At 40.6% G+C, this 72,089-nt stretch overlaps 1 pseudogene across 1 annotated transcript; it reads right to left on the minus strand.

Moving 5' to 3' along the window:
- Nucleotides 1-14,499: 14,499 nt before the first annotated feature.
- LOC147619337 (EIN3-binding F-box protein 2 pseudogene) lies at nucleotides 14,500-18,404 on the minus strand (annotated as a pseudogene). The gene is made up of 2 exons (XR_015261837.1): nucleotides 18,195-18,404; nucleotides 14,500-17,412 (listed from the first exon to the last, which is right to left on the minus strand). The product of XR_015261837.1 is annotated as an EIN3-binding F-box protein 2 pseudogene (transcript).
- Between the last annotated feature and the right edge of the window lie 53,685 nt (nucleotides 18,405-72,089).

The following is a 72,089-nucleotide window of genomic DNA, read 5'->3' on the forward strand; positions in this document are numbered from 1 at the left end:
GGCAAAGATCACATGTTGAGATGGTCTGTCAAGGAGGATGAATTCTTGCCCCCATCCTTGAGGAGGCTCATAGTGAAATCACCATAGGACATTTTGGGGGCAAAGTAATGGTTGGCAAGGAAAATCTTGCAATTTGGGTTATGGTGGTCAACAATATTTGTTGATGTCGTGGAATTCATCAAACACTGTTGTTGGCAGTCAAACTAGCCCATCTCGCCACCCCTAGGTTGCCGCCCAAGTTGTCTCGTTTTTTGTAACAAACTATTGTGGGTCAAGCTTCTTGTAGAAACAACTTTTGTAACCGTTTCTTGCAAATGGGTAGTACCAAGATTGATGTAAGAAGTGAAGGGGAGTAGATGAATAGAGAGACAAAGGAGGGAATAGTTGAGCTCAGGAGTTCATGAGCTGAGTCGATGTTGTTGTGTTGTACGCTTGTGGGATTAAGCTAATGTTCAAGAATGTCTTATGTGTTAGTCTCTGTCTTCTCTCTATTCTGCACTACATAGCTCTGTCCATTCCATGTCAATTGCATGCCTGTTTGGATGTAAATCCTATCTAGAATCAGAAGGATCTATGCGGATGTTAACTCCTATCAAGAATCAGAAAGGATCTAGGTACTAACCTATGCACTATCATTCATGAGATGACTAACTCCCCAAGCTTAGGCAGACCAAGAGCTCAATGCGCTAGCATTGGCTTGTCGCATTGGGCAAAATTGTATTAGCCGTTGCCCTTCAGGAGGCAATTAGGTGGTGTGATGAGCATCGTCACTTTTGACGATCCTGCTAGGGAATGGTATGTTAGGAAGGGGAGTAGAAAGGTAGAGATCATTAGAGGTAGTGAGCATGTCATGGTGTGAGGCTCAAAGGAGTACAATGGATAGTGCATGGAGAATGAAGAATGTTCAAGAAGGGCAATGCGGTACCACCACATGAAGTCGGAGGCCTCAAGAAGTGAAGGGCGATTGCATCATCCAAGAAGATTTTTGGAAGGGACTCTGTGCTAGACAACCCTAAATTTGTGCATTATTTGGTACATTTTATTGGAAGGGCTCAAGAAGTGAAGGGCAATCGCATCATCCAAGAAGATTTTTTGGAAGGGACTCTGTGCTAGACAACCCTATATTTGTGCATTATTTGGTACATTTTATTGGTCTACATTGACAAATTTTTAGCATGTTGGCTATTAAATCAAGTTATTTTATGTGCTTTGCAATGTTAAATCCATTGTAGCTTCACATGGCAAATATAGCGGGTCCGCACAAAATTTAAAAGCCATTGTCAAATACATTGTGTGTGAGTTTTCAACTTTTGGAAGGTTTGAGGATACTTTTTAGTTTCTTTAGTTGCAAAAATGAAAGATCTTTGGACCTTAGGCCTGGACCTTAGGCCAAAAGATGTACTCAATTTTTAATAATATCAAGAAAAGAAAAGAGGGAAGTTGGTTGAGGAGGTTATACATGACTCCTTTATGTGCATGTTTCTTCTTCTTTTCTTTCTCTCTTGGTTGGCACAACTCTTGCTCTCTTTTCTTTGTGTTTCTTGTTCTTGAATGAATGGAAGAAGAAGGAGCTCGAGTGAGGATGGTGAGGATGATCACATTTCTTGTGTGCCTTTGTTCTTATGAGTAAGTGGGCTATTTTTCTTGGTTATGTGAGAGAAATTTGCAGGTTTCATGGTAAGTGGCTAAGCCCTAAGCATATATTTGGCTGCCTTGGTACCTTGGTTTTGTGTCATTTGTTGCGAGAGACCGGGTGAGAGTTCTTCATTTTGGTTCCGGTTGCCCTGGGACCACGCTAGCCATGGAATTTGCAAAGGAAAAAGTGAAGAGGAAGGAGGGAAGATGGTTGATCTCAAGTGTGCAAGGAAAACAAATGTTGTGTAAGAAATTTTCTCTAGAGGTTTGCTGATGTTGCAAACCTGAAATGGACAAAAATTTATGATGCACACACAACACTGTCTGTGCTTTTCGGGGAGTGAAACAAAATCAAGAGTTTCTTGTGAGCACTTCATTTTGGTGCACTTTGATCAAGCAAAGTAGCAAAAAGAGCCAAGTGCATGTAGAACAAAGTCGCTAGTACACAAGGCACTTTTGTTCATTCTCTATATAGTAAAAAAAACCATTCACTAGAAAATTTCCTAGATATAAATGAGCATATCTAGGAAAAGTGCAAACTAAAGAAAATGAAACACTTTCCTAGATAGCTAACTAGGAAATATAATGCATGGGTTTTTCTATATAGGAAAATTTATCTATATAGTAAAAATTTCCTATATAAAAAATTTCCCTACAAAGGAAAAAATCTCCTATATAGGAAGATTTTCTCTACATAGAAAAATTTGCTTACATAGGAAAAAATTTTCTACATATGTAAATTTATTTATGTAGAGAAATCCATGCATTGTATTTTCTAGGTAGCCTATCTAGGAAACTGTTTCATTTTCCCTAGTTTGCACTTTTCCTAGATATCCTTATTTGTATCTAAGAAATTATATAGTGAATCCACTGTATCTATATATAGAGAATGCTTAGTAGCTTATCCTCTATATAGAGAATGCTTAGTAGCTTATCCTCTATATAGGTTATGCGAGTGAATGAAAGAAGGGGTGCCCAATTAAGTGAGGTTTTCTTAATGAAGGTGGAAGCAACCATGCTAACATGATTAAAATGTTCATTCATAGCTACTGCATGTTAAACTTTGTAAGAGATCAATGGTAATGAGCTTTCATGACTGTGGTCATGTTGTGCCGAATGTGAAGAAAGTTATCAACACTCTTGTCATGCTGGAGGCTAAGGGCATTTAGCATCCATCATGCCACATAGCTTGATTAAGTTATCCACACAATGGCTTACAGTCTATAGGTAGACAAAAATGTATCCAAAACAATGTAGGGGACAGACTCCATCTTTCAATGTGTCAAAAAACAAGGCAGAAATGATGGCACTTGCTGTAAGCTTAGAAAAAGACAAGGTAGAAAAGATGGCAGCTGTAAGCTTACAAAAAGGAAGTAACATACCTTTCCCCATCCTGCTAAGAATTTTGTCTGCATGTCCAAAGCACGAAAAACACCACATGAAATTTAGAGGTCAAAAAAATTCATCAACTAGAGAGGAATTAATAAAAGCATAACCGAGATTACAACTCAACTTCAATGTCAAGCCAACATGAAAAACCCTTTACTGAATGAGCGAAATGCATGGCAAATCAAACCACATACGAGCTTATGTAGAAGTGAATCAAGTTGCCAAGTTGTAAGCCAAGATGTTGTGTAGGATTAGCAAGTGTCATTATAGTGGGAAGTAATATTTTCTCCAAGCTCAAACATATAGTGCCCATCTTTGTCATCTTCACGACAAGGAGGGGATTGAGCCGCCCTAGGCACCTCCATTCACATAAGCATTCAGAGGAGCAGGACTGGGCCTTGCTCGAACAAAACTACCCCCTTCGTCATGCCTTTCATGCTCAGTATAATGATGCCCACTGTTGGCAATAGGCTTGGCCTACACACAGCCATCCAGCATCCATGTTCCACCATCATAAACATACTCTTTTATAATGAGACCCTTAACCATGAACAAATAAATACCAGCATATTTAATGTTGATTAAAACAAGGGACATGCCTACTATTGATCTACAACAACAAACCAAATCCCACCTTCTTCATCAACATGGGGCATTCAAAGATCTTCCTTAGGACCAAAATGGTGCCCAAAAGTACTCATGTGATCAGTATAGCGCTGTCAAAATCCCTTGTCTGTAATTTGCCTCTTCGTTGGGCTTGGTCAACGCGGCTTGTGTTTGTTGGAATGTCAGATGCATTAACATGACCTGATGCTAGAGGTTCCCACTTACAATATAGCCAATCTAATCAAGAAAATGAATCGTTGAGAATCTCACAAAAAACATTGAAGACTAAAAATCACAAGGTTCAAATACGCACAAAAAGAAGTCACAGTTGTTGGATGAACATCGATAAAAGCATCTCCCACAGTTGCTTTCTTTCAATGCTGTAAGCAAGGAGCATACTTGCTGACAGTGGCACATAACTGAGCCTTGACATACTAATGATTGCATCACAGGGTTACACATACTATTAAAAAATTTCAAAGAGAAAAACATTTACTAGAAGCTATTTAAAGGTTGGGATGGCTTGAAAAATCTTCCTTGATTTTACCTGTTGGATTAGGTGTTGACCTTCGATCTTGATGAGAGGTCCCTCTGTCATGTGCAAGAATTGCCATGGACATTCCCTAGAGCTAGTCCAGAAGAAAGGGGCAACCAGAAAAGGAGCATTAGAACCAGGACTTTGAGCATAGCCTACTGATATGGCATTAGTGGACTAGGAGAAACACATGAAGAGGATAAGGATGGCCTGTCAGCTGTACCAAAGGGGCTATCGCGACTGCAGGACGGGTGCTGTTGGCTGCACACAAGGGAGTCGGCTCTGCAGGATGGGTGCTGTCGGGCGGCTGTACTAGAGGTGTGTCGGCTGAACCAGGTTGGAGGCGGCTCTGCAGGCGCATCATCATATAGGGCATTTATGACCAGTCGACTGGCCGATTAGCAGTCGGCCAGCACTCCTATGGTCTAAAGGGCCTATAAATAGGGACAAGTGCTCCTTGTTGTAACCATTCACTCCCACTTTGGGTGTGGGTCTAGACTAGGAGATTTTGGGTGTTTAGGGCTAAAAGAAGACTCCTAGAGCTTCCGCATGTGACATTGGTATCAGAGTGCCAGTACTCAGCAAGATTTCCAGTACTCCAAGAGCAGTCCCAAGAGAAGGTGCACAGTCCGAGGGCAAGGAACACAGCTAAGGGTAGATCTCCAAGGAGGATGGTCGGTGTTTAGCAAAGCCATAGGGAAAGGGTAGTCCGTGGTGGTGGGTGGATGCCAAAGGGCATACCGGTGAGCCCATAGGAATACTGGTTCCAAGGGATGGTAGTCATCCAAGGGTGGAGCGAAGATGCCAGTGATCAGACACCAAGACCCCGTGTTCAAGGGAAAGGGCATGAAGGCAGGGAGACTCGGTGGATCAGGATGCAAGTTCTTCACGCGGAGCAATCGCGGAGGATAGAAATGTTTCCAGGTGAAGTCAAGTTGCCAGACATCCACCAAGGATGATAGTGAGGAGACACTGCATGGAATGAGGGATGATGACAGTCATCCAAAGAGGCAGGTTGGATCCCCGTCATCAAGTTTAGTAGGGGGGATGTCACGTGCATGCCACATGGACATGCTTCTTCTAATCTGGACAGGCAGTAGGACAGAGTCAGACACCTCTTTAGGGCTGAGTAGGACCAAGAGGGCTGTAGCTAGTGACCAACAACAGTGGATGAGAAGGCATGGACCAGGCGGCGGGGCAGCCTCACAAGGCTATGAAGGCCAGCGTGGAGCTTTCATTAGTGTAGCCAGCAGTCGGTAGTAGGCAGCCAGTTAGCAGCCCGACAGGAGGAAAATGCCAGGATTGTGCTGGTCGGCAGCATTAAATGCTGGTTGGCCAGATTTGGTCCAGGCGACCAGGGTTGGTCTAGTCGGCTAGGTTATAAGGGCCTATATAAAGAGGGCTAGGTTATAAGGGCCTATATAAAGAGGGCTAGGTTATAAGGGCCTATATAAAGAGGGCCAGGTCTCTTAATCAGTCATTCAAGTTCCCACTTGGGACTTGGGTCATAGGTAGGAGGAGTACAAGTGACCTTTTTCAAGGGAAGCTAAGCTTCCAACATGGCATTGTAATAGACAAGTATATGAATAAGATTTCTCTCTTGCATTTTTATCCACTTGTTTGTGCATCAAGCATCCAGTGGGAGTGCTGCGTTTTTCTTATGAGTGATGATCTCGCCACAGAGGCTTCCGCATGTGACATTGGTATCAGAGCATTGGGCTCAGCAAAGCTAAACATTGATTCAGTCCCATATGATGGTGTACAGGTCCACCAAGGTACAGGAAAGTACACGAATACGAAGTCCAAGGCAAGGAACACAGGAACGGGAAGAGCTCCCAAGAGGTTTGTTGGTGGTGTTCCACAAAGCCAAAGGGGATGGCAGTCCTATGAGCCAGATAGGTTCTCAGGCAACGATCCCAAGGGAGGTTCATCCTCCAAGGGCGATGTGAGAGTGCCAGACTCATTTCTCAGGAATGAAGACCAAGACAGTGTTCAGAGTCAGGGCAGGAATGGATTGTGGACTAGATGGAACAGATGCATAGATCTTTGTCTGCTGAGACATAGTGGTTTGGAGAACAGGCTGGGCTTTCAGAGAAAAGGGTTGCCAGGGATGGATACATGACAGAGGGACTTCCGAAACAGAATGGGATGATGATAGTCATCCAAGGAAAAGGTTGGAATCCCGTCATCAAGTTTAGCAGAGGGGGATGTTGTGCAAGAATTGCTATGGACATTCCTTGGTGCTAGTCTAGAAGGGGCAGCCAAAAAAGGAGCATTAGAACCAGGACTTTGAGCATAGCGTGCTGATATGGCATTAGTGGACTAGGAGAAAGCACATGAAGAGGATAAGGATGGCTTGTCGACTATACCAAAGGGGCTATCGGCCTGTAGCTACTACTGAAGGACGGGTGCTGTTGGCTGCACACAAGGGAGTCGGTTGTACCAGGGTGGCAGAACCAAGTTGGAGGCTGCTGCAGAGACAGGCGCATCATCATATAGGGAATTTATGACCAGTCGACTGGCCGACTTAGCAGTTGGCCACCAGCACTCCTATGGTCCAGAGGGCCTATAAATAGGCACAAGTGCTCCTTGTTGTTTGTAACCATTCACTCCCACTTTGGGTGTGGGTCTAGACTAGGAGATTTTGGGTGTGTTCCACCTTTTATGTAAGGCAGCCTATGGCTGTAGATTAGGGTACCTTTTTGTACCATATGAATATACTAAATTTCCAGCACATCTCTCTCTCTCTCTCTGCTATCTCTCTATATCTGCGTTTTGCATCAGCATGTTTCCAAGAGTGTTTAGGGCTGAAAGAAGACTCCCATGCGGAAGCCTCTTTGGCCAAATCATCACTCATAAGACAAACACAACACTCCCACTGTGGATGCTTGATGCACAAACAACTGGATAAAAACGCAAGAGAGAAAGCAGTGACCTAACCTACTCAAAATCTTATTCAAAACTTGTCTATTACAATGACATGTTGGAAGCTTAGCTTCCCTTGAAAAAGGTCACTTGTACTCCTACCTATGACCCAAGTCCCAAGTGGGAACTTGAATGACTAACTAAGAGACCTGGCCCTCTTTATATAGGCCCTTATAACCTAGCCGGCTGGACCAAATCTGGCCGACCAGCATTTAATTCTACCGACCAGCACAATCCTGGCATTTTCCTCCTATGTCGGCTGCTGCTGGCTGCACTAATGAAAGCTCCACGTTGCCCTTCACAGCCTTGTGAGGCTGTCGCCTGGTCCATGCCTTCTCATCCACTATTGCTGGTCACTGGCTACAGCCCTCTTGGTCCCACTCAGCCCTAAAGAGGTGTCTAACTCTATCCTACTGCCTGTCCAGATCTGAAGAAGCATGTCCACGTGGCATGCACGTGACACCCTCGTTGGTCAAGCCTAGACTTGTTTTGCCCAATGTTAGCACCTCTATTTCCAACATGCCCTCCCCCTGTAGGACCATGCAAGCCTCATGTCATGCTCCAACAAAGATTGTCAAAAAAGCATACATATGTTGATGAGGTCATTTGTGAATGTGATGACTTGACTAACCCCGTATCCCAGTTTCACATAGTTCAATCAGCTCCTTTAGGATGGAGTCACCACCTCTGACACACCTACATGCAAAACATGAGTTAACAAACACAAGTCACACATCTAAAATGTTACCGGAGTTGAATAACACATACAAGGTTATTTTCCCAAAAACCTCTCTTCTAGGTGCAAATGATTCCTTATTGGTTCTGGTCTTATTATACAGCTAAACCTTTAGTGCAGTACTTTTTAGTGGGTTGCTGGCCATCGTTTTTTTTTTAAGAATGTAACTTCATCAGCACATCTGTAAAGTTCTTTGTGTGATCCATTTTCCACCAATGATATGGGCCCAGATGTTGAATGGGTTTCATGGCATGTAGCATAATCATCTAGACATGTGGATATTGTCCTTATCACAGATTAATAAAGCCTCTAAACATGGAAGGCAGATCTGGGCACATGGCAACTCCTTTGAGGCTTGGCAAGTAGAAGGGAATGGGCTTCTTGGCTTCCTCATTCCCCAAACCAAATTGGTTGGCTACAATTGTTGCAGCCCAACCAGCTAGGTCGGTTGGCCAGCCCCCTCTGCTACTCATTCTCACTCTTATTCAACATAGCCCCCTTACTCGTCGCAATGGGTCTTGCTCTCATAGACCACCTATGAAAGCCCTTAGATCTCTCTCAACCTGGGAGTTGAAGGCATGCTGACTTTGGTCAAGCCAGACTGCTCCTCGTTGTGTTACAGAGACAAGACATGACGTCATTGAAAAGTTTGATGTATTAATATGCACATGGAACATGAGTTCCCAATTTGGTAGTCTCATCATGGGTGCACTAGCTAATGCCCTCTTTAATTCATCATACACCCTACTACTATTGACACTCTTTGGTCCATTCCAAGACAATCAAAAGCTTATACAATGGCCTGGAAATATTAGCATAGAACATGATAAACATCTGGTAATAGTAGCTGACATGTCTGATAAACCGTTGTACTTCCTGGTAGTTAGTGGGTGTTGTTGTTAGTGGGTGGTGGCAACTGTAGGATGAGTTTTACCTTATTATCATCTCCGGAGATCCCCTTTTTGGACATAATATGCCCCAATAATACTCCATGCTTTACCCAAAATTGACATTTCAAAGGGTTTAAGGATATGCACCTCTCAAACACCTTTTTTAGGCAAGCTAGATGTTCCAACCATTACAAATGTACATAGTGATCATCAATAAATACCTCCAGTCATTTCTATGGTTAATCCTTAAAGGTTGTTCTCATTAATCCCTAGAAGGTTTTAAGAGTGCTAGTGGTCAAGTTAAATGGCATGACCTTATATGCAACAGTATCCCATATGGTCATGAAAGAAATTTCATGTTGGTCATCAAGTGGTTAGCGGTATTCATTGATGATCTATGTGCACACTCACGCTGGACTGAACATTTGGCTATGCTTGAGGAAGGTGTTTGAGCGATGTCGATTATATCGGATATCCTTAAACCCTTTAAAATGTCAATTTTGGGTCAAACACGATGTAATCTTAGGGCATATTGTGTCTAAACACGGTATTTCCACGAATGAGAGCAAGGTAAAATTAATATTGAAATTTACCCCACCAACCAACTACAAGGGTGTACAGAGGTTTATGGGCCACGTTGGGTGTTATCGTCATTTCATCTTATTCTATGCTGAAATCGCCAGACCATTTTACAGGTTTCTTATTGTCTTTGAATGGCATAATGACTGCCAAGAAGTGTATGATAAGTTGAAGAAATCACTAGCAAGCGCACCTATTCTAAGGCCAACCAACTAGGATCTTATATTCCAGGTACACATCGATGCATCAAATTTTGTGATAGAATGCGTATTGGCGCAACCTGGGTAATTCAAATTAGATTAACCAGCTTGCTTTTTGCAAGTCATCAACTAAATGATGTAGAGATGAATTATAGCACTATGAAGCACGAAGGATTGGCCATGGTTTATGCTGTAAAGAAATATCGACATTACTTACTAGCCAACAAGTTTGTATTCTTTGTGGATTGTTAGGCCCTATTATATTTGGTAAACAAACCTTGTACCACGGGAAGAATCACACACTGGTTACTTCTACTCTTCGAATTCAACTTTATGATTACAATAAGAAAGGGATTACAACATGTGTTGGTTGATGACCATATGTCTAGAATTCCAAACGGAGAATCTGTAATTAGCAATTATGATGACCTCCCTGATGCTTGTTTGTTCAAACTTGACATGGTGCCTAAGTGGAGCGAGAAAATTTTAGACTATCTAGCTAATGGTTTTCCGCAAGATCGACCTTTGAAACAAGGATAAAATGTGTTGGCTCATTAAGTTGGCCACATCTTATCAATTGATTTGCTGGAGACTTATATAAGCTAGGCAAAGATGATATCTTGAGAAGATGTGTGTGAGAAGACGAATTTGTCATAATATTAGAAGAAGCACACTCAAGAATATCCAGAGAACATTTTGCAGGAGAATCTACAGCTCGCAAAGTGCTTCAAGGCAGGACTCTGGTGGCCTACATTATTCAGGGATGCCATAGAGTTTGTGAAAAGGTGCAAGGAGTGTCAAAGATTTTCTATTCCACAACAAAAAGACAGGATTCCACTCACCCATGTAATTGTAAGACAACCCTTTGAGAAATGGGGGATTGATTTTGTTGGACCCATTAGTCCAGCAGCGCATCCGTCAAGCCCGATAGGTGATCGTGGCCACATTATTTTACAAAGTGGACAGAGGGAAGGGCCTCTAAATGAGCCGATGCTCAAACCACAGCCAAGTTCTTATACGAACAGATCATTTCTACATTTGGTTGCCCACTTGAATTAGTAAGTGACCGGGGTTCACATTTCATTAATGAGGTGATTGAACACTTACAAGATTCCTTGTACTACATCGCAAATCATCACCTGATTACCCACAAGAAAATGATCAAGTAGAGAGCACCAACAAGATTCTATGTGCTATTTTGACAAAAACCTTAGAAGCCAATTGCACGGATTGGGAACACAAGCTGATTACAACTCTATGGGCTTATCGTACATTGTATAAGGTAGCGATAAGGTATACTCCCTTCCACCTAGCTTATGGCGTTGATGCAGTGATGCTAATGGAGTTTTTAGTTCCAAGCCTGCGAATTGCAATACATGAAAGGCTTACTGAAAATGCACTAGCCGAGATATTAGTTGATTTGGAAAAACTTGATGAAACCAGGCTAATTACATCACATGGGCTTATGGTTGAGAAATTACGAAGAAAACATTGGTTTGACCATAACCTAAAACACAAGGAACTAAAAATGGGAGACCTCGTCCTCCTATATGGAGTTGAAGGCACAAAGAAACAGAAACTCAAATACCTTTCAGAGTGTCTGATGTCACCCCTCAAGGGTCGGTCCAAATTGAAACCATCGAGGGAGTAGAAATGGAAGGTTACATCAATGGGAGCAAACTCAAAAAGTATTACAGATCCCTGATTCAGGAAATGCTCGCACGAGAGAATCTTCTGAAACAAAATTAAGAGCTAGCCAAAGGAAAACTCAAACAAGCTCTAGAAGAATCCAAGGCAAGGAAAGCCAAGGAAAAGCAGAGACTCGAGGGAAAAATGCTACATGTGAGCGTGGCTTCACTCACCTTGCTTGACGAGGAAGACCTAGACATTGAGCCTGCACGTCTCAGTGTAAGAATTTCTACAAAAAAGAGTCATACTAAAAGCATAACATTAATTAATATATGGGATCAAGTCATAACTTGATCTCCTATGAAACATGGGCAAACCTCACCAAGGAAAAATGGGCAAACCTCTCCTATGAAACATGGGCAAACCTCACCAAGGAAAAATGCTACATGTGAACATGGCTTCACTCACCTTTCTTGAGACGAGGAAGACCTGGACATTGAGCCTGCACGTCTCAGTGTAAGAGTTTCTACGAAAAAGAGTTATACCAAAAGCATTACATTAATTGATACGGGATCAAGTCATAACTTGATCTCTTATGAAATATGGGTAGCTCTAATGTTGATATTTCTATCAAAAATAATCCCTTAGTTGGAAAGGTATTTGTCATACCTACTGCTTGCAAGATCCATGGAGGAAGAGACGATTCTTGGAAGATCCTGGATTTGCGCCAGTAATAGTCATATCCACCAATGGGACGAACGGGCAACGAACTCAATGATGGCAAGGATACCATCATTGTGCCAGTATGGAGTCCATTAAATAAAGGAAAACAAGCAATGACATACGAAATGGAGTCACCAGTACCAAAAAAAGTAGAGGCCATAACAGAGAAAGTTTCCACATCACAACCTCATCTCCATATAAGAAAATCACAAGAAAAGCAACAAAAGTATCCAGTACGTCAACAATGGATTCCCAAAAACCAACTTCGCACCCAAGGGTACTATGATACAAACAAGTCCACATGGGAATCCAGCTAAAAAATCCATGCTACAAGAAAGGAACCAGGAAGATACAACAAGGACAGAAAGCAATATTCCAAGCAAGCCCGCACTCAACTTAACATTCAAAATTGGTGGGTCCATAAGGACTTACTTACAACACAGGACTACTATCAAGGGAGTGCAACATTATGGCTACCAAAGACTCACCCAAAACCCTATGCTCTGAGCACCTTCAGGACAACATAAGAGACCAAGAAAAAAAAAACTAATCCACTGCTAAATCAATTGATAAAGAAGAACCAACATTGGTCGCAAAAGAAAGTTGTTCAATTAGGTAAACAGGGGAGTGTAACACCACCGATGTCATCCACCAAGGAGAAAGAGTTGACCAAAATTATGGAAGCAAGCTATTCAAGCATTAGAGAGAGTCTTGTCTAACATTGGTCTTCATGGAGGAGATGTTCATATAACAAAGGATCTAAAGAAATCAATAAACGGCAAAGAAATTCATATCAAGCCATTTATCGGTGGAGTCAAAGCCATAAGGTTTTTATCAAAACCTCAACACAAAAGAAGACTTAAAAGATAGTCACGATGTGTTTCTAAATTAAAGTATGAATTGTGGAAGTTGGTACACAATGCAGTAAAAGACCATGAAGCGGATGGTCTTGCAAGAAATGTGGTCACAAGTGTGGAAGGCTCTCAAGACATTTTTTATACTTTGCGACAAGCACACTTGGAGAAAGGATGACCATGAGTCATTTGAAGAAGAGCTGAAGAATTTTGAAAAATCCATGAAACAAGCTTGGACAGACTGTAACATTACACATTACATGGTAATGAATTTTAAAAACTTTCCTTAGTCACATAGTGTAAACAATTCATACTACAAAGTAGCACGTTTTCTAATGTATTATATATATATATAAGAAATTCATTCAATGAGCAAATGACTTGATAGTGACAATTAATTGTGAGCCCCAATGCATCTACGCGTGTGGGAAAGAAACCCCCAAAGAGTGTCCTTTCTTCTCCTTTCTCCTTTTAAAAATTCTTCCTCTCCTTTCTCCACGTAAAAGCGTAGGCACACTTGCTTTATCTTGTATCGATATCAAATAAGAGATGCACATTAAATTACAGAGAAGATAAACATGCAGAATAGAGAAACACACCACCACCTAAATTACTATACTGCAGATCACCCTCAGATCAGTCCCAGTATACTGAATATTCAGCCCATCCTAATATACACCCCATCTGACCCAATCACCCAGCCCTATACTGAATATTCAGCCCATGGTTATATACACCCCATCTGACCCAATCAGCCAGCCCTGTATGCTGTCAACCTATTGAAGGGGTTGATTAAACCTAGGTGGGCTTTGACCACCTGCAGGCGTGTCACATCTCGCTATAGTGAAGCTCGCGATACAAGAGTAACATAGGCACAGGTAATCCTCTAAACATCCAAGGTGGTAAGTGGGAACCCAAGTCAATGCAATCTCACTAGGGGTGAAGGGACAATGGGTCAACGTACAACACATCAGTGCTGAGCTATGACCCAAAGATTAGAGTGCAGGGAGGCTTTGTACAAGAAATCTTTAATGCAATCAACAATAACACTTGTATGAAACTTGGGATCAGGATATAATAGGCATTCTATCATAACGCTAACGGTTGAAAACCCAAGGCCATCAACATCCCACTAACAAATTTACACCATATGGAGTATCCAGAACAAAACCTTGTTACAAGATCCTAAACGTGATTGGTCAATTGGCCCTTAATTTGCTGGTACAAATTTCAAAGCAGGCTTAAATATTTAGCACCAGCAATGCCCATGTTGAGGTATCGGCCACCACCATAAACTTGAGCCATCAAAATAATACAACAGAAAAGTCATAACATGGAGAAATAAACAACATAATTAGATTGACCTCACCTAGCTGATGCAGGAGAAGGTTGTGTGCCATATTGCAAGCGTTCGACTCTATGATAATCCAGCATGGTCTTCTGCTGAACGTGTCAGGAAGTCCAAGCAGGCTCTTTTCGGCTCTTCAGGCAGAGAAGAGCTTGTGTGGAAAGCCAGCTCATACAATGGCAATCTGGTTTGAGCCGGTAGTATATTGTGTGTGCTACTTGCACAACTTGTGTGTAGGCCAAAATCAACGTTTTCATCCATGGGAACTCCATGCACTATCATAATCTTGCATGAACCTAACCTTGAAGGTGTTGCATAGGGTTTAAAATATAGCAGGTGGCTTCATGGGCAATCACCAACAACTCCCTTGTCACAATAGCACAGACAGGAAGGGCACAAGAGGAGATGTAAGAAGGCAAAGGCCCACAACTTTAAATACACAGAAGTATACATGATATTTCTTTTATTACACATGAAGATTCCATCTGATTGGATAAAAGCGTTCTTTCCAGCCAACTATTAATACACTACATAATCATGCTTGACAAACACCATGACCGGGCTTTGAAAAATGACTCACAGCTCATATGCTCAAAGCCCAAACATTTCCAACTTGCACTGCTGATTGCTGTAGTAGACTAGGGGAGCTAAAAAAGAGTCAACATCACCCTACAACCAGAACCCCTGAAAAAAATCTAGGTGCACTATAAAGTCCTACTAGGCCACATAAACTTGCTGTGTCTCGTAACTGCACTAAAGAGCAAATTTCCGAGATGTAACAGGAACATCCGTGTGGAGTCCTGCAAAAACAGCAGATCATGGGCAGCAACATGTAAATAAAGCAGAAGGCCCACCCCGGTGGACCAAAAAAGCAAATGAGACTAACTACGCTGACTGTTCAATCCAGTATGACTATCTGATTCCCTTGTTTTTTCCCCTAAAGATCTGTGTATATTTCTGTAGCCTATGCCACCCTTGATGTCTGGCACACAGCAACATTCAAAACATGCTTAGTGCGGCAAGCTGTCCCCAAACCTTCCGGCCACAAAGAGAATACTTCTTCAAGCACACAACATATCACACCTCCACAATCTAGCTGCAAACTTATCAACCATCCTCTGAGTCAGACCCTGGCAATGCTTCAAATTTAGACCCACAAGACTCTGACACCTCTCTCCAATAAAAGGTAAGACTCTATCTGTAATACCTCCACAGCCTGATAGATTCAAAGAGTTCAATGTCAGGCCCACCTCAGCAACTACGAACCTGATACCATCATCACTGATACTGCACTGAGAAACATCCAAGTCTTCCAGACCAACACAGTGCTTCCCAATGGCCATAAGTCCCGTATCTGTCACCATTTTGCAGCCGTCCAGAACAATATTTCTCAATGTTCCACCACATCGTTGGGCAACGGCACACACAGCCCAATCCGTGAGCTTTATACATCCAGTGACACACACATTGGCAAGCTTGCAATCCCCACAGTTGAGAAGCGCCAACAGGCCTTCATCACTTACACCTGCAAGCCCAGTAAGATCTAGATCTGTTAGCTGATGACATAGAAGGCCCACTAGCAACAGACACCTGTCACCCACGCCACCACAATTGGCAAGACAGATAGACTTCACCACTGAATTGCTGGGTACGAACACCGGAGAAGGCAGCCCCACATTATGATCCTGGATCCCATCACATTTCCTAAAGTGAACCTCTTTCAATTTCCCCCCTGTACTAGAGAGAGCGGCCGTGAGACCAATCCCGGTGATGAGATTGCACCTCTCTACATGTAGAACCTCAAGAGAAGACACAATCTGCACAAAAACCGAAAGGCCCTGGTCACTAATACCATCGCATTTCACTAGAGAAATGTACTTCACACCACCATAGCTGATTCCCAAAGCCACCAGAGAACCATCAGAAAAACTGTTACAGCTGCTTATAGAAAATCGTCTTAAAGCCTGCATGCCTGACGACTTGCAGAAGGACATGAAGCCACCTTCTGTTACCAGATCAAGGTCATGAAGACAAAGACATGTCAAGGCCTTACAGTGCAGGCCGAGCGACATCAGGCCTTTGTTACCTATTCTGATTCCATGCAGCTTCATTTTCTTGAGCTTCTTGCAATTCTGCACAACTGCTTCCAGTCCATCATCCCCGACAAGTGGACAGTTCCTGACATGCAAAGACAGCAATTCTGGACAGCCCTCACCAACAGCATTCAAAGCAAGGTCTCCAATCAAGCCACACTCATCCAGGCTCAAAGATGTCAGTAGGCGGCAGTTCTTTGCAATGTACTGCAACCCAAAGTTTCCCACCAAAGGACACTTCAGCAGGTCCACCTTCTGCAAAAGGCGGCACCCTTTGCCAATGGCAGATAATCCTTCATCAGAGATGTTTGGACAATCCCACAAGGTAAGCGTCCGGAGTGCTGCACAGCAGAACCCAATAGCGGAGATGCCTACATCAGTCACCCCCTTATCAAGCCCAACTTCTGACCCCCTCCCCCTAATGGAAAGCTTCCCAAGACCCCCTCGGGCTCCAGTTCCAACTGCTATAGCAGCTAATCTTATATCTGTTGCTTTCCTTCCTTCCAAGCTCCGGGAAAGATCCCCAATTGCCCATTGTGGTTGTCTTTCTACTCTTGTGTCATCATCAAAGGCTTCCATACCACACTCTGAAACCACTTCCTGGCTGTAAACTTCGCCCATATCCTCTTCAGCATCTTCAGAGACGGCTGCATTATTGAGCAGTTTGGTGACATCACCCTTTGGTTTGGCTGGCTGGCTTTGCTTAATGTGAAACTCTTTTCTTTGCATGTGGCTTTCAAGCATGAGCCACCGCATAGACACGGAAGCACAAGCAGCTCTATCACGGGCTCTCGGTATGCAGCGGAACACTTCAAGAAGTAGCTCATCTGGAAGCTTGTTGATAAGATCTTGCTTGCGCTTTTCACATTCACCCGAAACAATAGCAGCACAAGCAAACCTTTTGCAAGGAATGTTGGTGCTTCCCACAGAATCTCCCAACAAATGCTGATGAACAGCATGACTGAAAGTATCCCCATTGTCTTGGTTTCTGAGAAAGTAGTCGTCATCATCAATGCACTCCGCTCTCTGTGGAGAATCCTGAATCGTGCTCAAAAAAAACCCCTGTCCCAAGTTGCCAGTTAAGATCCAATCTTGCTCCAAAAGACCTCTTTGACAGACTGCCAACCCTCCGTCGAGTCTGGCAACTTCTAACTGATTGTGAACTTGAGGTTCTAAAGCTGCTCCATGGCTTGATTTCAGAACAGACTGCCCACTGAAGTCACGTTTCTTCACATTCTTTCTATACATTTTAGACCCTGCTCCCACAAATCTGTTTCAAAGAAACATGAGGCAGATTTTTAGGAAGACTGACCCCGTGGGCAAAGATAAACTTAAATAGAGCACAGATGGAATGCCATACCAAAAAAAAACTACAAATTTGATCCAAGTAGGGAAACTCTACTAGGGAGGTTTACGGGCCCTACTCTTGCCATTGCAGGAGTGAGCAGGGTTTGGAGGGGGGAGATCCCCTGCTAAAGATGGCATGGCTTAATCGTGAGCCTTAATTAAAACCTTTGAGAGGACCTTCTCTAACGGTACCCCTGTCATGCCCTTTGATTTAAGAAGCTTGTATCCCCCCTTGGAGCTGTACCCTCAAAGCCTTTTGCAATGTAACACAGAGAGATACAGAACAACACACACATAGAGAGAGATGCAGAAGCCATACATTCTACCTCTCAGAAACACAGAGATGCAGAAGCCAAGCATATCACCCCTCCACACACACACACACACACACAGACAGGTGGAAAAAAACAGACAATTTCAGAAACCCCAGAAAACACAGATACCTTAAACATACAGAGGTGCTGAATCGTACAGAAACCCTAAAAACACAGAGGGGTGCAGAAACCCGACGAGAAACAGTCGAGTGCAGAAAACCTAAAAATGGAAACCCTAAATGCACAAAAGGATGCAAAAACTCTTCAAAAAAGGCACACACACAGAGGAGTGCAGAAACCCTAGAAGAGACAGAGATATGCAGAACCCCTAAGAATACAGAGGACCGCACAAACCAACACAAACACAGAGAGAAGGGATGAGGGAGCATACCAGCAGAGAGAACGAGAAGATGATCTGCTAGAAAATGGCGATAGAGAGGACCTTTTGTTGTTGCCTTTCGGGCCTCGGAAGCTCCATGGCCACGCTGGGTTCGTCCCCCCTATGCCTTGCTGAATCGAATCAGCCCAGATACGGTGTCCCCTAAAGAGGAAGTGTGTATTTCATATATAAATCACTAGTTGTGTACCTTTGCATTGTTACTGGTCGGTTCACGTTCACACTTTTTGGGATACACTCAACCACAAAACTCATCAACCATATTGGCTTCTACCCCCTCCACTTGCTCTTGATTTGCCTTGCTTTGATTAGATGAATCCAACACCTAGGATGTTGTTCACATGCACACTCGGCCCCCTCGAAAAGCACGGTGGACAGGCTTCAAAATACATATCAAATGATGGCGTTAACTAATATTTTCACCTCTCATATAGCCTTGGTTGTGTCCGAACATAGGCTTCAAATGTGACTTCCTCGTTCAGTCCCACAATTCCATGGAGTGGCAAGGTGAAGTTCTCCTTTTTACCGCCCTTCTCTATATAGGCCTCCTTACAATCTTGTTAGACAACGACACATTCGACCACTACACATGAAAAGGGGGCCTTGAAGTAACCACATTGCGCACATGACATTCAAGTCATGCATCTTTAAAAGCATCTATGGGCTCTACACTAAGTTACTAGTGGGCATATGAACACCCTATTAACTATTGAAAATCATATTTATGCCATTTACAAGTCATTGACTCAAAGTTCATTACATATGGCACTCGTTTGTGAAAGAAGCCCTTCGACGCTACACTTCACTTTTTATTCCCCCCTCTAGCTCATCGCACATTTGCCAATGGGGAAGTATATCCACACTCACAATGGACCCAACACAACAAGCAAGCAAAGCATGGTGTCTAGCAAGCCTTTGTGACAAGGAGATGGATCACCTACCACCATTTATGAAAAATTGGGGATATTAACAAGAGTCATCATCTTAAGAATTGGTATGCACATAGTAATCTTCTCTAAGGAGTGTTATTTTACTTCTTTTACTAGTGGGCATATGAACACCCTATTAACTATTGAAAATCATATTTCTGCCATTTACAAGTCATTGACTCAAAGTTCATTACATATGGCACTCGTTTGTGAAAGAAGCCCTTCGACGCTACACTTCACTTTTTATTCCCCCCTCTAGCTCATCGCACATTTGCCAATGGGGAAGTATATCCACACTCACAAATAGACCCAACACAACAAGCAAGCAAAGCATGGTGTCTAGCAAGCCTTTGTGACAAGGAGATGGATCACCTACCACCATTTATGAAAAAGTGGGGATATTAACAAGGGTCATCATCTTAAGAATTGGTATGCACATAGTAATCTTCTCTAAGGAGTGTTATTTTACTTCTTACTAGTGGGCATATGAACACCCTATTAACTATTGAAAATCATATTTCTGCCATTTACAAGTCATTGACTCAAAGTTCATTACATATGGCACTCGTTTGTGAAAGAAGCCCTTCGACGCTACACTTCACTTCTTTTACTAGTGGGCATATGAACACCCTATTAACTATTGAAAATCATATTTCTGCCATTTACAAGTCATTGACTCAAAGTTCATTACATATGGCACTCGTTTGTGAAAGAAGCCCTTCGACGCTACACTTCACTTTTTATTCCCCCCTCTAGCTCATCGCACATTTGCCAATGGGGAAGTATATCCACACTCACAAATAGACCCAACACAACAAGCAAGCAAAGCATGGTGTCTAGCAAGCCTTTGTGACAAGGAGATGGATCACCTACCACCATTTATGAAAAAGTGGGGATATTAACAAGGGTCATCATCTTAAGAATTGGTATGCACATAGTAATCTTCTCTAAGGAGTGTTATTTTACTTCTTACTAGTGGGCATATGAACACCCTATTAACTATTGAAAATCATATTTCTGCCATTTACAAGTCATTGACTCAAAGTTCATTACATATGGCACTCGTTTGTGAAAGAAGCCCTTCGACGCTACACTTCACTTTTTAATCCCCCATCTAGCTCATCGCACATTTGCCAATGGGGAAGTATATCCACACTCACAATGGATATATCTTACTTTGGTTCTCCTATTCTAGTACACCAAGTGGTGGGATGATTTATGTTACCTTTAGGCAAACTATGCATTGCACTTAGGTTGCCCAATCCACCTTACTAGATTTAAACTCCAAGACCAAAAATGGTTTTTAAAACCAACGAAGCCAAGTAAGTTGAAACAAAAGTTTTCCCCATCACATGTGGTAACTTGGGCTTTAAATATGGTTGAAGTGTGCTGGTCATTAAGGAAGCTAAGAGCCCATTGTTACTTTCTTTATGGAGAATTGTTATAGAATACATTCACAACTCATCCAGCCATGTTTCAAGATCTCAAATTCTCTATCTCTATAGGTATCTTCATGTATCTCAGAGCACGATCGAGCACATATGTAACATTGAATGTGTTTCATTTGGATGTGTAATTACCTTGTAACCACCTTTGTAACATTGAATGTGTATCATTTGGATGGGTAATCACTTTGTAACCACCTTTCTAATATTCAATCAAGATTCACCATGTATTAGAGGGATAAGTCACATGATATGTTAAACCCTATGTAGTCAAGTTCCTTCCAATGTCCTTAGCACCTTTATCATTTGTTATTCATTCCTTTTCTTTCCATTAGCATCTTTATCGTACATTTTTAGAGAAATGTGATATTTTTTTAGAGAACATAATGTATTTGTTTCATGCAACTCCAAATGCTAATCTTCTCAAGAGCTGAATTTATAAAAAAATCTACCCACAAAAATTAAAAGTAAGCATGCATCATATTATTCAAATAACCCTTGTTTGGAGCCACTTATCATATAAAGTTCCAAGGAGGCAATCAAAGAGTGGGCCAAGGTGATGTTGTGAACATACCTTTATGGGATGGAAACTTTTTGGTAAGCCTCCATATCTACTTCGAAACAAAACTAGCCTAGCTATTTAAACACTTTAAGGATAATCCCACAAAGAGTCTTACTATTTAAACATTTTAAGAATAATACTTTTATAAGATGGAAACTTCTTGGTAACCCTCCATATCTACTTGGAAATAAAACTAGTCTAGCTATTTAATAAAATGGAATTGAAATTTTGAAAATAGATATCACATGGAGTCTAAATCAATACAATATTCCACCCTTTTAAAAATGATTTGGTCCATACACCTCCTTGAAATATATAAGGTATTATGCCAACTTATTGAGTTAAGATCCCCATGACTCCCTCCAGGTGTGCACACGCACTACTTTTCATGGTTCATGAACTTGGCCTTGACCAAACTCATATCCAAGAATTTGGAGTTTACATGGGGTTAAAAGAACTCTCTCTCTCTCTCTCTCTCTCTCTCTCTCTCTCTCTCTCTCTCTCTCTCTCTCTCTCTCTCTCTCTCTCTCTCTCTCTCTCCATGACATACATAACAAGAATTAATGCTTGTATGATGTAACAAAGTGTCACATATGCCTTACATGAGTGATCTGAATAATGCTTGCATGATGTCACAAAGTGTCACATATGCCTGATCTAAATATATTAAAATATTATTATCAATTTGAATACCGTACATTACATCATTCAAACATGTTAATTCTTATGTTTCCCTATTTCACTAATTTTGACTCACATATGTTTCCCTATTACACAATTTTTGACTCACACATATGTTTCCCTATTTCACTATTTTGGGCTCACACATATGCTAGTGTTTTTATCATTTTATATTAATGAAGATAGGAAACTTAACACATATTTATTTGTTAGGTCAAATAGAAAAAGTTTATATGCCAATTGTATATGAGTGTTTTGTTTCATACTTTGTTCACTATCAAACATTAAAGGCATTATATCCATTTAACGAAGTGTATCATGGAGGGTACAACTTTAATCCATGCACCATATTCATCATACTTTGTATATAGTAAAACCACTTCTCAAACATTCTTAAGATAATGCTTTTTTTTAAAATGAAAACCCTTAGAATCATTGACTTTTTTTTTTGTATGAGAACTGCTACTTGGGCATACAAAAGCCAAAATGTAGCATTTATATGTTAAATTCTCTTACTAGGAACTTTCTACTTTTCAATTGAAAGAAATATACTATTGATAAAATGTGGACAACATGCCAACATTTTGATAGTATACATATGCACATGTTTAAGCAAGTTTATAGCGACCACTTTCTCTCTCTAATCTACGCTTCATATCTCTGTTCGTACTACCTTTATCTACATCTCCCTTTTATCTCTCTCTCTCTCTCTCTCTCTCTCTCTCTCTCTCTCTCTCTCTCTCTCTCTCTCTCTCTCTCTCTCTCTCTCTCCACATGCTACAACCTTAACATAGACTAATAGCTAGGTAACATATAATAATATTTGATGGTGCAGCACATGGTTGAACTTAGATGCCAACTAGGGACACTTAGCTAGACTATGCGTATGTACCGTGCTAGTTAGTGGGTGTTGTTGGTGATGCTATAGTAAATACTTGTGATGCTAGCGTTCTTGGTATTTATTCTTGCTGCACATCAATGAGATTAATCCTTTACCTACTTACACCCAAGCCAAGAGAGCACTAAGAAAAATTTCTTAATTTTGGTTTATAAGGATAAATGCAACAAAAATAGTAACCAATTCTACTCATCACTAAGAATTTTCTTGGAGTGTTTCTTGACAAATTACCACCTAGACTTGAAGATCATAAATCTGTCAGGGAACCTAATAGATTCAATATGATTGCGCAAAAAGTAAGTGGAGGAATTATTAAAAACGGCCTGATTAGACCTAGTAGTTCTCCATTTAGGGCACCTGTACTTTTGATCAAGAAGAAAAAGGATACTTTTTCTATGTGTGTTGACTATGGAGCGCTCAATAAAATTACATTAAAGAATAGATATCCCATCCTTAGAGTTGATTGTTGAGTATGCACAGGTGGAGGTATAGATAAGAGAGAGAGAGAGAGAGAGAGAGAGAGAGAGAGAGAGAGAGAGAGAGAGAGAGATTGTTGCGAAGATCACCTTTTGATTATCAAGAGGCTTTCAATGATGATAGTGTTAATGGTTTAACATGCTACCTCACAAGCACAAGAGATAAGAAGAAGAAAGTCCATGCAAGGGTCGAATCTGGTGATTTGCACTCGGCCAACCCTATTAGGGTTAACTCCCCGATGTGAGGCCGCTAGGGGCTCACTTTACACTCTCTTTGTGTCACCTAAAGAGAGATCCAAGCAAGCTTGGAAGGAGCAAGAGGGAAGGAGCTATGGAGAGCTCAACCTTTACCTCATGCCAATTGTATGCAAACAAGACAAGGTGGAAAGCAATGAGAGGAGAGAAGGGAGAGCAACACCATTCCTATTCACATACACCAACAACCACAAGCAACCAAGCCACCATGAGAGAGAGAGAGAGAGAGAGAGAGAGAGAGAAGGCAAAACTCAATTGAGACTAATGGGATTGTCCCTTTTCATATTCCATAAAATGTCTTATATACATGAGCTCATATTTACAATGTCCGGCCACCCAATTACAAATGGGGGCCCAAAACTAGTCTTCCTAGTTTATCTAGCTCTATGTACATCAATTCCGTATGACCGGGATTACACAAGCCATAAGCTCGGTCATCCCATGTCTCATTTATAATTGGTGCTTAGCGCGGTTACAAAAAGATGGATTACAAAGGAAGTGTGGTAGCCACGCGAAAGGTCATATTAACCAGGGTGGTTAACATACATACCCCCCTCCCGACAGGTCCGTCCTCGGAATTGGTCGAAGAAATTATCGGTAGTAGATAGAGTATGTGCAGATGAAGTCCCATCGAGAGGTAGGAGCAGGAGGGGCATGATGGAAGATGTGGTAGCTCGCCGAGAAGGTCGTATCTATCATGTCTTCAAAAGTCCGGAGCCGCCCCAAGAAGGCATCTACATGATTCATTGTAGTAGTCGAATAGCTACTTGAGTGTGGGCCCCTTATTGATGTCAAAGGCAAGGCCTTGGGCTCCCTCAAAGTAACGGTCCCATATTGGGAAGGACTCCAACAAAGTGATGATAAGGTTGAAGAAGCGGATGGTGGCAATCACCATTGGGTGGGGGACCTGGTCGTAACGGTGGATGAAATCGTTGAAGCACCGGACCATGGATTCTTCTGTACATGGATTTTACGGCGGTGACGAGGGCATGAACCAGGGGAAGTTGAATTGTAACTTCATGTTCTTTTGTTGTTCGATGTAGAACATCTTGCACGCCCACGGCTTGCGAATGGGGAGGTAATCCGGGGTAATCCTCAATGCACTGGTGGGTCCGTTTTGCAATAGACCTCCCAGATAAAGGGTTTGCTGAGGAAGGGCCGTCGCCAGTCTGGGTACTCACCCATGAGATCGAAGGTGATGGGATGAGCAGCACAGCAGGTGGCCGGTGGTAGCCGTTGTGTGCAGGTTCTGGGTGGATGATCTCACCGCCATGTTGTGTGCTTGGCATCAAGGTACGGGCGGAGGACATGGAGATCAAGGTGGTCGGTGATGCGGGTGATAGGGTACTGTTGGAGATATTGATCGAGCAAGATGGCAATGGCCTACTCGAACTCCATGCGGTCCAGGGGATCACACCAATCAAAAGGGTTGGGTGGAGGTCGACTTCCTCGCACTCAGATGGTGGCGGGATCTCCCCTTCTTCGAGTGGTGGATTGGTGGGTGGTGGAGCTAGCGACGAGGGTGGAGGGGGTGTCGATGATGGTCGGGTGGTGAGGCTGGCATCGAGAAAAGGTGGGGGTCTGGCAGAGGTGGAGGGGATATCCCTGAATGCTGTGTGCATCCCTAAGTTGAAGGATAGTGAAGGTGGCGAGGGGGGTGTGGGTGATGGGGGTGGAGTGGGAAAGTGAAGAGGGGGAGAAGAATTTGGGGCACCAAAAAGTAGAAGAGTGGAGGTGCTTGAGGGGGGTGGTGGGGGTGGGGGTTGTGTGTGAGGAGATGTAGACGAGGGGCCTGATGGTGGAGGAGGGGGTGGTGGTGAAGAAGCTTGTAGGTTTGGAGGTGGCAAGCTACCCTGCCCATCTGTGCCATCATCGTCGTCATCTAGGCAGGGCCAGCTCCAGCCTGAGGATCGTGGGCATAGAAGAAATCGACTGCGGTGGCCGCCTTGGCTTCATTGTACTTCCATGGGAAGGCAATGTGGGAGTCATCGAACTGGCATATGCTAGTGGCCTCTATGACCTCAATCTCGGTGAAGCAACGATGGTAGAGAATGAGGAGGCTGGGTGCCGAGTAGGGTGGTAGAGGATCATTGAGGGAGGGAGAGGTAGGAGACGTGGACTACATGCCAGCCAGCAGTGTGCGGAGGTACTGCAACGCTTGGCTCGAGAGGAGGGAGAGATAGGGGTAGGGGCAGATGCCATCTGGAAGGGGGTGGAAGGGGAGTTCAAAGAAGTCATGAGCGTGTTGGAAGGTGATCAGCCCCTAGAAGAAAAAATGGGGGATAAGTCTTAGGCTATCAATGGGTATCTTAGAGAGAGCATAAGTATATTGTTGTTGGCGGGAGAGGGACTCCTCTATATAAATATCGTGTTGGAGAAGGTTGAGGCAAATAGCTCAGAACTAGAGGTCAAGGAACTGAAAAGGGGTTTCAGCTCTGTTGTTTACGGTGTCCATGAGTGCGTACACCTTGTGGTCGGAGCTAAACGAAGGAGCTGATGGTGTGGTTGGCGGCTGGATGGCCCGAACCGCAGCATTGCTGAGCTTCTCATGTAAGCGTGGATGGTGGCCCTTGTTAAGTTGCGATGCCTTGCAAAATCCACGGTGGTGCAAGCTAGAGCTTCCTTTGCTGTTTGAGCCCAGCTCATGGCCTCCTGATGCAGTCCTTCTGTGATAGTGAGCTCTTTGTGGGTGTTGCAGGGTTGGAGCTCGATAATTCGAGAGATAGTCGTGCCCAACTGCTTTGTTTGTTGATCGAACTTTTTCTGCAGCTCCATGAAGAACTGGACATTTGTCTAAAAGTATAACTCCTCAGACATAGCTCTCTCGTGGGCTTTGGCTAATAGCATTTCTCGCTGTGAAATTTGTGCCACTTCTTGTTGTCTCGGGAGATGCAGTCTGTCATCTGTTGTATGATCTCCGTGCCATATTAGCAAAGCCTTGCCCAAAATTGGGAACATCTCCTCAGGTGGCATGGATGCTCTCTGTGCAATTTTGGGTGGAACAGAAACTGCCAACCCAAGCCCAACGGAGAGTGTTAATTGTATTTTGGGTGTCACTAGGGGATGAAGACCCGGCCTGATCACGATGATGAGGAGGCATTTCTGTGAACTTATTAGGGGGTGGGGTCTCATATAAGCTTCTGTTTAGGAAATATTGCCTTTGGCAATCCTCTTCCTCCTCTACGGCTTGCTTGGCAGCTTCTACAACTGGCAACAGCGAGCTCTTCCTATGTGGGCCTGGGGCTTAGGGGTGATTGAGGCTGTTCTATAGGGGGCAGGTTCATAGTGGGGCCTCTTGGCTGGTGTGGAAGTAGGAGAGGTGGATGGAGGGTACAAGGAAGAAATAGTGGCATCCGGTCCGCTCAGCTGGATGGCACGTGGCAGCTCCTTCCATCCCACAGTGTAATAGAGAACCCTGGTAAGTAATGTTGCTGCTGCCAACTTGCCTTGGGGATTGGAGCAGACTGCATGGAGCTCTCGGAAGAGGTATTTGACCCAATTGACCTGTTGCCTCTGGTGCACACAAGCTAAGGTCGTTAAATTGCACCTATTGAACTTGTCAGTCGATCTTGTGGTGAGGAGAAATTGTAAAGTGTGGGCTGGCATGACAAGGTCATCCTCGGAAATGTTGCTCCACTCAACTCCATCCTTGTTGGCATTCCCTCTGTATAGGCCACAGGTGAGCTTAAGGGCATTGTCCAGGTGCACATATGGTTATTCCATAGGTGGGAGTGCAAGTGCCTCTCACACAAGCCCTACGTTGAGCTCGACTGGGTGTCTGCAGCCTTCGATATCCAAAATAATGCCTGTGTGCTGAATTACATCATAAGATTCAGTAAAGTATAAGGCATTATACAAATCTAGCCCCTCGGGGGGTGCACTACTAGAAAACCCTAGTATCACGTGCGTTCAAGAGGTATTTAAAAAACCCGTTAACTAAAATTTCCCCCCCAATAAAACAGCCCCTCTTTACTTATGAACTAATGGATTTTTTTCTAAAGTTGAATTAAAAAACCCCTCATATTAATATAATCCTGTTAATTTTTCTCAATGTGTCTAATTAAAAAACCCCTCCTATTGAACTCATGTGGTACACTAACATTTTTTGAGGTCAACCCCCCGAGTCTAGCCCCCCAAGGTTCCAAGGTGGGTAGGCGGCCCAACCCGAGCTGTTCCAATTTCTGTACTATTGCTGGATTGGCTGCGAGACAGCTCCATAGCAGGGATCGGTGTAGTAAAGGAGCTTGTGCTCAACTTTATGGTGGTTCTTCATCAGGGAATGGAGAGTGTATCCATTGACCTGCTTCATCAGGGCTTCGCCCAAGTGGGAGAACTAGGTGGGGTGCTTCGCATACTCCTCGAAGCATGCGCTGGTAGGCCTCTTCCTCCTCAGGGAAGTATGATGGAACACCTCCAGAGAGGAGTCGAAAGCTTCTAACATCTTGAAGGCTCACTATGAGGATAAGGATTTGTGGAAAAATTTTGTAAGAGTTTGGCTAGGCTGAGAGTGAAAAGTGAGAAAATGGAAGGAGGGGCCCATATTTATAGCTCTGTGAAGAGGACATGATCGTGGCAAGCTATAAGCGTACGGGCATGGCAACTCAGACGGCGAGTGAACGGGCGTGGGAAGATGAGCGAACGGGCGTGGGACTGGTTGGAATGACTGGGGGCTTTGAATGGGGAGTCGACACGACCATGGTAGTGTGTGGGAAGGGAACAGCCATTCCAAACTGGGAACGTGTGTGGCAAGTCCAGACTTTGAGAAGGGAACGGCCGTGCAAAACCAGGAATGGCCGCGGGCTTTGTGGTTGAGGAAGGAATGGCCATGGCACTTTGATGGTGTTTTTTTTATGTACCCTGTCTCACAGGTTCTGTACACACAGACCCTATGCTGTCAGCACCCCATTGTGGGTTTTATATTGATCGTGTGCCCATTTCGCCAAAGAAAGGAGTTTATGCCAATTAGGTAATGGTGACATATGGGGTAGGACTTTCTGAAGAGATTCCGATGTGGGTGGCAAGGAAGTAGTTGGGCTGAGGGTGTTGAAGGGAGTTTTGCGGTCATGTCAAGCCTCTGAATGATAGGTAGAGGAATTGTTGACGTTGAAGGTATATCTATAATGAAGTTTGTCCTCACAACGGTAGCTTGGGGGTGACAATGTCACATAGGACTTTTTCCTTCCCTTTGTCTTGAGTAATCTTGATTGTAGAGATTGCCTTGTGTACCCATTGAAGGGTACGGGACTATGGTGTGACACAAGGTAGGAGCTTAGGCTAGAGAGGTTTGGGGATCCATATGGTATAATTTCCTTCATAGTAATGTTGGGTGTGGAGAAGAGATTTTGGGATCCACCGAAGGGTTGAGTGCGTGGGTTTAGGGTTCTATCGAGGTTCAGAGAGCCTAGGAAAGCATGTAGATTTGCATCCATCCTGCACCCTATAGGCTTGAGGTTGGCGAATGGGTGGCCTACGTTGGGGATGAGAAACTCTGGATACTTGTTGGTGAGGGGGATGGTGGGACCTTTTGGGGATCCATAATGGAGATGCTCCCTCGTAGTAGCCAGCAAGAAGTTGCTTGGGCACCCACAGTGGTGAGATATTGAACCCAGTGAAGATTTATTAGTATGGTTAGTAGTGTTAGCTTGGTTAGTGTGATGCGGTAGGGCAGCTGCTTGTGATTTGACCATGTGAGGGAGCATTGCCCCCCTGTGCGTGGTGGTGGTGGTGTGGGTGCGAGAGGTGTTGATGTGGATGGCATGTTGGCGGCCTCTTTTTTGGGGGAACAAAGTGATAAGGGTGAGGTGTTGGGGTATTTGTGGGTGGTGGAAGTGGGGGTTCTTAGCATGGGGAAGCGACACGGACTAGCTCTTCATTTGTCTCATTAGAACGGTAACATGGCCAGAAGCCCAATTGTAGGAGGGTGGCCGTTTGTGCATCCCAGTCGATATTGCATCTGTTATGGCCCATCCATCCCCTATCGAGACGAGAAGGATTTCTTCATGTATAGTTCTTGTAGGCATCACATAAAACTTCCCTTCCAAGGGATTATTTCCAATGTGGAACATAAGTGGGACTGTGCCAATGCAATGAATATGCTATGAGGCAACCGTGGTGACACGACAGGTGTTTCTTTTAATGTGGGTTCCCCAAGGGAACACCATGTTTCATAAGACAATAAATTGTAACTAGCCCCTATGTCAACAAGAGCTAATTTTTAGACAAAGCTGGTTGGTGTGGTCATCTGTAATCATAACCGCGAGCTGGCTTCACCTCCCAGTCTTCTTCTTCTACGTTAACTACTTGGGCCATGTTGACCATGAAATTCTTTTGCTTTTGCTTGGCTTGCCTCACTTTGGCCTCTTCTTGCACACTTTTTTTCATACTCTCATGGTCTTGTTTTTGTTGTTTTTTATCATGGATGGCTTTCAAGGTGGCCTCGGTGAGATATTGAACCCAGTGAAGATTTATTAGTATGGTTAGTAGTGTTAGCTTGGTTAATGTGATACGGTAGGGCAGTTGCTTGTGATTTGACCATGTGAGGGAGCGTTGCCCCCCTGTGCGTGGTGGTGGTGTGGGTGCGAGAGGTGTTGATGTGGATGGCATGTTAAGCGGCCTCTTTTTTGGGGGAACGAAGTGATAAGGGTGAGGTGTTGGGGTACTTGTGGGTGGTGGAAGTGGGAGTTCTTAGCATGGGGAAGCGACGCGGACTAGCTCTTCATTTGTCTAATTAGAACGGTAACATGGCCAGAAGCCAATTGTAGGAGGGTGGCCGTTTGTGCATCCCAGTCGATGTTGCATCTGTTATGGCCCATCCATCCCCTATCGAGACGAGAAGGATTTCTTCATGTATAGTTCCTATAGGCATCACATAAAACTTCCCTTCCAAGGGATTATTTCCAATGTGGAACATAAGTGTGACTATGCCAATGCAATGAATATGCTATGAGGCAACCGTGATGACACGACAGGTGTTTCTTTTAATGTGGGTTCCCCAAGGGAACACCATGTTTCATAAGATAATAAATTGTAACTAGCCCCTATGTCAACAAGAGCTAATTTTTGGACAAAGCTGGTTGGTGTGGTCATCTGTAATCATAACCGAGCTGGCTTCACCTCCCAGTCTTCTTCTTCTACGTTAACTACTTGGGCCATGTTGACCATGAAATGCTTTTGCTTTAGCTTGGCTTGCCTCACTTTGGCCTCTTCTTGCACACTTTTTTTCATATTCTCATGGTCTTGTTTTTGTTGTTTTTTTATCATGGATGGCTTTCAAGGTGGTCTCGGTGAGAGGGCCATAGTAGCGTTTAAATTTGCTACCATTGAAGTAACTAGCCATCTCAACACCCTCAAGTGTTTCAATGCTCACAATGCCTTGTGGTGTGATTTCAAAAACTAGGAAAGGTCCTAAGCCCCTGAGCTTGAGCTTTTTATGAGCACTGATGTCTGCTAAAGTGCCCCACCAGCACACAGGTAGAGTGCGAATATTCAAGGAGGAAGACATACTTGTCTTCTCTAACACAACCTCTTAGGATTTTGTTCTTTCCCTACTTGTAAAGTTAACTTGCGAGGCGATAAGCTGGTAAGGGGCCACCTTTTTTATTAAACGATGTGCATGGTCCTTGTTGAGGAGAGGATCAACTGGTAAGACATTGGCTAAGAAGTGAGCCACTTCTTCGCCCCAAGTTGGAAAAGAGGGCGGTGTTTGGTAAATCATCGTCTATTTCCACTAGTTGTTCGCCATTGGGGATCCTTGACATGTGGTCTGCAAGAACCTCCTGAGAGCCTTTCCTCACTGTAAACGGGTGAAATCAAACTCGATCAAGATAAGCAGCCACCTGGTGATTATTCCTGTCATCATAGAGGGCTTATTGACCAGGTAAAAGAGGGCTTGATGGTCTACAAAGAAGACAAACTTGGTCGCCAAAAGATAATGGCAGAATTCCTTAACCATGTAAACCATTGCTAATCCTTCTCTCTCAGTTGTGGTGTAATTTTTCTCAGTTTCATTAAGTTGGCAGCTGGAAAAACTGATAGGGAAGTCCATCTTGTGTTCATCTGGTTGGGCCAGCAGCTTCCTATGTTGGCAAATGCTAAGGCATCAATATGGACATGGAAGATAAGATCCCAATTGGGGGATCTAAGGATTGGAGCAATTGCCAAGGATTTTTTGAGTATGGCATAGGGCCTTTGGCATTCTTCTATCCACTCAAAAACTGTAATGAGTCTATAAAGGGGTCTAGCAATATCAACATACAGAAACATAAATCGCCGATAATAGTCGACGTGTCCCATGAAGTGCTGGACACCCTTGAAGTTGGTAGGTGGGGGTAGCCCGAGAATGAGCCGCACCTTGATGTCATCAGTTGTTGTTGTGATATCCCTTGTGTGGAGACAATGTGTCCCAGGATCACTCCGTGCCAAACCCAGCATTGGCATTTAAGAGGGTTCAACGAGATGTGGTATAGTCTGCATCGTTCTAGCACCTTGCGCAAACATGCGAGGTGCTCCTTCCAAGAAGAATTGACACATAGGTTATCCATGAAGACTTCTAGGAATTTCCGAAGATATTCCTTGTAAGATGTACACAGGCCTCGGTTCTTCACCTGGGCCTGCCAAGTTCACTTCCTTAACCTTGGCTGTTAACCTTGGCTGGGGACCATCATATGAGGTCCCAGGTTGACCACTATTAGACCTTTGAGCTAAATCATATTAAACAAAGCGGTCGGCCATTTGAAAGGTCTTAAAGTGCTTGGGCACCTGCTGTCGTGTTTCTCGACTTTAGCACTTTCCTCATCAATTAGCCTTTTGGCTTCTTTTTCTCTGAGTGCTAACTTTTTGTTGTGTGCCTTGCGTGCAGAGCGACAAAGCTTTTCAAGGACTAGTTTTGGTTAAATGGGTTCAACTGGCTGTGGGGCAATAGTGTGGACCAAAAGAGAGCTGTTTGCAAACTCTTTTTGCCACATTTCATTGAAATGATCTCGAAATACTCATGTGCTTTCACAGCACCCACATATTTCAACTAATGGGTTTCATAATTTTCTGGGGAGATATACCTCTCTACCCCAGGGAATCCTTCGGGCATGTGAGTTTTATGGGAGCGTGTACTCCTGGATGGCTTGGCTCGAACAACCTGCTTAAGCTCTTATGTGGCTATAGTGGGCAAATATGCTGAAGTAAGCATATATAATGATGTAAGCTCTTACCCATCCACTGTGGCAAATCTAGTGCCATTTTTTTCTAGGCAAGATGTCCAGGGAAGCGAGGATATGCGTCCAGTTCTCTGAGTCTTCCGGCTCTGGAAGTGGTGCACAATCCTCACTCTCCTTTTCATTGTCCAATGTTTTATGGAATGTCTGGCATAGATGAACTTAGCGGTTCGTGTAGTTGTGACTTAATCCTCTGCAAATGGTCTACCACTCATGGGGTGTACTTTCCATGTGCGTAGATTGATCTTGAAGGTAAGATCTTTTCTCCGAATATAGATGTGGTCAGTATTCCAATCACTTGGAATCTCGCATAAAGGGTCTACAAGGATGTAACCATATGAAACAGGCTGACATCCAAAATTCATCACCACAAAATTGTGGCGGTAGGTGGTTCCTAGAATCTTAGTTTTAAGATCCCTTAGTAGACCAATGGGTCTAGCAGTGGCTCCATCAAAGAGTTTCACTAACAATCAAGTGTTATCTAGGGCAGGTGCTCCCCATTTTTCCTAGCATTTTTTGGTCACAATTCTGACTCCGGCCCCTCCATTCAAGATTGCAGTAACTTGGTGGCCGTCGAAAGTTATCATCAAGGCCGCATTAAGTTAATCGCCTTCAAAGTATTATCCGAGCTTGTTCACTTGAACAGTAGGAGTCGCTTTTACCTTAAGAGGTATGTGGAATTCTTCTTCCTTAGAATCATCAGAGCTCTGAAGCTCCATGGTTTCATGCATGCCTGCCCTGACACGTCCCTCCATCCAATTTTTTAGGTCGCTCCATAGGCTTGGGCTACCTTGGAGTAAGGTGCTGATAGGAATTTGGACCTAAGAAGAGAGGAAAGAAGAGAGACCTGCAATGTCTCTTGGACTGGAGGCTGTCCCTTGAGGAAGGTTGGGTCTGCTTTGTCTCAAGATTTTTGAGGTGTATGGGATGAAAGCAGGGATTTCTGCATTGGTTTCCCTATGATGTTCATCTCCAGGTCTCAGATATTCCACCACCCTATCTTTCTGTTGGGGGTAGCTTCTTCTTCTATCAACTCTTGCAAGAGTGGTTAGTTTGGAAGTTCACAAGGATAAACCGGAGCATCATGCGTAGGTCTTTGGTTTGAGAGAGACGAGCATGGTTCAAGGTAAAGAGTAGGAGGATCAGCTTCCAACTAAGCTTCACAATCACAAACTAACTCTTGGGTGGCTTGGAGCCTTTATTTTTCCTCCAATAGGATTCGGATACTCCATAAGCTTTCTGGGTAGCTGACGGGGGTCAATGGGTTCTTGGGCATGGGCTATAGCACGTAGCACATCCTCTTCTTCGAATGAAGAAGTCTAAGGATGAGTTGTTGTGCCAGAGTCAGAACCACTTTTGATAATCACTTGGATTCCACCCCTCCCAACCTTGGTGGCCTTCTTTTGTGAGCGTCGAGTTACTCAGGCTTTCTCAGGGGCTCTTGCTTGGTCCTGGTTTTGAGAGGTTGATCAACAGCATGTACTGCGGCCCGTTGTCGATTCTGCAGCATGGTAACTACGTTGAGGGGGACTTCTCGAACGAAACCATTTCTAACACTCAGCAGGTTAAGGCTAGTGGTGCTGGGATTAGCTTCGTGAGCCTTTCCAGTTATTCATGGTCTTAGCAGGCAGTCTTTGTATGTATGGTCAATACCACATCCAATGCATAGTGGGGTCATGGTGGGAGCACCTTCTACTGGGAGCACTCCCCATCCTATTCCTGTGGGACACTCATCCACTCGGTTAGGTCCTGTTAAATTTGCAGCAATGTGATGAGCTATGGTGGATCAAATGCTAGAATCAACATCATTAGAAAAGAGATTAGATGATAATTAAGACATGATTAGTGAGAGTAATTAAGACGTGATTAGTGAGCAATTAACTGATAGCTTAATGTAGGCATGGATAATCAAAAACTAGCAAATTCTCATTAGGCCAATGCCTCAATTTATAGAGTTTACATCCAAGCATCTAATCCCATTGATCTCTCCTTGATTCACTCCACCTCTTTTGCTTGATTCTCTCCACCTCTTCCCAGAATATCTCCACACCTCCTAAATCTTCTCATGCTACCCTTTATTCTCTCCCAGTAGATACTTCTCACCTTTTAACAGCTTCTCACTCATTTATAGATTCTCTTTTACAACCTCTTGCTAAGGACTTGTTCCTGCACACACCCTATTCACTTGTATATTTCAACACCTCCCCTCAAGTGAATAATCCTAGCACTCTTGGACCCTATACCAAGTTTCCCTCTTACTTGGTAGTCCACGACCAGTGCCTCAAGTCCCTAAACTCATAGTCCTTGACACACACTCTCTCTCTATGTGTTCCAAGGCTACTACAAGTGCCCGTGACCTTGACTAAAGTGCTCACACATACATCTACCACATGGCCTACATCATCGGTGGCTCAGAGGTGGTTTTACACTGTTGGGGTAGGTTACATTGGGTTGTGGGGTTTCTCTCTCTCTCTCTCTCTCTCTCTCTCTCTCTCTCTCTCTCTCAAAAGATGATCTGACTCCACTTCCTTAGGAGCCTCCATGAAGTTTGCCAATGTTGTTCTTTCTCCACTGGGTTTGCTGTAGAAGTCTCTCGCCATCATGTGTCCTGGCTTTCCACAGTTGTGGCAAGTGAAGGTCCTTTCTCCTACTTTGCCTCTTCCTCGTCCTCGTCCTCCATAATTGTGGCAAGTGAAGGTCCTTCCTCCTACTCTGCCTCTTCCTCGTCCTCTTCCTCCTACTCTGCCTCTTCCTCGTCCTCGTCGTCATCCTTGAGAGAATCCTCCTCGGCGGGTGAAGAATGCTTTTTCTTCTCCAGCTGTTGAGTCCATCCATTTCTTCTCTTTGACTCTAGTCTCTTGCTCTAGTAGAGCTCCTTCTATCTCGTGCACCTTCAATTTAGGTACATTCTTTAAGGTTGCTACAATGTTTTCATATTCACCTTTGTCCACACTCTTCAAAGTCACTGCTAGCGCCTCATCATCTTCTACCTTCTTGCCAATGGCTGCTAGTTGTTGCTTAATGCTTTTATATTTGTTTAAGTGTCTGACTCTAAAGGTTCAATTTCCTTCATATCCAGTTTGTAGAATTGCATTAACAGATTTATCTTTGAATTTTTTGCTTGAGTGCCAAATAATTTATTTTCATCCCATGCATCTTTTGCCCATTGTATCCTTGTGATGTGATGAATGATTTCATCATTTAAACTGAGTGCGATAAGTCCTAATGCTTTCTCATTCGTGCTCTTCCACTCATTTTCCCTACTCACCTCTGGGCATTCATCTCTTCCCTCAACAAGTCCCCACACATTTTTCCTCATGAGTAAATACATGGTTTTTGTTTGCCATGTATAAAACTCCTCTCCGTTAAATTTGGCTGTCTCTTGTGCCGTGCTCATGATGATGTGAAGGGGGTCTTTCCTCTTGATCCAATTTCAAGATTCAAGGGTAGTGTTTACCCTTTTACAACTCAATCTGGTGTTTAAGTGATGATTACAACAGATTTATCAGCATAAATTCACCAACAATTACATAAAACAAAGGGTAACAAATCTGAATGGTTGGAGTATCAAACCATCTCCGAATTGTAATATGAAGTTATAGGGATCTGTATCAGATACCCAATGGTTAATTTGAACCCTCAATTGCACCAAAGTATAGTGATTAGTACTGAATCACTGATTAGCAAAATAATCCTCTGTTTTGTGTGCAAAAATAGAGTATGCGAGGAGTCCAGATCTGGGACCTTAGAGTTCAAATGAGCTCAACTCCTTTCAAAGCCATCAATAGCAATTAGTCTAGTAGAGGATTAAGCCAAGAAACATAATATTTGACCAAACATTGAATGCTTAATCTCTATTTTACCAAAGTCACCTGCAAATTTGATGGAGAGCTTGGATCTCACTGTAGACTTGATGAAATCAAAAACGGTCTTCACCAACTTGTAGAAGGAGAGAGATCAAGCCCCTCCACCAGCTGGGGGTATAGAAGCTCTTGAAAAAAAAGACGTAAAAACTTGATTATCTACTAATCTTGATTAGTTAGGTGATTAGCAAGATAATGGGCTCATAAATTTGATGGATTCTAAGCTAGGCTTTGATACCATGTTGAAATATACAAGTGAATAGGGTACGTGTGGGAACAAGCCCTTAGCAAGAGGTTGTAAAAGAGAATCTGTAAATGAGTGAGAAGCTGTGAAAAGGTGAGAAGTATCTACTGGAAGAGAATAAAGGGTAGCATGAGAAGTATCTTCTGGAAGAGAATAAAGGGTAGCATGAGAAGATTTAGGAGGTGTGGAGATATTCTGGGAAGAGGTGGAGAGAATCAAGCAAAAGAGGTGGAGTGAATCTGTTAAATTTACAGCAATGTGATGAGCTATGGTAGATCAAATGCTAGAATCAACATCATTAACAAAGAGATTAGATGATGATTAAGATGTGATTAGTGATTAACTGATAGCTTAATGTAGGCATGGATAATCAAAAACTAACAAATTCTCAATAGGCCAATGTCTCAATTTATAGAGTTTACATCCAAGTATCTAATCCCACTGATCTCTCCTTGATTCACTCCAAGCATCTAATCCCACATCTAATCCCACTGATCTCTACTTGATTCACTCCACCTCTTTTGCTTGATTCTCTCCACTTCTTCCTAGAATATCTCCACACCTCCTAAATCTTCTCATGCTACCCTTTATTCTCTCCCAATAGATAATTCTCACCTTTTCATAGCTTCTCACTCATTTACAGATTCTCTTTTATAGCCTCTTGCTAAGGGCTTGTTCCCGCACACACCCTATTCACTTGTATATTTCAACACCTCTCCTCAAGTGAATACTCCTAGCACACCTGGACCCTATACCAAGTTTCCCTCTTACTTGGTAGTCCGCGACCAGTGCCTCAAGTCCCTAAACTCATAGTCCTTGACACTCTCTCTCTCTATGTGTCCAAGGCTACTACAAGTGCCCGTGACCTTGACTAAAGTGCTCACACATACATCTACCACATGGCCTACATCATCAGTGGCTCAGAGGTGGTTTTACTCTATTGGGGCAAGTTACATTGGGTTGTGGGGTTTCTCTCTCTCTCTCTCTCTCTCTCTCTCTCTCAGAAAAGATGATCTGACTCCACTTCCTTAGGAGCCTCCATGAAGTTTGCCGATGTCGTTCCTTCTCCACTGGGTTTGCTGTTGTTACTTAATGCTTTTATATTTGTTCAAGTTTGTGATTGAAGGTTCACTTTCCTTCATATCCAGTTTGTAGAATTGCATTAACAGATTTATCTTTGAATTTTTTGCTTGAGTGCCAAATAATTTATTGAGTTCATCCCATGCATCTTTTGCCCATTGTATCCCTCTGATGTGATGAATGATTTCATCATTTAAATTGAGTGCGATAAGTCTTAATGCTTTCTCACTTTTGGTCTTCCACTCATTTTCCCCACTCACCTCTGGGCATTCATCTCTTCCTTCAACTAGCCCCCACAAATTTTTCCTCATGAGCAGATACATGGCTTTTGTTTGCCATGTATAAAATTGCTCTGATACCATGTTAAATTTGCAGCAATGTGATGAGCTATGGTGGATCAAATGCTAGAATCAACATCATTAATGAGATTAGACGATGATTAAGACATGATTAGTGAGTAATTAATTGATAGCTTAATGTAGGCATGGATAATCAAAAACCAGCAAATTCTCATTAGGCCAATGCCTCAATTTATAGAGTTTACATCCAAGCATCTAATCCCACTGATCTCTCCTTGATTCACTCCACCTCTTTTGCTTGATTCTCTCCACCTTTTCCCAGAATATCTCCACACCTCCTAAATCTTCTCATGCTACCCTTTATTCTCTCCCAATAGATACTTCTCACCTTTTCACAGCTTCTCACTCATTTATAGATTCTCTTTTACAGCCTCTTGCTAAGGGCTTATTCCCGCACACACCCTATTCACTTGTATATTTCAACAGTGAGAATTTGCTGGTTTTTTATTATCCATGCCTACATTAAGCTATCAATTAATTGCTCACTAATCACATCTTAATTTATCATCTAATTTCTTTTCTAATGATGTTGATTCTAGCATTTGATCTACCATAGCTCATCACACTGCTGCAAATTTAACATGGTATCAGAGTAGTTTTATACATGGCAAACAAAAACCATGTATTTACTCATGAGGAAAAATGTGTGGGGGCTAGTTAAGGGAAGAGATGAATGCCCAGAGGTGAGTAGGGAAAATGAGTGGAAGAGCAGGAATGAGAAAGTATTAGGACTTATCGCACTCAGTTTATAGAGTTTACATCCAAGCATCTAATCCCACTGATCTCTCCTTGATTCACTCCACCTCTTTTGCTTTATTCTCTCCACCTCTTCCCAGAATATCTCCACACCTCCTAAATCTTCTCATGCTACCCTTTATTCTCTCCTAGTAGATACTTCTCACCTTTTCACAGCTTCTCACTCATTTACATATTCTCTTTTACAGCCTCTTGCTAAGGGCTTGTTCCCGCACACACCCTATTCACTTGTATATTTCAACAGGGCCACCATAATCATAACACTGTATGGGAGGTCTTCTCATTGTCCAATTCATATCCCTTGCCCGTGATACCAGGGTTGCTAAGTACACAGGATACATTTGATCACCCTCCATGACATAGTGATTGAGAATTTTTTAGGCGGGCTCATGGGCTCTTGGGTTTTATAAAAGGGAGTCTCCAGGATTTCTCCCTCATTCCCATCCTCAAAGATTTCTATTAGGGTTATTTGACAAACTGGTGCGACTCTGGGTAGCGGGGGCTGTGGTGGGAGAAATGTGGGTGGTAAGGGTATTTTTGGTACCCTAAGAATTCCTCTTTGGGCCACTTCTTGGCCAGGTTGGGGAGTGTTGTGATGTGCAAGAGCCGGCAAAGCCAGCGGTTGCCTTGGGTTGGTGGGTAGCAGTACCTCAGGCATAGCTCGAGCTAAGGTAGCCTTGTGATGGTAGCAGTTAGAGATCTCATGGTTGCCCCACTTCACACACACAATAGGTACAATAGAGGCTTGGGTCTAATCATAGAATTAGAGCATATATTTGATGTTAAAATAAGTAGGTATATGGAGTCCATGGCCGTAGAAGAGACTTCTTGAAAGAAACGATTTCTCTAGATTCAGATAGAAAACCAACGATCCAAACGATCAAATTTTAGATGATAGTGAGTGCTACAATTTATCAATTTACTTTATTTTGATCTAGCAGTTCGATTCTGATCTAACAGTTTGATTTAACAATTACGTTTTGAGCCATGAAAATGAAAACACCTGTCGTTTTGAAAAATTAATGAAAATTTGGAGTCTAGAATCCACTTTGTTGACAAAATGGATTCTAGAATCCAAAATTTCAGACACACTGACGTTTCTATTGTGAGAGTGAAATTTTCTTCCGAAAAAAGAGAAGCTTTTGTCCATAATGAATAAAAATTTTACTTTTATTGGACGAAAAAATTAGTCTGTCGCCCAAAAATTTTCATCGAAAAATTTTGTCTCGATGGAAAAAATTTCGTCGAAAGAAAGAAATCCATTGATAAAAAATTGGATACTAGAACCCACTTGGATTCTAGAATCCAAATTTCCATCGATGGATTGAAATTTTCATCATTGAAAATAAAATTCCGTCGACGAAATTTTTCTATCGACAGAATTTTTTGATGGAAATTTTCGACGAAATTTTTTTTAATGGGAATTTTTTCCATCGACAGAATTTTTTGATGAAAATTTTTACTGTCGACAGACTATATTTTTTATCTAATAAAAGTGAAATTTTTTGTTCATTATGGACCAAAATTTTTCTTTTTTTGGACAAAAAATTCGATGTCACAATAGAAATGTTAGTCTCAATGGAAATTTGGATTTCATTGTCAAAACAAAGTGAATTCTGGAATCCAAATTTCCATCAATTTTTCAAAACGACAACTGTTGTCATTTTCATGGGCTCAAAATCTAACTGTTATAAACTGAAAATTGTGTTTTTACAAATACTATAACTCTAAATCGAACTATTAGATCAAAATAAAGTAAGCTGATAAATTATAGTACTCACTACCATCTAAAATTTGACCATTTGGATCGTTGGATTTCTATCTAAATCTAGAGACATCTTTTCTTTCAATAAACCTCTTCTATGGCCATGGACTCCATAAACCTACATGTCTTAATATCAAAATATGCTTAAATTCAACCATTGGATCGACTTTTTATACAAAGAAAAATTATTTTCTTAGACAATGCACTAACCCCATGTAAGAGTTTCATCAAATTATATTGGGTCTAAAAGTAATGTCAATTTTATCACCTACTATTAGTATGTTAATAACACGCTACGTGCAACACACAGTGTAGAAATGTGTATTGGTGCAAAACTTATCCATGCTCAAGGGAAAGTATGATCTAGAGATACTTAAACAAAGCAAAAAAGGAAAGAAAAGTGAAATTTGTCGACATGTGGACATGCTTAATTTGCATGATATAGAAATTGTTGTGTATGGATTTGAATTAAAAAACTTCTTGATACTTGCACCAAAAAATAATTGATATTTTTAAGCAAAAGGTCCAATGACTCTCGTAGTTGATTGGAAGAGTTTCTTCTCTTTCGTAATTATTTTGTTAATTGGACATTTTTAGGTTGAGTAAAATGTAAGTAATGTTTTATGCATTTTTCACAAAAGTAGTGTTTTTTAAATGTTTGACATGAAAGTGTCTTTTGTCTCCATAAATTTGGAAAAAATGTATATTTTTGGGTTTTTTTTTCCAAAAATGGAGTTGAGTTGTCGTTTGCATAATTTTGTTATCGTTTTTCATGACTTGCTGTTTTGGTTGGAACCCACTAGAATGTCATATGTTAGGCTAGGCATAAACTAGGGTTCAAGGTCATTGTTTGATTCTCTTTGACTTTGGGGTGCTAGGGTTTTTGGGATAGAAGGGTTTCTATCATAGAGGCCTTGAGATTATGACATTTTGATGGGGATCTAGGTGGGGTCATGTCGAAGGTATAATAGCTTTGCTATGGGAGCCCACTTGGCACATCAGGGGTAGGCTTCTGGCAAAATGATGGTTACTAGGCATCATACATTCCTGAGCTATATCAAGGGTAATCTTGGGTACCCACAACTTCTTAGTGACCTTGTTGTGGTCTTCGTCTTTATTAGCAAGAGGTTATGGGTCTCAATAATGGTTGCTAACCCCATTTTGGGTTAACTAAACATCTCTTCTCTACACATGAAGAGATGGTAATAAGTGTCATGAACAGCACTATAAAATGTTATGTTATGAGAAAGGCTAGCCAATGACTGAGCGCACTTTAAGTTTTTGGGTTCCCAAGTGTGAATAAGGGCTAAATTTATATAAGTAACTTGTTTTCATAATAGAAGGAGAATCCCCCGTTGTACCAATTGAGTCAAGATTGTGTGTCTACTTGCTCTCTTGTGCTCTAGTTTTGTATGAGAGAGACAGTTCAGAGTGGTATGGATGATTCTTTGTGCATGTGTCTCTTATCCATTTTGTGTGAGAGTGAGTAAGAGTGAGAGGAGTGAGAGCCCTTGGAGGTTTATGTATGACAACTACAAGTGGATTCAGAGGAGTAGACGGAGCGTAGAAGCTACTAGCACCAACTAGTGGAGCCTTGGAGTCTTCGAGAGATACGAGCTTGGGAATCAACAAGTCCCCATGATAAGTTAAGGTAAACATGACTTGATGTTTGAGCAATCTCACAAAGAATGGTGCAAGCCATAACATTTTTGGCACCACCATCGGAGAACCATCTGGTCCTTTTTCTACTCCTTGCCCATCCGCAAGCCCCTTTTCCCAAAAACATGGCTTCTTGAAGAAATGTATGTGGTAGAGAAGTGGATAAGGTTGGAAAATAAAGAAGAAACAGAAGTGAAAACCAATGTATTTTGTGCTTTTAGTTGTTGTGTTTTATATTTATGCATAAAACAAGTTAACAAAACCACAAGAATTATCATTTACATTTATTTTTTGCATACAAGTCTTATGAAGCCATGTCATGATTATGCAAGAATTACCCCAACATTTAAAAAAAATAGAAAAAACATGGGCCATTGGATCCCATTACATAATTCTCCATAAAATTAAAAGTGCATGGGTCCATACTAGATCATTTGAGTAGGAAAGACTCAAATTTGCCTCCCAAAGCTGAAAATCAAAACCTACCTAGCCACCCACGACTGTGATTCTATTTCCTACAGAATCATGCCTGTGACTCGTGATCATGACCATGATTCCCTACAATCACGAGTGTGAGAGTTGACTAAGGATTACCCCTAGATTTTTCTAACACAATCAGCCAATCAGTTGTCAGCATGTCATGATCAAAAGGCGTGATCACATTTTATGATCATAGCCATCTGGCTGAGAATCACACTAGTCACTGTGATCAAGTAGCCCATGACTACATTGTGTGATCATGGCCATGATTTCCAATCATGCCGGTCGAAATTTAGTGGAAGTGGAAAAAATTAGGATCATCACCCTTAGCCACATCCATCTTGAGGCTTATCATATCAAAAAGCTTGGATAGAAGTTCCATCTGGGTGCAGTGCGAATTTTGTTTGTTGTATAATTAGGGCAAGTAGTTGGCAACAATTAGGACAAGTAGTTTGCACCACTTCCCACACTGTGTAGTGGAACTCAGTACCATGTTGGTACACTCATAAACTAGCATTTTTTGATGATGAGAAGTAGTCCATTTAGGTCAAGGATCACTAGCTTCTTTACTCATGACCTAACATGTTCTCAACATCTATATGCAACTCACAACTTTTAGACACAACGGAACACACAAAATGCTAAAAAGAAAGCTTGAAGAACAATCTCTAGTAATAAATGCATTAGAAAATAAATAATGGTTGACAAATGCATGACACTATGCAAAAAAACAAAAGGTGCAGTCTTGTAGATACAACATCACTTTTGCTTCGACCTAGTTTTTACAATGGTAGGGCAAGCACTTTCTTTCAACTTAGTCTTTACAGAGCTAGGGGCAGTTTGAGATTCGATACCAGTGTTGTACGGTTAAGAAGGGGGATTTTGTCTTCACCCACCACCTCCTTTCCTAGGCCTGCAAACTGACTATTTAGCATTCTTGCCTATTGAAGCTAGGGTTGTAACATCTACTACATTTCTAACACCCAAATCTTGTAACACTTCCTTTTCACTTCCCACTGATTGGCTAGCCCCTTTGCACCATTCCACCACCTGCTTCCACCCTCAAGCTTTCTAGATCTATGTGTTGAGATGTCAAGCTCAACATGAGCTGACACTCTCACGAGGTGCCTGCATGACCGTTTGACATTTACATCACTGGTAGGTTTGGTAGTTGGCACCGACATATCTTTCCCAGAGATTCTACAGTTGGACTACTACACCGACTAGTCCACACCTACCCACTCCACTTAGCGTGTTCGCATTATGGACCACTTGTATATACTCTATTATGCTTGCACAAGAGCTCAAGCTCTCTTTTTCCCTGCATATTTTCATGATATCAGATCCTGGTTCATACTAAGGGTTGAGCGACAAAAGCAAGAGAAGTAGAGGAAGTGGTATACGAGGGTAAGAGCTTCATCTACTCTTCCCCCTTTGTGTTGGTTACTACACCTTTGTTAGGATCTCTTCAGGAGGCACTGGAAAATGAAGTCCGATTGAGGAGCAGAGCTACAGGTCAAGGTAGATACACCAAAAGGTCATACATTCAATATATGAAGCAATGGTGTCTAAATCTACAACTTGGACGGGCGCCCATAATGGTCCTATGTAATACTTATGGCAATTTCCACTTCAAGAACATGTGGTAGCAAGTTAGGATAAAGTCCCAGTGATGTACTTCATGGATATATTATGAGAGTAGTCATTGTAATAGCATTAGGCCTCTTATGAGCCCAATGTGCCCGATCGGCCACAATTTAAGTGAGAGGGAACACTTATGGCCATGTATATAAATGAATTTCTCTCATAATACAATATACTCTCCCATTATGCAATAGAGTCTTGCTCTTGCTAATCTCTATCCCTAATGCATGCTAGTGAGTATATGTGAGGTGAGAGAAGGGATGTGTACCCGTAGTGCAATGCGGTGGTGTGACAACGCTCGTGGGAGGCACGGTGGAATTTCTTCTCAAGGAGTTATAGAGCTTGGAGACCTCAAGGGTTACGAGCTCAGCTATTGGAAAGATCCTCCACGAGATAGTTGCAGTTCACCAGGTAATCTCTTGTTGGATGTGCCAGGGGGGGTTAGGGTGAGCCACAACAATGCTCTTGGATGCCATTTGAAGTGTAATGAAACTATTGTTGCTTCTTCACCAAGTTGGATTAAAACTCATGAAGATGTCAAATGCATATGTGAATGCTTAATACACATGTACATGGAGGTGTTGAGGGGCGTACATGTGTTTTTATTGATGCCTTTGGAGCTATATGATGATGGAAAAGAGCATGAGTTCATGCATTTGAAATAAGTGGTTTAACCCTATCCACTTGAAGCAAAATTCATTGTATTCTCTTTTCAAACTAGAATCTAAGTTGTGGAGGAGAAGAGTACCCATGGCTAGAGGAGTAAGAGGGAGCCATGGGGGAGAGTGTTTTGATGAATCCTCCTTGCCACATGAGTGCCTTGGAAAAGTGGTAAGGAGGAGGATTAGGTGAGCTAGAGAGGAGGCAATGAAAGTAGCCACACAACATCGACTTCCTCTTCAATTAATCAGTTATCAATCAATCAATGGCAATGACGGGACACATGTATGATGTATATACATTAGGTCATGTGCCTACGCTTGAGCACTAGGAAAAATCATTGGCATTGCAAATTGGTTGGGCATTGAGTGGCAACATGTATACATGAGATGGTTGGGCATGGAGAGTTGGCCATTGTTTGGTAATTATACACTTTCGGATTCCTATTACATGTGGATTAATCACTTGATATTGGGAAACTGAATAGGTGACAGATTAACATGTGGAAGAAGAAAGTTAACAAGATCAAGGAAAAAGACAAGAAGAAGAATAAGAATAGATAGAGAATGTTAATGATTAGCCAAGAAGTGGAAAAGAAGGAAGATGTGACGAGAAAGGCACTACAAAGGGTGATGTTGATGACATTATTTTGTAGTCCATGGGGAAAGAACACAAGGAGTAAATGTTTTACATAAAGGTTATCTTCCTCTACACATGCCGCTATTTTATTATATTTTTAATACAATGTTTGTCAACTTAGGAAGAGGAATTCTAAAATGAAGGGCTATGTTCCTACAAAAGGGTACCTTTATACTTTTTTTAAGTTACCAGATGGAAGAGAGCAAGATGTTGAGAATAATGCAAGGGAGAGGGTGAGCTTAAGCTCCTTGCAAACAACAAGTAATCTTCACACACACACGAGTAGACAAGCACATACGAGTAGACAAGCACATACGAGAGATATGGATGGCTACATTTATTTCTTTATTCTTCACTTCTCTACAATCATTACATGAATCTAAGAGTACATACTATAAGGAAATTTAATCTCTTGCTAAAATATACACATTAAATAAGTGTACATAATATAAATTAAAACATACACATTAAGATAAGAGTACATACTATAAGGGATAGTACTCTCCTGCTAAAACATATACATAGTGTGAACCTGACTATATGAGCTAGTGTTATATCTACGTCATAGCTCTAGTAAACCAAAGTGTCCATCACATAGCATATAAACCATTGGTGGTATACCAACCATCAACCATGGAGATATCATCTCAACATTTCATCCGTATCTACACTAGTTGAGCTCTGCCCTCAAGCTCAACTCCCCCTTGAGCTCAACTTTATACCCTCTAAGTAAGCTTCTAAACCTATAAAGACTCTCTTTTATACCCAATGCCTTCATGAATATGGCAGCCACCTGATCCTCTGTGCTGACATAAACCAAGTCCACATGACCTACTAGAACCTTCTCCCTCAAAAAATGATAATGCACCTCAATGTGCTTCATCCTAGCATATGTTACATTGGGATATTGGCCACTTGTATCCTACTCATTTTGTTAAAATAAATGATAAAACTGCCCTATCTATGGGCTCACCCATTTATGCAAGTAGCTTCTCTAGTCATCACTACTATGAGCTTACTCCCTAGCTTCTACTAGCATATAGGTTCCATTTTAGTAGTTCTAGATCTTCCATCAAAGCTCCCTTCATAGAAGCACATAGGTGTAGGGCTCTACCATCTATTGTATCACTCCAGTAATAGATTATTCTTTTCTACCTCTGTTATTGTGTAATTTGAGTTTTAAAGTTTTGTGATGTGAAAGATCCTACTTCTTGTGAGTGTTATGTTATATACTGCACATTTTATCCTCTTTAATGGAATCAAAGCTCCAGATTGATACAAAACTTCATTGTTAATTATTGTCTAGCACTCCCTTCTTAGAGAAGTGGAATCTTCCATAAGACCCTGCATATCACCATTTGGAGAAACGGAATCCCACAAGACTCTACCCATCACAAAACTTCTTAGAGAAATGGAATCTTCATAAGACCCTACCCATCACCATTTGGTACTAATGGCAAGCTTAACGGAACCAATTATCTTCTCTAAATGTTTAAGCTTAAGGATATTTTTCCTTTTATGAGCTCTAGGACATCATCATTGGTGTTAATGTTCATCCACTGCTACTACCGACAAGGGATGCACACCGGTAACCTTGTACCACCTGTTGTTTTCAACCTCAACAAAGCTTGGAGATGTTACCTTCATCAAGAGAATCTCAATGAAGGTGAAATGGTGGAGGTGTTTCTCACTAGAATCAAAGATCTCTACGCAACCAAATGATTGCATTCAGCATGAGTATGCTCTCCTTGGATCTTTCTGGTCTCATGGATCTTTCTCGTCTCATTGTTTAAGGGTATTACCTCCTAAGTGTTATAGTATTATTACATCTTTGAATGTTAGTGTCAAGCCTACTCTCACATTTGAGGAGTTAAGCTCATTACTTTGCGATAAGAATATGAGGATATAGAGTCACAATGGTGGCAAACCAAGCTTTCTCTCTACTAAACAAAAGAATAAGGGTACGGATTCTAACTCTTCAAATTAAAAGAAAAAGGTTAAATGATTTTACTATAATAATAATAAAGGACACATAGCCAAGAGCATAAGAAAAAATAAGCAGATGCCAAGAATGACATTCTAAAGTACCAAGGAAGAATCTAGTCATGCTGCATAAATATAGCTATTTGTTGCCATTAAAGAAGTATGCAATGAAACAGCTAATGTTGTAGCACAAGATTATTCTTGGATCATTGGGCTTCTAGGCACATGACCAGTCACATGGATTAGTATTCCTCCCTAAAGCCTATGGGATAACATCATGGTAATAGTGGGAAATGATGCACATACAATACCCAGTAAAAGGTTTAGGTACTGCTTCACTTATGTCTAAAGAAGGTTGTACGGAAAGTCTTTCGAATGTTTTTGTGTTCCAGATATGAAAATAAACCTCCTTTTTTTCTTAGTAGCCACCATAATGAGCAATGACTTATGGTTTGACTTCGACAAGAATGGTGAAGTCATTCTTAATAGAGATGATAAGGTCATTGAAAAGGACATTTGGATGAGCAACTTATATGAACGTTTGGTGTTTACAATCTAGGATGATTTGGGTAGCCACAAACTTTGGCATGAGAGATATTGGCATCTAAGTATACAAACTCTTTTAGAGATGCAGAAAGGGTAAGCTAGTTGAGAATTTGCCACAAATTTTTGACAGTCCAAATGTATGTGAATCTTGTATGATACGTAAGCAGCACTGGAAACCCCCTCCACAAGAGGCCAGTTTTAAGACCAAGGCTCCTCTTCATCTTGTACACACTGATCTATGTGGTGGAAATATGCACTTCGAGACTCTTCTTATTTTCTCACATTGATAGATATTTACAGTAGGGAGATTTGGGTGCATTTTGTTAAGGAAAAATATCACTCCTAATAAGGAATGCATTAGTTGAAACAGTTGAAATTCAAATAAGAACAAAATTGAAGCAATTTAGAATAGATCGAGGAGAAGAATTCATGTGTGATGAATTCTTGGGTTTCTTCAAGAAAAGAGGCATAAAGCAGTTGCTCATCGCTAATGCACACTCTACAACAAAATGGTGTTGCATAGTGCAAGAATCATGCTATTTGTTGAGATGGCAACAAGGAGTATGTTAAATGGCACAAATCTACCTAAATGCTTTTGGGTTGAGGTAGTTAACATGGTTGTGTACACTCTTAGCAGAAGTGCAACAAAGGCTATCAAAGGTGGCTCCATTATAGGCCTCCTCAGCTAAGAAACTTTCAATTGCACTCTTGAAATTTTTTGGGTGTGAATGTTATGTACATGTTCTAGATGCTCAAAGGATAAAATTAGATGCCAAAAGCCAGAAAAGCATCTTTTTTAGGTTATAGCATGGAGTCAAAGGGATATCAAATGTATGAGCCTTAGGCAAAGAAGATCATAGTGAGCCATGATATGGTATTCTAGGAACAAACACATTGAATAGAGGAGGAGCTTCCTTATTCTTCATAAGGAAACAAGGAAATCACCACAGTAACACAATCTCCACATAGATAATGGGCTTCCTCGCATTGTGATGGAGGCAACATACATCATTTCTTATGGACATGGACTATGAAGATGGAGAACAAGAGCATGATGTGCCATAAATGGTAATACATTCCCTAAGTGGAATGAAAAACTTTTGGATGAAGCAAAACCTCATAATCCATGTCCATTTCCTATGGACATGGATTATGAAGATGGTGAACAAAAGCATGCTGTCCCATAAATGGTAAGACATTCCCTAAGTGGTATAGGCAACATTTGGATGAAGAAAAACCTAGAGCCATTGAGGATGCACCTCAAGTAGAAGATCCAAAAGGTTAGAGGAGAAAAGTATGAATCAAGATAATCTTGTGAAGTTTGCTCTTATGACAAAGGTACTCAAGTTTCAAGAGCTTGTACCACCTTTTTTGAAGCACAAGGGAATCTGAAGTGGATGGCAGCCATGTAAGCAAAATATGACTCCATCCTAAAAAATCACACTTGAGACCTTATGTGTTGGATCTCACAGAATAGAGAGTCGAACACACACACACAATGCTCAATGATAGGAGTGTAGACTGTGAAAGAGAATGGCAAGATCAAAGGAGAGAGATGCAAGCTCAAAGGAGAGAGATGAAAGCTCTCTACAAGAATAAAGAGACAGTATAAATGAGAAAACAACCCTAAAATGTGAGTAAGATTTCTTATATATAGCTAACCCTAAGGTGTCCATTCACACCTAGATGTCTACTATGAGGAAAAACCGAGAGGGACAAAAGTTTCTTATGGCATAACATGACCTCACAACCAAATATCAAATAAAACCCCCTTAGTATAAATGTAAGATTTACCTTAAGATATTTTTTTACACGTCAGCTTGTCAACTCGAGAAGGACCTAGCGAAATAACATTACAGATGTTGCATATCAATGTCTGAAAGGGAAGAGGCCTAAAGCTTTGTAGAAGGCCTCAAAGTTTTCATGTCATAGGGCTTTACTGAAAAGATCTACCACATTATCATGTGTAATACAATAGATAAAATTGATCTCTCTTTTCAGAGAGTCTCTCTCTCTCTCTCACATAGTGGTAATGCACTTTAATGTGCTTAGTCATGGCATAAAAGAGACGATTCTTAGCAAACTGCCATTATGGCTGTGAGAATAGGAGTAGGGGTGTCTGAAGGGACATAAAGATCCTCCATCAATTTTCTCATGATGCAGAAGGGATTACAGAGAAGTCTTTCCTACATAACTTGGATTACGAAAAATTCATTCATGAGACTATGGAAGGCATGGATAGTCTCTTAAAGTTGCCACACTCTGAATTGGAAGGAGCGGCTGGAATAAGTGCTTCTATTTGGAAACAAGAGCAGAGGGTGTGGCGATGCCATCTTTTGACCACTCATATGCTTCAAGACAGAAATACAACACTATGGAAGCAGGTCTAGGACGCCACCAACCAAGTTCAAATGCTCCAAGAGCATTTAATAGCAACAAAAGCAACTCACCGAGATGTCATCTTAAAAAGTTTGAAGGCTGCCGAGCTACAAGAAGTAAGGTATCAAACACTCAAAAGTAATAATCTCATTCTCAGCCTGCCAAACATCGGTATAGAATTAAGGAAAATATAGACTTAAGCTAAGATATGCATGAGTTGCTAAGAAAGAAACAATTTCTAGATGTAGACTATCATGTATTATAATCGCTTGCCCAATCAAAATCGCTGAAGGCATGCAGTTCTAAATCACCCCCCCTTAGCATAAAATAATCCATGATCTTGAGTGCCTTGCAAGTATTGAAAGATACATTTAAGTACTTGCCATGTTTATTAGTGCCTGGGTAATGCAAGGATTGAAAGATACATTTAAGTACTTGCCATGTTTAGTGCCTGGGTAATGCATGAATTTTGAAAGTTGTGACATGCCATATTGGACGTCTAGTCATGAGTTGCACAAATAGATTAAGCATCCAACAACTTAATCATAAGTGACTATGTCAAATGGTTTACTAGCATCCTACATACTAAATTTTATGCTAGGTTCCATAGGTGTAGAAATTGGTTTGCAACTTTCCATGTTGAACCTCTTGAGTAGTGTCTTGATGTACTTTTACAACTTAATGATTATACCACCATCTTGCTATATAAATTGCATACCCAAATAGTAGTGTACAAGACTAATATTTGACATCTCAAAATTTGAGGTAAGGTAGATCTTGAAGTCTTTAATGAAATCGTAATTGGTGTTTGTCACTAACATGTCATCTACATAGAGAATGACAAGAAAAAACTAACATGTCATCTACATAGAGAATGACAAGAAAAATTCATTCTTGTCCTTTTTCTCATATAAAGTGCTTTTTGTAGGACTATTTTTAAATCCTTGTCCATTTAAATAGGCATGAATCTTTTGGTACCAAACTCTGAGAGCTTGTTTCAAACCATATAAAGCTTTGTTAAGCATGATACCTTCTATTCTTGACTAGATTGGGCATAACCAACTGGTTGGCTCACATAAACTTATTCCTATAAGTTACCATTCAAAAATCTAATTAGTACACTTTCTATCCATGATGGCTTCTACTAATGTAATAACAAATCAAATAGTGGTCATACAGGAAGTGGAAGAAAAAGTTTTATCATAATCAATCCCTTTCTATTGTGGGCATAAGCTTTTGCAACAAGTTTGGCTTTGAATCTATCAACGGCTCCATCTGCCTTTCACTTGAGTTTGGAAAGATACTTAGTACCAATAGCTTTCTTACCAAGTGGTAGATCCACTAAATCCCAACTACCATTTTTATTAATGGAATAAATTTTATCTTACATGGATTTTACCTAATTTGGATCTTATTGAGCCTCTTCAAAATACTCTGGTTTATTCACACATCATGTACAGAACAAATAAATGCAAACTCAACAATATCTGCTAAAGAAGTGGTTCAAGCACCAAATCTGGTTCTACTCCACAAAGGAGTAGACAATTTACTATACTACAAGGTTCTTCTAACCTATCTAGGCATAACCCTTGATTCATTGATTGCTTATCTTTTTGCAATTATTACATATTTCAATTGACCTCAGTGCATCAATTCCTTGAGTATTCCCTCCTTGTAAAAATCTATTGATAATTAATAGATACTAGCACATGTAATAAACCATCAAACATATCCAAAGAATTATCATAAACATGCTTATGGAAGTCCATCAAGGGATAGATAGAATCCTGTGCGCAAAAGCAATATCCCTAATCTTCTTAGTGAGAGGATTCTAGAGATGATAACCTTTGATAGGTGCATATACCAAACAACCAAAAACATGCATATGTTTAACCTTAGGTTTTTGGGTGAACCAAGCCTCATAAGGAGTAATAATCCTCAAAGCCTTAGTGGGGGGCACCTATTCAGCACATAGGTAGCACAAAGAACTGCTTTCATCTAAAATGTGTGTGAAGAAGTTGCTGACCCTTAACCATGCATCTAATCATCTCCATGAGAATTTTGTTAAGTCTCTTATCAACACCATTTTCCTACGGTGTAAAAGGAATTGTATACTAAGACTTAATGCCTTTTTTCACCAAAAAATCTTTGAATGCATTGGACATATATTCTCCCCCTCTGTTTGAACAAAGAGTTTGAATTTTTAAACCTGTTTCATTCTCAACCCTAGAAACAATATGTTGAAAGTAAAAATATCTTTGAGTTAGATTTCATCAGGTGTAAGAGCAGCCAAATTTTCTATAATCATCAATAAATATTACAAAATGTTAATTTCCTCCCAAAGTAGTCGACAGTGGACTACATACATTACTATGTGTATGAGTTGTAATTTGTGATCAGCTATATCTATTGCATTCTTTGGGAAAGGTTGGTGAGCAAGTTTGCCACTTCACAAACATATATTGGTGGTGGATCAAGTTGGATCTAGTTGAGGAATATCCTTTAACATCCCATGTTGGGGCTGCAAAAGCATCAAACCAAGTATGGCCAAACCTAGCATGCCACAACTGGGTATCTTTCATTGCATTAGAAGTGTCTATCAAACAAGTAACATCACACTTACCATAAATGTCCAATTTGTACAAACCACTTATGGTAAAATATCTAGTAAGCATAATGTCATGTTCTATGTCATGGACTGCATTTATCATCTACAAATTCAACATTAAGACCACCCTTGCTAGAGTGGCCATAGAAAGTAGATTTTTGTGAATACTTGAAACAAAAAAGTATATTTTCAAGACAAATATCCTCACCAGTAGTGAGAACAACCTCACTAATACCTTTAGCAGGGTAAGAGGCATTGTTGGCACATTCAACAGTGTGACTTTTCACATTCTCCATATGTCTAACCAAAATCCTTTGAGAAGTTATGTGCTTAGAAGCACCACTATCAAGAAACCAAATATCACAAAACAATAGCTACACTAAGACATGCATCCCTTGTTCAGGATTATCAAATAGCCATAAGCCGAGTCCTCTTTCTTATCGCATGGGCGGGTTTTTTGTAGTACCACGCAAGTCACCTTCTTTGAGTTTTTGGAATCACCCTTAGCCTCAGAAGTTTTATCAGAATTTTTGTTCCACTAACATTTCTTGCCCTTGTCCTTGGTTTCTTAAGCTTAATCACTATTAGAACTCTTAGAAACATTCTTTTTGGACTATTCCTCCTACAATAGTAAGCTTACAAGCTCTTGATAGGTATGAGGAGTCATGTCCTTTTTCAGGAATGACTTCATCAATATTGAGAAGTTTCTCTCTTAAGTCTTATAACTTTGTTAAATATTCATTCATGCATCCCTTTTCTTATATATTTTCACTAGCAAGTTTCCCTTTGAGATAGGAAATCCTTGAATTATTTTTATCCTAATACATATAGCTTCCTGAGTGCTCCAATCAAGCATGAATGTTTTATAAGAGTGAATGTGTAGAAAATTACACTTTTTAACTAACAAGGTAATTAATGCTAAAGCTTGAGCATCATAAGAATACCATCTTTTTTGTTAGTAACAATTTAAGAAACTTGTTGTTAGATCCATCAACCCTGACCCCTTTGAGGAATAGCAAGAGCAATTTTAGTAGGGGACAGGAATCATCACCACTCACATTCTCCCATAAGCCCTTTGCAACAAGGACATTTCTAACCATAAAGCTCCATAGGGAGTAGTTTGACCCATCTAATTTATCCTCTTTGGAAAAGAATACCAAACAAATTATTTACAGAGTTGGCCATACTTGACAACTATTGAATTTGAGAAGAAAATATGCAAAAGGAAAGCTTAAATTGAGTTGTTGGCCATAACTGACTGCTATTGAAAGATGCAAAAGAAAAGCTTGAACTGCAGTTAGTAGATGTTGTGAAGTAGTTTATAAGAAATCTATAAATTGCTAAAAAATTAGCCTAGCATCAATCAATCAGAAAAAAGTAGAATCAAATGATCACAGTGAATTGGAATCAGTGAAGTGGAATCAGTGAAGTGGAATTGCGATCATGCACAAAAAGTTAATCTACCTTTTCCTTTCTTTTGTGTGATACATATGTACCTACATTTGTCCTTATCCCGCCTGACCATGGACTAACACTAGATCCACTATTAGAGGACTCTCTAAGTCCACTAACATGTGCAGCAACATCATTACTTCTTACATCTACATCTTTTGTTGCCTTCATTGGTTCATACTAGCTACTCATCTCATCAAAGACAACATCTTTGCTTACTTGCATCTCACGAGTGGTAGGACTATAACATCTACAACATTTTTGCTCCAAATCATCACCAATGAAGACACATTTCTTTACCTTTGGATTCAACTTTGTTCTCACTTCAATGGGAGCATGCACTTGTGAATGTTCCTGATGAAGATGCATCCAAAAATAATCTGGCATATTCTTTTGACACATCAAGGTACGTGCCACTTCTGAAATGTGACTATTTTCCCTTTCTATAACATTCTATTGTGGAGTATACCTGCATGAAAATTGTCTCTTAATTCCTTGCTTTCTTAACAAATCACTAAACGTAATGGAGAAATACTCTCCCCCACCATCCAATCTTAGACATTTGATTTGCATACCTTTTTCCTTTTCAACCAAGGCTTTAAATCTCTGATCATCATCAATGAATGTAACATAATACTTGCAACTTGGAATTATTGCAATCTTGGTCGATCCCCGTGCATCTGAATGTAGAACATCCAATGGCCTTGCACATGTGGGAAAGCATGTTTAGCCTACTTTACCAAGTTGGCATGCTTCACATACTTTATGTATACCCGTAAACTTTAGCAAACCTATGATAATATTTTAACAAGCTAGCAGGCTTTATGCATATACCGTCACACACTCTATGCATAGCATCAACCTTAAACCTTGGCAAACCTATGACAATATTTTGGGCTTGCATAGACTTTAGCCACTGTATATTCACATGACCAATGCACTTGTGCCATATATATATAATGACTTCTTTGCCATGCGCAAACGTGGCTGCCTTCACCTCAAGCATGTTCACATCTAATGTAAACACCCTGCCATTTTTGCTACCCTTTGTAACCAAGCGACACTGATTTTGAAGTCTTCCATAAAACATCCTTGACTCGAGGGATTCACTTATAAAGTATGTAACCTATCAGCTAAGTTTAACAGAAGAAATTTTTTATTTAATTTATTGAAAAAAAATTCTTTACAAAAGGGCATCATTAATAGGATTTTGAAAAAAGTTATAGATTTATATTTAAAAGGGGTTAATTTTAAATATACAAAATTTACAGGTAAGGAGTTTTAGATATAAACCTAGAACACACGTGACAACTAGGTTTACATGTAGTGAACTCCCCAAGATCTTTAAGGATTAAACATTACTTGTAGAACCTGGTCAACCATCCATCTATCAATAGAAACCAAGTTCTTTATAATATTTGGAACATGAAGTTCATCTACTAAGTAATTCATTTTACTATCATGTATAGACATTGGCACTTTACCAGCATGAACAATAAGATGCACAATATCATCACTTGTTTCTACATAACTTGGTTTTTCCATTTTTTGCATCTCTAAACAACTCACCATGACTGGTTGAATGTGGTTAAAGATACCAGAATCTACATACCGAACATCTCCAAATCTTGACACATCTCCTCTTATGAAACTGAGCATATTCTACATCAAATCTGCTCATTTCTGTCACATCACCACCATGTTTACTTGATGATGCATAGTTTCCTTGCTGCAATTTTCCACTTTTAATATCATTCTACTTTTTATAGCAGTCCTTTTGCCATCTGCCCTAGTTTTTGCCACAGTAATAACACTCTATGTTGTTTTTTTACTCTGATCTCTTTGCCAATCACCTCAACCCTACTGGCTCTCCCTGTCTTTAGAGTGTCCTCTTCCACTTGTTTGTACATTTAAATCTTATTGTTCTTTTAGTGCCCATGATTTTTATTTCCAAAACGGCATCTAGCTTGGCCTCTAGATGATGATCTCCCTCTACCTTTACCTATATTTGAGTAGAAGATCTACTCATTTGAATTTCCAGAGGATGAACCTCCCTCCCCCAATATTTAACTTCTCATGGTGGATGAGAAGCGAAACTAATTCTTGAAAATTAGGAAAGTTCTCTTGAACTCCAATGGAGGTTTAAAAATTAGGAAAGTTCTCTTGAACTCTAATGGAGGTCTAAAACTGGCTGTATGCTTTGCTAAGGCCATTCAAGGTCATGGACACCATATTGTCATCATCTACTATGGTGATCCAATAGAAGCAAGGGCATCTACAAGCTCTTTAACCTTCATTGAGTTGTTATTTATACTTTGTTTTTCTTTGGTCACATTATGAAGCTCCTGCTTTAGTTGCATCTTCTGAGCTTGGGTGTTTGTGTTGTACATCTTCTCCAAGGTGTCCCAAGCCTCCTGTTTATGCATAATCATAGAATCTATCACACTGACAGACAACCAATACAACACCTTTCTAGCTTTTTCATGCCATGCTTTATATGCTTGCACTTGCTAAGGGGTTAAATTTTCTTTAGTAATCTCTGGCTCCTTTTCATCACCTGTGATGAACTCCTAATATCCTTTTCCCATAAGAAAATTGGTCATCCTAAACTTCCATGCCTGAATTTATTCTTATCTAGCTTCTCACTCACAATTTACAATAAACTATTCAAACATCTTTACTTATAGTATTTGTGTAAAAAATCTTCTACACTTGTAGAAAATATGTAACCTTCTACAGTGGTACTGTAAACGTGTTATAATGCCACTATATGTGAACCAGTCATATATATATATATATATACATTCACCAACACTTGAAACACTTAGATTCTCTGCAAACTGTCCTCCTGCCCACAACAAATTTTCTACTACAACTTTGTAATGAACTAGAAATTGGCATATATAGTTTAAATTGATACTTTATAGAGTGTTTGCAGAAAAGTTACAGAGCCAAAATGGCACCGAAAACGTGCTCGAATCACAAAACACGGTCTTCTTCCTTCACCTAGGAGGATGCCTCAATATGAGATAATGGCTTCCCTATCTACTTGTAGCTCTTATATCTATTAAAGGTGTTTCTCCACAATCAAAGAGGGAAAGAGATGAAAATACCCTCACCCATGTACTACTTCCTTGCTTGCCTTGTTCTTGCCTCTTAGCTCTCACACAAACAGGAGCTTTGATACTATAAAGATAATACGGGGGAGAGGGAGAGCTTGAGTTCCTTGCAAGTAAACACACACACACAAGAGATAGTAAGACATAAGAGAGAGGTGGATGGCTAAATTTGATTCAATTTTCTTCTCTTCTCTACAATGACCATAACATAAAGAGATAAGACTGCATAATATTAGGGAAATTACTCTCCTACTATAACATACAATGGTCGGTCACTCTCCTACTATAACATACAATGGTTGGTTCCATAGTGTGAACCCAACTACACGAGCTGGTGCTATAACTATGCCATAACTCTAGTACTCCAAAGTGACTGTCACACAGCCTATCATCCACTGGCAGCATATCAACCATCACCTCACCAACTATGCTAGTGGAAAAAGTATGGAAGCTATCACCCAGGTGGGTCATTAATGTCCATAGCACTAGTTGAGCTCGATATCTTAACATTAACTAGGGCACACTCTACTTAGGTGCTAGTTGTTCACTAAGATTAAAGGCTTGGTGGATTTGTGATAGTGTGGTTTATTACACTACAATTAATTGTATTATCATTTCTAATAATTAGTCCGGATCGGGTTTGCATCAAAAGTCCTAGATGTTTTCAGTGCCGGTCTGAAAGTGGTTTTAGACAAATTTTGTTTTTAAATTGATTTTTTAAAAGCTACTGTTAGGCTCACGTGTCTAGGTTCACATCTCCAAGATAACATATCCAAGTTCATGTCTACAAAGCTCACATCTGTAGGTTCACACATGTAAGTTCACGTATTTCGGTTCACATCTCTAGACTCATACCTCCAGGCTCACATATACAGATAAGCTTACATGTCCATATTCATGCATACATCTCTAGACTCATTCCTCTAGGTTCACGTATACAAACATGTTCACATGTCCATTTCACGTATAGGCTCATGTCTTTTTTATATGAACTCAACTTATGCACTTGGGGCATGGAATTCTAGGAATTGACAGGGTTGGTGCGAGTAATAAGTGTCACTTTCCAATAATTACAAAGGATAATAATTTTCCCTTGTATGAATTAAGCCTACTTAGGACACGGAAGTCTAGGAATTGGGCCTATGACAAGGTTGGTGTAAGTAATAGTGTACTTTCACTTTCCAATAATTGAATTTTTAGCTTGGTACATATGGTATGGTTAAAAAAACCTTCCAAGGACATGAGTAGGTATGTCCATATGAGTCTTATTTTATTAATGATTGGTCTGTACAATATTAGGTATACCTACCTCTAGACTCATGTCTCTAGGTTCATGTCTGTAGGTTCTATTAATCCCATTTTGGGCTTAATAAAGGTAGGCTCTAATGCACATGGGAGTAGAGCCAAATAAGTGTTACATAGAAAATGCACACTGAAAGTTGTATATATTATGAGAAAAGCTAGTGATCAAGCTTAATAGATTAAGTCTAAGTTTGGATGCTTGTGTAAATAATGGCCAGTTGTATATAAAAAAATTTCTCATAATGAAAAACACAATTCCCCTTTTTTCCAATCGAATTGTGCTTGTCTACTTGATCTTATCTCATTGAGAGAGAGAGAGAGAGAGAGAGAGAGAGAGAGAGAGAGAGAGTATGTATGAATCTTAGTACATATGCCTCTTGTTTATTGTGTGAGAGTGAGAGAGATGGGGCCTCATATGGAGATGAAGTATCTTCTTGGTGGTAGCAAGAAGGAAAGAATAAGATCCTAGAGCTGGTGGTGCTTGGAGGCTATGAACCTCAAGCCAAAAGCAAGGTAAGTCCCCTATGATGGTTGTTGTTTATTCCACATTTGCTAGAATGGGAAAGTTCTTGTGAGGTTGGGAATAAGCCATAACAGTTTTGGAGCCACTTTGCAAGGGAACCAATCTTGCTTCTTTTAACTCCTTTGAGTTATCTGTTCTCCTTCCTTGCATGTTTATTAACAACCATTATTTTTAGTTTTGTTGAAGTTTTGAGGAGGTTCGTGTGTGAATAAACATTTTTTGCAGAGTGGTGGAATGTGTAATAAAGTGATGATTTTAAGTTATCTTTGGTGAAGGGAGTGGTGTGTGAGTACTTGGAAAACTTGGAGAAAAGCATTCCAACTACCTTGGAAAACTTGGAGGAAAGCATTCCAATTACCTTGGAAAACTTGGAGGAAAGCATATCAATTACCTTGGAAAACTTGGAGGAAGGCATACCAATTACCTTGATTTTAATTTTTTTAGCGCACTATTTTTTTCATGTGAACAACCAATGTGTGAGCTTTTGTCCCTTTTCTATAAATCATAATAATAAAATTACATATTATTGTTGGAGTTATTCTAAGAAATTGATTATCTTAGTCATTGTGGAAATGCTTAAACTATACCTTTTGAGAAGGAAAAATAAAGATTTGGACCAATCTAAAATCTGAGTACATTTTATGGTTTTTCATGCCTTCAAGTTTTTCATTGGCTATGAAAAAGGAATTCATGCCAAAATATTTTTACAGTTGAGGATATTGAGATGTCCACATGAACTACTTTGATCATCCAAATGCATCGCAAATGATTTTTACAATTGAGGATATTGAGATGTCCACATGAACTACTTTGATCATCCAAATGCATCCAAATGCATCGCAAATGATTTTGATACAAAAGGATAGAAAACTTTTAGCATTAAAAACTAGGGTTTTTCACACGATCATGAATTTCTTGAGAAATTCATACCAAAAATACTTCATGTATTTGGGCTTTTGAGGTAACCAATCATTGTAAATAGGATGTGGCACTTAATTAATAGTGATTTGTCATTTGAAATTTAGAAAACATTAGGCGTGAAAAACTTAAGTTATTCAAGACCGTGACTATCTCGAGTTTTTTTATACGTGACTATCTTAAGATTTTCATGTCGTGATTATCTTTTGGGATAAATTATTTCTTGATGATGCCTAGTCTATCCAACTAGGTAAACAATACTAATCAGAAGAGTAACCTTGAGTTTAAGGGATAAGTGATAAAGTCAAGCGTGAAAAACTAGAGTTATTCACGCCATGAATAACTCCACCTTTAGGTAACCAAAGGTTCATAAATAAAAATTGGATCTAGAAATTAATATTTAGCATGATTAAACCCCTTTTCACATGCACCTGAGACCAAGAAAAATGTTGGGAGATGAAGTTGCAAGACAAAATCGCTTCAGATAATAGTGCATTAAATTACCAAGGATCTTCCTACCAGAGGACTATTTGATTTAACTTTTTGGCAAGTACACATCATATGGTTTGATGAGTGTGTGGAGGAGAGGGTTTCCAACTCCCCTACACCATGTAGTTTCCTATTGAACATTGCTAAAGGGTTATTCAGGATGCAACTGAATATTTATCAAGAGGCTCACTCTGTCAATGAGGTCTGTATGATGAGAAACATTTTAAGGTTTAGGAATCCCTTGCATCATAGAAAGAGGGCAGGAACAAACCAAGGTCATTGGGCTTTGCCCAACTGCACTCATCAGGAGCATAAAATAGCTCAACCGAGAAGCTAATCTTCCATATCCTAGCTCACAATTGCATTAGCAAGGTGTGTCACTCACCTCGTGAATAATTGTTCTCAGATTCTCATAGGAGACAATGTTGCCACATAGCCACACTCTAAAGCTCCAATCTACCACTGCCACCGCACTCCAAAGGAAGCTCGACCCTCCTCTCACTCAATCTCTCTCTCTCACAAACACTCACACATACACAATGAGCATAAAATAGTTCTAATTGAATTAGGCAAGCAAGACACACAAGAGAGAAAGAGAGTAGAGAAGAAGATCACTCTATTAGTTGCATAAGAGAATGAATGGTGAGAATAAAAATTGACCCTTATCTTGGTCCCCTAGCCTTCATGCCTTGGCTTTCCAAGGCTGCTTAGGCTTGTGAAAACACTTAATCTCAGCATGAAATCTCCATAATTAATTCTATGGCATGTCTTTCATAGACAAGTGGTGAGTGATCACATACGTAAAATATACAATATTTGCATTTTTAATGTCAACGACCAAATGAAGTGACAGTTGCCAATGAATGGCATCGACACTAGAGAGGTGTCCAATGAGGGTTAACATGCCCCCCTTCCTAATGCAAATTCCTTCCTCTCAGAAGATGTTGGTGAAGACAAGTCAATGTTGTTGATAGGAAGGTGATGATGATAGTCGAAGGATACCTGCATGAAAAGTAAATCAACCCAGTAAAGAGGTCTTTGCAACAACAAGATGAAACATGGTTATGCATGCATGCTGCTTTTTTCTTTTCCTTTTTAATGACTGGGTAAACTTCAAGTTGTGCTATGAAGAGGAAAGGTAAGGCCAATTTAACTTAGAGGTTAGTAATAACCCTGTTTAGACCTAAACTAGTCTTAGTCATATGACGATAGTTATGGTTTAGTCTCAAGTTACACAGACTTTAGTTGATAGCACTAAATCGAAAGGGATAAGGCACCAACCCATGGAGACCAAGGCAATCGAAAGGGATAAGGCACCAACCCATGGAGACCAAGGCAATGGTCAAGAGACGTCCGCTAAGCATATCTAAGGACCACCAAGAATCTCCTTGGTTAGCCTCTCTTTTATTAGTTTTTCATGACACAAGGTCTTACCCCATAAGAATCAAGGCATCAGTCTCAAGGTACCATCACTAGTAACCCAAAGTCCTACCAAGATCCTATATAGTGATAGTTATCTTCTTGATCTTTTTTGTGTTTTTATTTTTATTTTTATTAGTTTTTTCTTCTTCTTCCTTTTTTTGGGCTTCTTTTTCACCTACACAACTGAGCTAAAGGGCACTAAAATCTGAGTGAGAGTACTTCACATACGCCATTGGCATAATTTAATGGCAAGTAGGAACATTACTAAATCTAAGTAAGAATATGGCCTTAAAGTTTCCCTAATAAGTGGCACTTAGAAAGAAAACTTTACCCAGTCATAAGGTCTTTTAGTTTTATGAATGCATGTAATGATGTGCAAGAATAGTTTCAAAGTTGAGAGTGAGTTAGGATACACCTGAGAAAGTGGAAAAATCCGGTCCATATATTGAGGTTGCACGTCCACTCCAAGTTGTAAATATAGATTTAGTCTACATGATTGCACGTCAATAACCTATAAATCAAACTCATCTAGCAAGCTCATCGTCAGATAACCATAGTTTGTAAGTATGCTCCGATTTGATGTCACTAGAGGTTGATTTTCCCTCCCACTTGGGTTTGCTTCATATATATGTGTGTCCTTTGGTATACTAGGAAATAGTTTGAGTACATCCTCACTGTGATATGGCATGGCTACTATAAGTAAGTGAGCTAAGTACCGTGAGTTAAGATGTCTAGGAAATCACTCACCATCCTCACTGTGATATGGCATGGCTACTATAAGTAAGTGAGCTAAGTACCGTGAGTTAAGATGTCTAGAAGGGACAAGGAGTCGGAAACATTACTTCAATAAATGACGATGTAAGTCCATAAGTTCTTGCCCTCCTTCCTTGCTCCACAAGATGTTCTTATGGAGTTCTATCTTGATAGGGTCCTCCCAATGGGTAATGTACACTCAGGTGATCGTGTCATTTTGGTGTCTCTTCTACCATGGACTGCAATAGTCCTATCCCATAATGCCTAAAATAAGTTCTACAGTGCCAACATAAGTAGGACACTACATACCAAATGCGATGCTCACAGGTAAAGCATGGTGCAAGGGGATGGAAATGTAGGTAGAACATGTCCACAAAGGTGGCTCCACAACATCTCTCCCCTAGTGGTGCATAAAAATAGCATGAGTGGGTTTGAAAGGGAGGAATTTCTTCGGTCCTTTTTTGTCAGTAAGTTTTGCACTAATTTTTCTTTCCTCTGTAAGTTGCTCTAAAACAAATAATGGATCATCCAATTCATTACCATCAAGATTTTCTCTTAGAGCTACCCTTAAGCTATGGATCATAAACTCCCAAGGCATTACTACCTTAAGTCCATACACCATCTAAAATGGTGTGCAACTAATTACAACTTTGTATGATGTGTGTGATAGGCCCATAAAGCTATGTGAGCTTAGACTCCCAGTCAATGTGTCAAGCCTCAAAAGTCTTTGTCAATATCAAAACGAGAACCTTGTTGGTGCTCTTTTCTTGGCCATTTGTTGTGGGTAATATGGCGTTAACTTACGGTGAGATCATGAACGTGTTAGTGAGATTTTTTATTGCATCATTAATGAAATGCTTACCTTAATCACTCACTAGCTCAAATAGACATCTAAAGTGGGTAATGATGTTCTCATAGAGAAACTTAGTCATCATCGCTACCCATGGCATCCGCTTTGTCAATATTGAAATAAGAACCTTGTTGGTGCTCTCTACTTGGCCATTTGTTGTGGGTAATATGGCGTTGACTTACAGTGAGCACTCAAAAAAGTGTTAGTGAGATTTTTTATTACATCATTGATGAAATGCTTACCTTGATCACTCACTACCCTAGATGCTTCTTTACCTTAGAGGAATTGGGCGCATCTTCGCTGCACAGTCCAAAAATGGTGCTAGAATTTTGACTGGTTTTTTGATGAATGCTCCACGCCTACTCAAATTGGTCCAAGCCCCTTTAGGGCTAGCTTAGCAATGGTGTAAGGACTCTACAAATTAAGTCTTTGCCCATTTCATCCACAGACATGACCATAGCAAAGTAAAAACGCCTAATTCTAGGCATATTTGGGCTGATTTATGGGTTTTGAGCTAGTTTTTTGCACAATTTACTTCTCCTCATCTAGTGCAAGAAGTCTATATAAAAAACCCTCTCAATGTTGCATTGTGCAAGTCCAATTTTGGCCACCAAAATCTATTATCCTTAATCACATTAATTAAGCACTAATCACTATTATTAGTATAGTGTTAGCAAAAATTAGACTAATTAAAGTCCAAAATTGGAAAATTGGGGTGTAAACTCACTATGGGAAGTTCCCTTTTACATAAAAAATCATTGCATTCTCTTGCATTACTAAAATGGAGGAGCCTTTTTCATTGTCATTCTTGTATTGGGAGTAGACACTGGCCGTGAATCATTATCACATGCAAAGACCTTCTTGATTGTCTCACTAAAAATTTGTATGAGATTAGACATTGCTAACAAAGAAAAATAAAAGCTTGTTAGTAAGACCTTCTCAATATATGGCGTGTTGAAATTGTTTTAAGATTTAATGATGATGGTTTTTTCACATGACAAAGCAAGACCATGTACTTGCTTATGCGTAAGGGGCTTTGGCACCTTATTGGAGGATGAACAAGTAAATGTTGAGCCACTTCAAAAAACAACAAAGCATTGGGCCTTGTTACTCAAAATCTTGATGATGTGGTTAGTCAAATTGCTGGCATCAAGGATGCCAAGTTGACATGGTAGGAACTTAACAAGATATTTGGCACCAACTCAAAGATCTCAAAGATCAACCTTCTCATAAATTTTTACAAGCTTGGCAAGAAGGAGACTGAGACTATGGCACAACAAATCAGTAAATTCAAAGGTATCAAACATCAACTTAGTGCATTAAAGAAAGTCATTGAGGAAGATGAATCTATTGCCATATTGTTAAAAAGTGTTGACAAAGAACCTTATAAATCACTTGTTGCTACACTTAAAAATATTCCCAACACTAAACTTCAAGATGTAGAATCCTCTCTACTTGAACAAGAATCAAAATTCAAGGGTAAAGAACCATTCAAATCACATTCAAGTGGGCAAGCACTATTTACAAAGGATGGGAGATTTCAAAGAACAAATCAATCAACATCTCAAAGATGTAATCATTATGGCAACATTGGTCACATCTTTGTAAATTGTCGTTTCAAAAATAAACCAAAAAGAATTTGAAATGCATGTGGAAGGATTGGGCACTTGGAAGAACATTGCTACTCTAAATAGAATCAAGAAAACAACTATGTGAAAGATGGTCACTTTGTGGTAAAAAATGATGCCTCTAGCTCCAATCATCTTTTCTAAAAACTTTGTATTTCCTACCCTTTAGCACCAATGATGTAGCCAAGGTAGAAGAAATAGCCAAAATTTATAACCCTACTCTTAGAAGAGACCTCTTGACCTCAAAGATAGGTCGAGTCACCATCAAGGTGGGGTGTTGAGATTTGAGGTAGCATGTAAGCTAGAGGAAATAGTGGAGAATTATCCCACATTAATGTACAAGCCCAAGAATGTACCTCCTCATATAAAAGGGGACCATTTCAAGAAATGAAAAATAAAGCAAGCTCTCAAGCCTAAGTGGGCAAGCACTATTTACAAAGGATGGGAGATTTCAAAAAACAAATCAATCAACATCTCAAAGATGTAATCATTATGGAAACATTGGGCACATCTTTGTAAATTATTGTTTCAAAAATAAACCAAAAAGAATTTGTAATGCATGTGGAAGGATTGGGCACTTGGAAGAACATTGCTACTCTAAACAGAATCAAGAAAACAACTATGTGAAAGATGGTCACTTTGTGGTAAAAAATGATGCCTCTAGCTCCAATCATCTTTTCTAAAAACTTTGTATGTCCTACCCTCTAGCACCAATGATGTAGCCAAGGTAGAAGAAATAGTCAAAATTTGTAACCCTGCTCTTAGAAGAGACCTCTTGACCTCAAAGATAGGTCAAGTCACCATCAAGGTGGGGTGTTGAGATTTGAGGTAGCATGTAAGCTAGAGGAAATAGTGGAGACTTATCCCACATTAATGTACAAGCCCAAGAATGTACCTCCTCATATAAAAGGGGACCATTTCAAGAAATGAAAAATAGTTCAAGCTTTCAAGCCTCTCTATGAGTACAATTCTCGACCTTGTAACCTAATTGTACTTGAGTCTTAAGCTTAGTTAGCATAATCTGTGATTGTAGCTTCCCACAGAAACACCACTCGGGTCACATACCCATCCGACTACCGACAACTGACTCTTGACACAGCAGCCCTCATAGCTTTGATCCACAAACACCTCTCTCAAGCTCAGACAAAAACCAAAGCAATGTCCCTACACCTTTAGTTGTCTGTTCTAATGTTTAGCTGACTCACAACTCTGACACTGTATCTTTTCTCATCTGATTCTTACTTAGAATCAATTCCCTAGCCATCAAACTCACACACTCAGGAGCTTCATCTCCATAAACTCAAACTAAACAACATATTCATCACAACTGAAGCTCCAAAACAAAGGATTTTTTGATCACTCAAAACTAACACAAACCAAACTCTGTCTACTTTAGATATACAAAAATATTTCACTGTCTCAACATCCCTAAGACATGGGCACCAACATATCAAAAGAAAACACAAAAACACATAAGGGTCCGCCATAGATAGACCACATAGTAACACAGCTTCAAAACTTTAAATCCATTGTCACACACGACACGTTTTTCTCTCATTAAAATAGCACTCGACTGATAGAAAACAGAAACAGTCAAATAGAATTGAATTGAATCAAGTATCTAACAGAGTTTAGTTCCTCAGAGATCGTAGAGGACACACTTCCTACAAGACTCTCCGGCCTCCAGCTCCGCCCTGATCCAACGAATTCCTCTCTCACTGTGCTGGTTTCTTCTTCTGCAAACTTGAAAATATGCACGAACTCTAGCCTATAACCTTCGACAACAAGACTGACCTACAAGAGTCCACTCAACTACAATCTAGGCTCTTCTCTCTCATGTGGTAGCACGAACCACATCGACCAATAACCCTCATCGGAAAGTTGCCTAATTCTCCCTCTTTAACCTATCGCCGCATTGCCTTCCTTCTAGAACCTACGTTGGCCACTTTATTTAATCATCCATAATGTTTCTATTATCTTTTTGCACACCTACTCTTATACACTTGGCCATGCATCACTTTTGCCACTTGGGATCCATTGCATTCCATCATATGTACATTTCTTTTATCTACATACTGTGTTTAGGATGGGCTAGAGATTCTCCTCACATATATCCCACCCCCTGGATGAAACACTTTCAAGTGTTTCATAACATTATTTTTGCTCCAAACTCTTATCACCCAAAAACCATTCTATACAGATTTATATACAAAAAAGGCATGATCTAGCATCTCATCATCCCCCTGGATCAAATGGGTACAAAAGCATCCCCCAAAACCAAGAGCTAAATTGATCCACCCACCTAGATCAAATACCTGTGAGACAGTTTACAACCCCCTCACACTTTGCCCCTATCAAAGGGCACAATCCAACCAGACCCTCTTTTGGCCCTCTTCTCAATCCCTCCATCCACAGACATCGTGGTTCCATCACATGACTCAGAACCTCTTCCCAGTCTAAGCGCCTCTATTTGGCATTCATCCCATTTCGCAAAAGCATCAGTATCTATAAGAGAAAAATTCTTCTCTTCCCCAAACACACCCTTGCTATCACAAAGCAGCACGTCCAAACCACCACCAAAAGCATTCACATGAACAAAACGATCTAAACTCGACACGAAATCACGAGCTTTTTTACAGCACCACTTTCCCTGTAAAACAACTACATTGACACCATCATCCTGCTCACTGTCCACTGCACCCAAGCGTGGTCTCTTCTTCAAAAAATCTACCTAAGTTATGCAAGAAGCAACTCCCCTTAGACATAGCAACACAATCACCTGAGTGCAAACCCATATATCCCACGTCCACAGGCTCTCCAACATCTGGAGCAATTCCCCCATCATCCACTTTAAAGCAAGTCGTACAATATTATCCAAAAAAGTACCAATAAAACAAAAAAAGAGCATCTTGCAGCTCCCGTGAGCCCATTCATTGTCCACAACAACCATTTAAATCCTTTTCCCTTCTATTACACACTTAGAGGACTATTTTGCAATATCATTCTCCTCTAGACCTTGTGTTGCAAACATATGGTTAGCATCCTTCAAACCTACGTCTACTCCTTCTATAAACATATCAACAGTCACCCCAAAGACTCCACAACAGTCACCCCAAAGACTCCACAAGCATCAATGCATGTATCTTCTATTCTTGACTCAAACAGACTCTGATCCAAATCTGCCTCCTTATCTAATCCCTTCAAAGACTCTTGTCACTTCCATAACAATTAGGGGACACTAAAATCCCAGCTCCAAGAGCACCAATCAACTTGGCTCCTATCCCACCCTCTAGCTAACTCAACGGGACACCTCAACACCCTCCCAACCTCCATAACTGACCCAGCTACCTCCTTCAGCTATCCTCCCAAGTTAGCGTTGATCGCCCAAACCTCTGATCATACACCTTAAAGCCTCTCCTGACCTGAGCTGACATCCAGCTGGCTGATGACCAAAAACCTCTCTAACTGACTCAGAATTGTCTAAAAACTACCCCTGAAATCCTCCACTTGTCCCCAGTCAAAAAAATGTCCTCCAGGCACCCAGAATGTCCTCCAATGTCTGCTCACCCCAAAACCTTACTTTAAAACTTCTCTGGAACATCAAACTACCCTCTGCTAACACTTCTCTTACCTTCTTTTTGACTAAACTTGACTAAATACTGCCTCAATAGTTTGACACAGAACAAGCAAACTTAGAAGCTTCTACTGAAATAGAAACCTTCCTCAAATGTCCTTTGACATCTGCAGGCCGCTCCAAACTTATCAAGGTACTACTAACAAACTGACCCCATTCTAATTACTCTGACAAAGGATTTTGCAATCACTCATAACTGACACAAACCAAACTCTATCTGCTTCACATATACAAAAACACTTCACTGTCTTAATAGCCCTAAGACATGGGCACCAACATATCACTAGAAAATACAAAAACACATAGGGATCCTCCAAAGATAGACCACAACAACACAACTTCAAAAATCAGAATCCATCATTGCACACGACATGTCTTTCTCTCACAAAACAACACTCAGATGCTGACAAAAAATAGCAACAGTCAAGAAGAATTGAATTGAATCAACTATCTAAAATAGTTTAGCTCCTCAGAGATCCTAGGGCACACACTTCCTACAAGACTCTCTGGCCTCCAACTCTCCCTTCACTCTGGTCTAACCAATTCCTCTCACTACGCTGGTTTCCTCTTCTGTAAACTTGAAAATATGCAAGAACTTTAGTGTGTAACTTTCGACAAGATTAACCTACAGGAGTCCACTCAACTGCAATCTGTGTTCTCCTGTTAAAACCCTAGGATCTCTCTCGATAATTGTTATGCATAAACATGCATAAATCGGGCACACATGAATAATGAAATACATCATACCTTTACCTTGATGTCCCATACCATCAAGAGGCACCAATCTAATAGCATGTAGCTATAGTGTGAAATGGCAGGTGAGTAGTTATGATCCTCTGCACAAGAGAGCATAACATAACCTAGCCTCAAGCTAACATCAAGAGAGCATAACATAACCTAGCCTCAAGCTAACATCAAGAGACCATAGCCTAAGCCTCAAGATAACATATCCTTGGCCTCACAAGCCCCCAAGCCTCCCTTGAGTGTGCCCCATGCCCCTATTATATAGGAGGGCCCTCAAGTGACTCTTAACTCTCCATTTCCCATGTGTGACCCTTGGATGCTTGACCCTAACCTTAACTCTTAAGGTTAGTCCTAACCCATGCTCCCATGTTCACAAGCCTAATGTGGGTTAGCCTCCTAGTATATACACACATAATGTGCATATAACATACTTTTCCTCTCTCAAAACATTGCACTCTTTCAACGAAAAGACGAAGAACTGCACTGAATAATATCAACTGGCTCCCAAGTCGAATTGTCTATTTCCCTATCTTTCCACCTAATTTTAACCTCAGGGATTAGTCAACTACAAAGTTTCCTTTCCCTGAATTCAAATACCTTACCAGGTTCATGTATTGATATGAAAAACTAGATGAACTCTAATATGTGGAGGTAGTTTAAGTTCATACACAACCATGTCAATCCGATGTATAAATCGAAATGGACCACAATATCTAGGAGATAAATTCGAGCATTTTCCTTTTGACAAAGTTTGAAAATCTTTAGGAACTTTTAAATAAACCAACACTCCTAGTTCAAAAGACCAAATTGAGCGTTCTCTATCAACATAGAACCGTGCCCTATCTTGAGCACACCTGATAGAATCCCGAGCTTCAGTTAGCATTTCTTGCATATCACGTAAGAAATCCCTCGATGCATCAAGCTCGATGTCCTTAAGACCAACATCAATAGGTGCCCTGAGTTAATACCCATACATAAGCATGAACGGACTAAAACCAATAGCCGTATGTTTCATACCAATATAGGCAAATTCCACATTGGAAGATATTTTTTCCAATTTGATGCTTTTCCAGAGATATATGCAGGAAGTATATCCTCTACAATCTGATTCATACGTTCTGTTTGCCCATCAGACTATGGATGATCACAGCAATTCATACTCAAAGTAATTTCCTCGTTTTTGGGAAACTATTCGAAATAAAGTAGAAAGACATGGCATTATAACAGTAGGAACCAGGTATCCATTGGTCGACTCGACATACCCACATCTGCACATGGAATAATTGACGTCTTGAGTTACCCATATCAACATAGAGAGTCATGAACGTCCGATGAGTCACATATGTCCATCCGTAAACCATCAGGATGACTGTATAAATCACCTAAAGTATGGATCTAGAGAAAGAAATGCCAATAAAGCAAAAATCCAAATTTCTTTAATCTGAACACAACAAGATAAACTCGTTGAACTCTAAAGAAATAGATTTCAACAAGTGAAAATGCTGATGAGATTACACTCATCAATACATGCAGGCTATAGATAAAAGAAGTTTATCTAGAGAATGCCCACACTATAACTTCTAGTGAATTTAGAAAATGAGATTGTCTTTGAATGTTGAGATCAACATGCATGCTAAGTGATGTAAGCAAAGCAACAATCTTAAGCCCAAATTATTCCATAAGATAATATATGTGAGGGATCACTAGCATCTCATACTGCCATGATACCACCCATACATACCTTAACAATTTGAAACTCCCTAGTATGCCGTCTAGGAAAATATGAATAAAATCCTGTATAAAAGGAATAAGATGGCCTTATCCCAGACTTTCACATACTAAAATCTGTCTCTATATTCCTGAGACTACATCAAGGAATAAATCTTTTTGAGTACATCATTAGAAAAGAATTTTGAATTATTGGCACCTTTCTAATGA

The sequence above is a fragment of the Cibotium barometz genome, chromosome 33 (assembly GCF_041138505.1).
Source record: "Cibotium barometz isolate CiBa-2024 chromosome 33, ASM4113850v1, whole genome shotgun sequence".
In the NCBI taxonomy this organism is placed as follows: domain Eukaryota; kingdom Viridiplantae; phylum Streptophyta; class Polypodiopsida; order Cyatheales; family Cibotiaceae; genus Cibotium; species Cibotium barometz.